The following is a 72,089-nucleotide window of genomic DNA, read 5'->3' on the forward strand; positions in this document are numbered from 1 at the left end:
GTATTAGTTGGGTTAATGACAAAGGCTGTTCCTGGTCTCTTGCGCATTTTTGGCAATTTTCGCACTTTTGAACCAGATCCGTTGCATCCGAAGCTGCCTTCGGCCAATAAAATCCTTGTCTGAAGACCTTCCCCAGCAAAGGTCTAGATCCAATGTGAGATCCACACAATCCTGCATGTATTTCCTTCATCAGCTCTATGCCTTCAGTTCTAGATAGACACTTAAGAAGTGGAGAGCAGACTCCATGTTTGTATAACTCCCCTTCTATTATTATATATGGTCTTATTCTTGCCTCCATTCTCTTATTATAAGCTTCGTCATCTGAAAGGCCACTACCTTGGAGAAAAGATATAATATTAGTCCTCCAGTCTTCACTATGAACAGGAGATATATTAAGCACAGCTCTTTCAAGAAGGTCCACCGAAGGTGCTCTTATTGTCTCGAAGAATACTTCCGAAGGTAGAGGCAGCCCCTGTGCCGCTGACTTGGGTAGCAGATCGGCGTGCTCGTTTTCTCCTCGTGGAATACTCTTGACAGAAAACCCTTCGAAAGAAGCCTCAAGCCTTCGAACTGTATCCAGGTATTTCTCAAGCTTCGGGTCTCTTGCCCTACAACTCTTGTCAACATGACCAGAAATAACTTGGGAATCAGTTTTAAGGACCGCCCTTCTTATCCCCATTGCCTTTAACTTCCGAAGCCCCAAAACTAAAGCTTTGTATTCAGCAATATTATTTGTGCAGCTGAAATCGAGCTTTACTTCATAACATGTTCTGACCTTAGAAGGTGCAACTAAAACATCAGCCGCACCTGCTTCGAAGGTTCCCTAGGAACCATCGCAGAATACTGTCCAAGCTTCGACATCTTTACTTGCTTCTTCTTCCTGAGCCCCTGGCGTCCAGTCAGCGATGAAGTCTGCTAACGCCTGGGACTGAATCAAGGATCTATGCACATAATCAATGCTGAATTCGTTGAGTTCCACAGCCCATTTTCCAATCCTTCCAGTAGCTTCTCTGTTCCTCATAATATCCTTCAAAGGCTGTGATGAAGGAAAAATTATATGGAATGCTTGAAAATAGTGCCGAAGCTTCCTGGAGGCCATTAAGACAACATATAGCACCTTCTCCAATTCTGTATAGTTTTTCTTTGATAAACTTAGGACTTCAGAGACAAAGTATACTGGGGCTTGCATTTTAGTTTGTCCTTCAAGTTTTTCCTGCACAAGCGCCACACTTACTGCAGAATGCGAAGCTGCCACATACAATAGTAACGAAGCCCCTGGCGCAGGTGGAGTTAATGTTGTTAGATCAATCAGGTATTGCTTCAGCTCTTCGAAGGCTTTCTGTTGAGCTGGGCCCCACTGAAAGACTTCGGCTGACTTTAATATTTCAAAGAATGGCAGGTTTCTTTCTGCTGATCTGGATATAAATCTATTCAATGAAGCTAGTCGTCCTACCAACCGTTGGGCCCCCTTTTTTGTACTTGGTGGTTCCATTCGAAGGATGGCTTCGATCTTGCTTGGGTTAGCTTTGATTCCCTTCGTTGATACTAGACAGCCAAGGAACTTATCCTTCTTTACCCCAAAAACACATTTTTCTGGATTTAACTTCAAACCAGCTTGCCTGAAGTTGGCAAATGTCTCTTGCAAATCAGCAATGTGATTTTCTTGCTTTGTGCTTTTGACTATTATATCATCAACATAGGTCAGTACATTCTTGCCAATTTGAGAATGAAGGACTTTGGCTGTCATTCTGCTGAAGCTTCCTCCAGCATTTTAAGCCCCTCAGGCATCCGAAGCTAGCAATATGTACCACTGGGGGTTATGAAGCTGGTCTTTGGCTCATCTTCCTTCTTCATCCAAATTTGGTGGTAGCCTGAGTAACAATCTAGTAAACTCATAAGCTCTGACGAAGCTGCTGCATCTACTAGAGAATCTATTCTTGGCAATGGGAACTCATCCTTTGGACAAGCCTTGTTAAGATATGTAAAATCAATGCACATTCTCCATTTACCATTTGCCTTCTTCACCATAACAGTGTTGGCTAGCCATTCTGGGTATTTGACCTCTCTAATAATGCCAGCACTAAGAAGCGTCTTTACTTCGTTCCGAGCACCTTCAGCTTTGTCATCGGACATTTTCTGAAGCCTCTGCTTTCTTGGCCTGAAAGACGGGTCGACATTGAGTGAATGCTCAATGACATCTCTGTTGACACCGCAAAGATCATTAGCTGACCAAGCAAACACATCTTTGTTGTTGAATAAAAACCTTATCAAGGTTTTCTCCTGCTCTTCAGATAACTGAGATCTAGCAATACCTTCTGCTCTGCTATGTCTTCACATAGAAGCATAGGCTTTGGCTGATCAGCCGAGGCAGCCTTCTCTCTTCTGTACTTTTACTGTTCACAAGCTTCATTTCCATCTATGTTGTGGATTGCTTTTGAATCTGTCCAGTTCCCTTCAGCTTTTCTAGCAGCTTCCTGACTACCATGAACAACAATGGGTACTTGTTCCGAAGGTATCTTCATGCACAAATATGCTGGATGAAATATTGCTTCGAAAGCATTGAGTGTCCCACGACCAATGATTGCATTGTAGGGGTATTCCATATCAACAATGTCAAACACAACTTGTTCAGTTCTTGTGTTGTGGACGAAGTCGAAGGTCACTGGCATCGTGATTTTGCCGAGCGCTGCAATCTACCTTCCTCCGAAGCCACAAAGAGGGTGTGTAGCATCATGAATCTTGTCCTCTGGCTCTTGCATCTGTCTAAAGGCCTTAGCAAATATGATGTCAGCTGCACTGCCTGTATCAACCAAAACATTGAGGACCAGAAATCCCTTAATGACACAAGATATGACCATAGCATCATTATGAGGATAATCCTTGAGCTGAAGCTCCTCCTGGGATAAGATGATTGGGATGTGGGACCATTTTGACTTGATGAAGGGTCCCTGCACCCCAACATGCTGCACCCTTCTCTGAGCCTCCTTTTCTGCTTCTTGTTGGCTGGCTCTGAGCATGAATCGCCTGTTATTGGGAGCACCAGCTTCGTAGCTCAAGCAGCTTCAGCATGGTTGTTGGACGAAGCCATCAACTCAAAAGTGGAAGTGAGTTCATCGGAGGTGGACGCCAATGTTGGGGACTTGTTCTCAAATGCTATGAATCAAGAACAAGGCAACACAAAGTATTTAAATGTTAAAGTCCTTCGTCCTTCGAAGCATTATTTCCCTTAGGATATAACGATCTTCGGACGAAGGTCATGAAGGACGTACCTTCATCATCACGATTATAAGACAATGAAAGATGAAACATATGAAACATGAAAGGCAACATGAATAATCATATAAAATCATATACATATCTTTATTATATTAACTTGAATAATTAAAGATGATATTTAATTATATTTGTACCTTCGGCTTGACAGAAGGCAAAAATCAAAGTGTTGCGTACGAGCGATTACAGGGTAGCGTGAACAGTACAGGGGTACTGTTCATCTATTTATAGGCACATGATACAGCCTATGGGAAATTACATTCATACCCCTTACAAAAGTTTACAATCATAATACAAGTTATCATGGGTCGGTTGGTCATTTCATCTTTAAGTCGGTGCATCTGGAAATGTACTCCGAAGCCTTCTAATTGATAGCTTCGGCTTTGTTTCAATCTTCCGAAGGTGTTTCTTCTTATGGGACCTTCGGCGACGAAGCAAACCCCCAACAGAAATGATTGGTTGAATCATAGAATGGTATGCTATATAGAAAGAGATATCTTTGCAAGTATTCAAAGCGATGATATTTTATACCATTTTCAAGAATTGAAGAGTCGAATGAAAAAGCTACCTCCACAAAGTTCAATTGGTATATTTTTGTACTCACTTATACATTTTTGCATTCATTAGTTTTATTGTCATGTTGCATCTCTCATTTTATATAAATATTTAACTTGCAATGCGTAGGTTCAAATTCACGTGCTAACGTTGATGAAGTTATTAGAGGCGCGGAAGAACCAAATCGTCTCTAATTAGGTACTTTTATATTTTTAATCAAGTTTATTGCATTTTTAGATGCTGAATTGAAGTAAATACTATTTTAGTCTATGTTTATGATATATTTTGTTTTAGCGGTATATTTAGCCACACAATATATTAGAGGTTATTTAAAGTAACCTACAAGTTTTATAGAGTGGCCCGGGGCGTTAATTTTATAGAGCTCTGCCACTGGAAATCACTATGCATAAATCTGATCAGAATAGAGGTTGAAGTGATTAAGAGGATTGGTCAAGCCAAAGTGAATAAGATATGAGGAATCGTGAATTGGATTGACCATATTACTATTAGTCCATATATGCTTCTATGAGAATCAAACTAGAGCTTGATTGATCTTAGCATTTATATCCAGATGACATTCAAACAAGGTTCACAATATCGAAGAAATGATTCTCTCAATGGATGCTCAATATGATGTGACTCAAGAATGGCTTGATAGGGTGAAGATAGCATGGAAAGGGCTTCGAGGGACTAGGCGAAGGTGAAGGCCAAGCGACGGCTGGTGGACTGAGGTACCATGGCTAAGGTGAAGAAGAGAGTACTTGCAGTAAGTCGATGAACTAATCAGCTATGAAAAGTTACATTATGTTGATGCATAAGTAAGGTGACTTGAACCCAAGATTTGAATTCATATATGGTGAAAAGGTTCAAGCCACTGGGATTGATTTGTGTTTGCTTCAAAAGGTGAGACAAAGATGTTTGTGATCCTTTTGAAGCAACGTCATAGAGATATCACACATGAGACACCAATCACTCAAGGAGTTTACTTAATTATATTTTATTTAACTTGAGTATAGGAATCGTCGTACTATCACGGGGGATCCAAAAATAATGTTGCTGTTTGCCAAAGCTCAAGGCTCTATATTGAAATGCTATTTCGAAAAACCAAAATAACTCGGACACTGTGTATGACTGTTGTTAGGTTTGAGAAACTGAGAGTGTTCCTGTTGAAAAGCGGTTGAGCTTTTTCAGCTGAAGTTGAGCTTCTTCAGCTGCCGTTGAGCTTTTTCACCTGAGTTGATCTTCTTCAGCTGCAGTTGAGCTTTTTCAGCTGAGTTGAACTTCTTCAGCTAAGTTAAACTTTTGTAGTTGCAGTTGAGCTTTTTCAACTGCAATTGAACTTCAACTTCAACTGTGAACCTCTCTGACCATACACCGGTTGAACTTGCCTCAGGGCTAGTTGAACTAGGATTTTCTCTTCTAAACTTTCTGGTCAAGATTAGTTGAACTGGTCCCCTGGGGCAGTTCAACTGGTCTCTGGGTCATCTGCTCAAACTGTCCAACATTCTGGCAGTCAGACTGGCTGACAGGTCTGTCCAGGACGGTTCAACCGGTTTTGGTCAGTTTGACCAGACTTTGCAGCAGTCTGCTAGGCTAAAAGGTCTGACTAGGGGCGGTTCAACCGATTTTGGTCAGTTTGACCAGACTTTGTAGCAGTCTGCCAGTTAGACCGGTAGACAGGCTGACAGTCAGACTAGGGGCGGTTCACCCGCCACCTAGGGCGGTTCAACGAGTCCTACACAGCAAAATGAGCCTAACGGCTAGTTTTGGAGCCCTACCTATATGTACTCACTCGTACCCCTCTCCCCATAAGGGACACGATTGGAACTCCATTTCTAACCTGAGAAACACCTCCCACTCTCTGTCACACATCTCTTGCCTCTCCCATTTCAAATCTTTGGAGAGAAATCTTTGAGTAAGATTGAAGAGCTGTAGTTTTTGTGCTTCATCTCTAAATCCTTCTTTCTCTTCTTGATTCGAGCTTTGGTACTACATTGAGTTCTTTGTTGTTTCATTACTCTTGGAGCTTCTAGCTCTTAGACGACTAGGTGTCTCTTGTGAGTCTCCAAATCTTGTGGAAGACCACAAGAACGTTTGTATTACCCGCTTGTCTGAGCAAAGATTAGTGTGTGGGCCTGACCTTTGTGGTCGGCTAAGGGAGGATTAGGGTTGAAAGAGACGTGATTCTTTGTGGACACCTCAACGAGGAAGTAGGGCACCTTTTGTGGTGTGACCGAACCTCAGGATAAATCTTGTGTCTCTTGTGTTCTTGTTCATTGTGTTTATTCGTGTTCTTTGTTCTCTCGTCATTCTGTGAAAGAATTGTTTATATCTTTTGGTGTGTGGATTCTGAGAAGTGCCCTTCTCAGATCTAATACTTTGAACCTTGTGGATCATCTAGGACATCTCATTTCCAAAGATAACTGGGTGAATTTCGAGATCAATTCAATTTTATATCTCATTATTTAATTGAGCTCGTGCAAACCAGTTGAACCGGTTTTGACACCGGTTGAACCGGTTTTACCTAGTTCGTTTCTAGTTTTTGTTGAAAAAGTTTTCGCTTGCCTATTCACCCCCTCTAGGCAACTTTCAATTGGTAACGGAGCCTAATCCTCGTTCTAACGCTTAACCGCGTGAGAAAAAGATCGTGTCGGGGGGACTAAGAAAAGGAAGTGCTTCTAAGCATGAAAAGGTTGAGGTTGCCTCGACGTCATCTTTTGGTGCAGATGTTGATCCTAGGGCAATAGACCTTGCCATGAGAATCGTCGAAAGGATGTTCCTCAAAATGAAGGAAGATGAGGCGAAGAATAAGATTGAATAAGAACAAAATGATCGATGGAGACCAAATGACGAATCCACCTCATTACAAGGTTCGTCTTTCAAATCCACGTCTCATATGTTCTTTGTTGCTAATCAGAGTGATAGTGAAAGCGAAAGTGATGATGATGATATAACACCCTGAATTTGGGGGTATAAATTTTTTCCTTAATATCCACCAAATTCAGGTGTTACCTTTATCCTTATCTTCATTTTCGCTCTTTTCTTTATGTTTTAAAGTAGTAGCAGGATTTATTTTAATGTCATGTATTAATAAAACCCTAAGGGAATAATGGTTGTTGCATCATGTTGAATGCATGTATTTTCAGCTTGATGTATTGTCTTATATGTATCCATTTAATTTGTACCTCTTTCTTGTGTATAAATCTGAATAGGAATAAAAGGAGAGAATAAAAATAAGAAAAACAGGAAAAGGGCCTCCCCTCCCCCCGCCAGCCCACCTCAGGCATGACCTCCCCTCCCTTGTCCATGGCCTAGCTCCCTGTGGCCCAGCACGCGTCCGCGCTCCCCCCAGCCCACCCCGCACGCTCGCCTCCTTGGCCCAGCACCGCACCCCCCGCGCTAGTGGCCCACCGAGCGCGCGCAGCCCAGCTTCGCTCCCTCCCCCCTGCGCTCCTGGCCTGCCCCCGTCGGCCCATCTGGCCGCATGGCCGGCCCAGCCGCGCGCAGCCCACTCCCTGCCGCTGCAGGCCGCCAATCTGGTCAGCCCTGCTAGCTCAGTGCACGTGAAGCGCTGGCAGACGCGCCCCCGTGCCTCACTCTGGCCCACGCGTCAAGCACTCTCTAACCACCTCCTTCTCCATTTTCTCTGCTCGCACGACTCACCCGCCCGCAATTCTCAAAACCAGAAACTGTCCTCACCGCTCCCCGGAGCGCTGCTGCGCCGCGTGCCCTCGCCTCATGCTCGCCTCGCCTATGCCCGCGGTCAGCCCATGGCCAGCATGGCTCGCCTGGCGCAGCCGGTGCGGCGTCCCGGCTAGCTCACCTGCACAACCCCGGCGCAACAGTCTCGCCATCGTCATGCCTCGCCGCGAGCCCGTCTCGCCGTCCACCGTCGTGGCAGGGTGAGTTTTGTCTACCCCGGTCTACCCTTCGTCCACCGTCGTGGCAGGGTAAGTCACGTGTCGTCGCAGGTCGTTCGCGTTCCGGTCCACGCATGTCGTGCACGTAGTCGTTGTCCATTTGCAGGTTTGTGCACACGCGCCACGTTCGGTCCGCACGTTATTTGCGTGCTGTAGCACGCGTGCTGTTTCGCACATGCTAACTCACATGATGTTCGCGCGCGTCATCAATCGTGTAAATCGCTATTTGCGCTCTTTAATAAAATCACTTCGCCATATCATTGATGTTTAATAATTGATTAATTGTTTAGTTTTTGGTTATTAAAATAACAGTTCAATCAAATCTAATTTATAATTTTAATTATGCGTTTGTATATACCTGATAATGTGTTTATGCCGACTTCAATGTTATATTTAACATTTGTTTAATATAAGAAAACGACACAATTTAGCAGTATTCATATGTCGCATCGATTATTAACAGTGAATTGTTAGTAATTCAATATATAATGCGTCGTAAACCTATTTCGACTTGTTTCAGTTGTGTTAGCTTCATAACAACGTCGATTTTGTATTACTAACGTATTTGGTCACGTCACAAGTTTATAATTATTTAATTGGTGGTTCATTCGATACTTATTAAGAAATGACCTTCTAATTGAAACTAGTTCATAGTTTTTAACTCGCGTTTTTATTAATACTAGTCGTTTGTCCATGCATTGCGACGGCTCACAACAATACCCATGTAAACTATGCACCAAAAATATCTCAAGATTTTTTATTGATTATCTCCGCTCTCTCCATAATATTTTTTTGATTTGACCAATTGATGTTGTTTACTCCATCCAATATGACTTGGTACAACACGACCAATGAAGGGAGCGATTAGAAAAGAGTTCACAATGACTGACTAAACGAACAGAGATTATAGAATAAAATAATTCCATCATACAGAGACCAAATAAGAGGAAGTTTGTGCTAAAACAAGTCATATGAACTCAAACTTAGAAAAAGATAGATCAAAATATAGAGTGGTTGCTAAAGTCAGGCATCAATAAAAACTAGATGCACTCCATACAAATTATGGTACTTCGTAGCAATTACTAACGTTTAAAACCAACAAACAACCTTTTCTTTTACTGTTAGCGTGACAAATCATTGCCGATCCATCCAATTCAACAACCTTAAACACCATGGAGTCCATTGTGCCAATGTGGTTTCAGAAACGACCTAATGCATGCAAGAGCCAAGAACACAAGGGACGAGCAACCCGTGGTAGTGCCCGCATGGATCTCCAAATCCTAACACATATTTTTGTAGGATCCATGGACCATCATTAGAAGAACACAAACCATATGCAGACAATAAATAAAGTATTAACACACCCAAATTATGTTCAGTCCTTAGCACAACAAAAAAGTAACACCCAAAACAATAGAGGAACAACACAATAATATTTGCAATGACAGAAGGATGGGTGACATATACATAGAAGTGGTAGAAGCATACCAAGTCAACACCGTGGTAAGGGAAATGCCATGTAGATAGGCGATGCCGAGCCATCGAACGGGTACCATAGGCAACAAATCAGGGACCCCCATCCCTCGCCTCCCCCACTTCCAAGGTTTCGTAGAGCAGGAAGGAAGGGAAGAGGTGGGCATACCTGTTCTTTGTCGCAGAAGGACACTGTTAGGGTATTCTTCTCCGCCGAAGGTCCTCACGACGAAGATATCATTTGCAAGCAAACGATGAGGGTCTTCTTCTCCGCTGAAGGTCCTCAAGACGAAGATATCGTTTGCAAGCAAATGGTGAGGATCCTCTTCTCCGCTAAAGGTTCCCGAGACGAAGGAATTGTCTGAAAGTGACAACAATGGACACCGAAGCTACAACCGAAGAGCGACAACTTCAGTTTAAGGTGGTGACTAAGGTCAAACGAGATGCCGAGTCGAAGAGGAAAAGACTAGATAATCCTCGATGATTCATGTTACGATTATGTGTACATGTTAAGGTCATAAATTTATTTTTGCCCGGGCTACGTCCCGTACCTATAAATAGGTGAACAGTACTCTCATACTGTTCACGCTAGATTGTACTTGCTCTCGCGTCATCACCTTCGATCAAGTCGAAGGTATCAATGTAATATAAATTCTATTAATGCTTGAATGTATGTATTATGAAATAGATACATGAATGAGTAAGTGGATAAATACATAACATGTTATTTCTATGGATTATCATTTTATTATTCTTATAAATGATGGAGGTGTGTCCTCCATGACCTTCGTCTGAAGATCGTTATACTCGAAAGGAGATAATGATTCGGAGGATGAAGGTCCTTAATCTTTAACAAATTGTGTTGTCTTGTTCTTGATTCACAACATTTGAGAACAAGAGAAGGTTCCTAAGGGGATGCAGAGTCTGGGTGTGTATTTGCGTGAGTTTTTCATCTTCGGCATACATCTGCATACATCATCACATCATGACATAGCGCATAAGGCACTTACAAAGAAGAGAATGTTTCTGCTTTCAGCACAAAGATGCTTCGTTATAAATGGAGACACTTAACAGGAAAATAAAGGTTTTTGCCTTCAGCGCGAAGGTGCTTCGTTATGAATAAAAGGATCATTCATTGATATTGATCCAAAGGTGCTTCGATGTGAACGAAAAGAAGAGAAGGTGTTTTTCGCCTTCGGCTCAAAAAGCTAGGAGCATCGGTTTCGTCCATGGCAAAGCAAACAACAATGGGATAAAAGGTAAAGCAACATTACGAGGTATCCACAAATATTTACAAAAGAATTTACATTCAATTACAACTCCTTGCTGAATAGTACATTTTCTTGTACAAAGAAACTTCAAAAGTGTTTTTTCAGTCACTAACGGAAGAAAAGCTTTTGAAGCTTCCTTTAGAGCTTCAGTGTGAGCTTCGGCCCATCAGTCTTCGCCAACATCACCCTAAGAAACAACAAGGCAAAGGTATTGAGAAATTTAATAAGGAAAAATCTAAAATAAAAACATTGTTGGAAGCCTTTGTCTTCTCAAGGTCCTCAAAAACACGATTAACAATGTTTCCCAAGTATAATATATGTACAGGAACCTTCGGACTCGGAATGAAGCTGTACACAGTATGAAAAGCATGGTCGGGATGAAGGTTGAATCAGTTCCGAAGCTACGCGCAGAGAAGCTTTGACTCAGCAGCAGAAAACGGAACCAACTTAAAGAGGAAAAGGCTATCTAGTCCTCGATAGATTGTCCTTAAGTCCAAAGTAAACATAAAGGGCATGAATGTAATTTTACACAGGCTGCGCCCTGTGCTTATAAATAGATGAACAGTACCCCCGTACTGTTCACGCTGACTTGTATTCGCTTGTGCGTCATACTTGGACTTTTTGCCTTTTGTCAAGCCGAAGGTACAAATGTAATTCAATATTGTTCATGTTTATTCATAATGATATAATAAAGATATATAAATGGTGTCCTATGATTATTCATGTTATTTCTCATGTTTCATATGCTTCTACTTTCATTAATATACACTGTGATGATGAAGGTACATCCTTCATAACCTTCGTCCGAAGATCATTATATCCTAAGGGAAATAATGCTTCGAAGGACGAAGGACTTTAACCACTAACGTTTTGTGTTGCCTTGTTCTTAACTCATAGCATTTGAGAACAAGTCCCCAACATTGGCGCCCACCTCCGGTGAACTCAATCGACCACCTTCGGCAAGCCGTGACCTTCTTCATGCCATCGAAGAAAACTTCTTCAGGGCTAAGGGCTGCACTGCAGCCACTGGACGTCAACCAGGACACATTACGCGAAGCTCGAACTCAAAAGAGGAAGGCTACAAGTCCAACACCCCAGGAGGAGGAGCTAGATCAGGAGATAAGGGATCTCGAAGCTATCCATCAACAGGTTGAAAGGAAGAGAGAGAAAATGCTTCGTCTTTCTTATCTACAGAAGAAGATCGATGAAGCTGCTGAAGAAATACGTCATCTTACTCAAGATGACCAGGATCGAAGACCTCCACAAAGAGAGCTTTGACAGGACAATTCCTACAATGATGATGATTGGTATGACGCTTTCTATCATGGAAATTTTGCTTTTGATGATGTTTCTCCTCTATCAGCAGAACTGCAGGCTACCCCATGACCCGATCATACAAGCCACCTCAGCTCCCCTTGTATGATGGGCACTCAGATCCGAAGCAGTTTCTGATGAGCTACAAAGCAACTATATCTTCCCTATGGGGGCAATACCGCAGTCAAGGCGAAGTCCTTTGTCATGGCAGTCCGAAGTGTGGCCCAGCATGGTACTCTTCTCTCCGGCCAGGGACAATCACGTCATGGCCAAAGCTTAAGGACATGCTGGTCACCAGTTTTCAAGGGTTTCAGACGAAGCCAGTCACTGCTTAGGCCTTGTTCCAGTGCGCTCAAGACCATGAGGAGTACCTTCAGGCATATGTCCGAAGGTTCTTGCGCCTGAGAGCACAAGCGCCTACGGTGCCCAATGAAATCATCATTGAGGCCATGATCAAAGGTCTTCGGTCAGGGCCTACGACTCAATACTTCACCAGGAAGCCCCCTAGACTCTAGAGAAGCTGCTTCAGAAAATGGATGAGTACATCCGGGCTGACAATGACTTCCGCCAAAGAAGGGAGGAAGCTTACATATTTTCTGAGATGACTAGGGGCTTCGGAGGAAGAATTCACCCTCGGCATGTCAGATCAATCCACAGCTCCAGTCAGAACGATGACAAAGGAGGCCAGTTTCAGAGGCCACAACACAGCTCACAGTCTTCGGGACAGCAGCAAAGCTCCTTCAGGCCACCAGCTCCAAGGGGCCGAGGCGACAGGGGCTTCGGAGGAAGATATGGGGATTAGCCCAGGAAAATCTATTGCTTATTCTGTGGTGAAGACAAGGGCCACACTACAAGAACGTGTCAGATCACCATTCAGAAGCAAAAAGAGATTGCCGAGGCAGAAGCCCGACAGAATCAGTCGAAGCAGGTCTTACATACTGCTTCGTGCCACTCTCCCTGCATACCAGAATATGTGGGCAATCAACCTGCAGCTTCTGTTGCTTCAGCAAGCCATTCACAAGCTTCTTGGCCTCAGCTCCCACCGCCACCACCATTGCAACCTACTTATACCCGAAGCCAGCAGCCAGAAGGGCGCCAGCACCCACAACAACAACGTGATTTCAGGGAGGAGTCAGAAGCTCATACGGTCAACAACACTGTACCAGAATCAAAGCACATATACTGAGCAATATCCTACTTCTGAAATACTTTTACTTTTTATGCCATTTTGCTTTCTATATGAGGAACAAGCAATGAAAACTTAGTTTTAATTTCTTGTAATGATTCTACCTGTACCAGAATGAAATATATCTTCTTCACAGATTTACGAACCTCAAAAGTTGTTCCTAAGGGAATGCAGAACCAAAATAAACGAAGCTACAAAAGTCGTTCCTAAGGGTGCGCAGCGTAAGTTTTTTTGCTCAAAAGTCGTTCCTAAGGGAATGCAGAGCTAGAATTGACGAAGTTACAAAAAGTCGTTCCTAAGAGAGCACAGTGTAAGTTTTCTGCTCAAAAGTCGTTCCAAAGGGAATGCAGAGCCAAATACCACCGAAATATAAGGCGAAGAAGTTCAAAAGTCGTTCCTAAGGAGATGCAGAACTTATACCGCCGAAATAAAAGGCGAAGAAGTTCAAAAGTCGTTCCTAAGGGGATGCAGAATTTATACCACCGAAATAGAAGGTGAAGAAGCTCAAAAGTTGTTCCTAAGGGGATGCAGAGCTTAGACTCAAAAGACGTTCCTAAGGGGATGCAGAGTTTTGTGTATTCCAGTGTGGGTGCGTGGGTATGTGTCTTCGGCATCCTCATCATTTTGCATCATATCATCACATCATTTTGCATAACATTACATCATACATCATACTTCATTAACGACACAAGAATCAAATACGAAGCCAATCTTCGGCAAATGATTCGTCAAACTGAAAATATGCTAAGGCACGAAGTAAGCTTCAGGAAATACAGTTTTATGAGACTTGCCATAAGAAGGGAGCTCTTTCTTTACGAAGCATGAAAAGAAGGGAAGGTGTTTTTTCGCTGAAGGCTCAAAAACGGTATGTGTAAATTTCATGCATCGCAAAGAAATAAGTTACAATAATTTACATATTCGATTCAATGTTACATACATCAAATGTTACATAGTTTTGTTACAATAGAAGCTTAATGTTCATTCCATTGTCCCATACATCAAGCATTTCAAAATATTATTACAATAAAACCTATTCTTCTCTAAGGACTTTTTTCGCAACTTCGTTCAAAAGTTTATCGACGACTTTGTCAATAATGGAGTTTGCGATGCTTATAATATCCAGTGCCTCCTTTATTTCTAGATCAGCTAGGGGATCATACGGTTCTGGTGGCGGGGATAATTCAGCTGAAGTAGGAAAATTGATTAAGTTCGAAGTTACAAAGCAAACACCGAAGCTAAAAAATTTAAAAACAATACCTATACGCCTTTCACGTTCAGCAATCTCTTCAGCTCGCTTTGCTTCTGCCCAGGCATCGTGGGTGTCTTTTTCACTCTTTTTTATAATCTCGTGGGCCAGCTCTCGGTAACCATTCACCCAGACATCGTTATAAAACTTCCCGCCCATCAAAGTTGCTTCAGCTGAAGGATCCTTTGTATCGTCTATGGAGAAGGCAGCTTCGGCCTGGGCTATAGCCTTAACGTGATCACATCCGGCCTTCTCCAGAATAGCTGAGATTCCCCGCGCACCGGAAAACACGCAAATATCCCCGCGATCACTCAAAATTTCCTTGAAGGCATAGGCTTCTCAACTTATCCATTCAACAACGCTCTCGAGGTCGCCTCGTATGAAATTTTCTTCAGCAGAGTAGGCGCCCACTTTGGCGAAGCTAGCTTTTAATTTCTTCACGCAATCCAAGGATTTCTCAAAGCACCTTTCCTTGGATTCGTGAAGCTCTTCAACATTTTCCTCTAGCTTATTTTTCCAGTATGCACTCATCTCTTGATTAGCCTGTGCGAGCGCGCAACTCTCCTTAGCTTTGGCCAGTTGTCTCCGAAGGTCTTCAATTTCGGTTTTCCGGGCTTCGGCCTGAGCATTGTAATTAGCTTCGTCTTCCTTTACTTTGTTCACCAATGAAATCAAAATTCCGTCTTTCTCTAGACCTTCGTTTCTTAGTTCAATCACCTCTGCTCGAAGGTTGCTAAGAGCCATTGTACAGCCTTCGTCTTCGGCGCTCTTCTGAGCCCTCAAGGCATTACTAAGAATTAAGCCCTGTAAAGAAGAAGAAAGAGTTGAGCATGGCAATAAAATACTTCATTTTCAAGCTTCAAAGTTGACCTCTATACCTTTATACTGTTGTACGCGAGGCTATCAGCAAGATCATCCTTCGACAAGACCGAAAGGCCTTCTTCAAGCTTAGGAAATCCCATACTCTTAGCTATCTCCTGGTAAACAGATATTTCTTTGTTATCCGGGAGACAGTACAGGAAATCATCTTCGTTAGTACCATTGAACACTAAGGCCCCCTTCGGCTATTTCAGTCCTTGGGCATAGTGTTTGGCCTCCAAGATTTATTCTCCAGATATTTTTTTTATCCGAAGCATGTCGAACAATGCAATCAATATCTTCAACTAAGGCTTCAGGGACAAGAGATTTTGCTTTTTCTACCATGTCTTGCTCTGTCGTCTTGCCGGTATCTGAAATTTGCTGACCCACCTTATCTTCAGGCACAGCGGCCTTCGTCTCAGTGGGCGCTGAAGGCCCAGCTTTGGCTTCGACTTGGTTTTTGGAAGCTTCGGCAGCTTTCTTGGTAGCAGTAGGAGTTAAGGCCTCTGTGGTCTCTATGACAACGTCTAGTACACTGGCCATCCTCCTCCTTTTGGGAGTTGCGGCAACAGTTTTTTGTACCTTTGGCAATTTCTACTCCTGCTGATGGGCTCAGAATTTCTGTCAGTTTCAATACCTTTTCCACTATCGGCTCTTCGACCGCACCATCTTTGGCTTCGGTAGGCCTGACTACAGGCACCTTCGGCACTACAATCGGCTCTTCGGCGCTCTGCGCAATCGGAGCAGCTTGTTTTACTATGGCAGTTGAAGAGGTTCCTTCGCCAAATTCAGGCACTACGGCCGGTTCAATATAACGCGGTTGGTGGGTCAGAACCATCACTTTTTTGCCCTTCAGCAAAAGAGTGGTGGCTGAAGCAGTAGCTTTTCTCTTTTTCCCTTGCCTTCGCAGCGGGTAGTGATATCAGGGTATACAAAGCCGATTGCATCGAGTACACTATTCAATCTTTTTTTCCCCGGGCCCCGAAGGCTGCGGACAAGGCATCATCTTCGGCCTTGGAATATGGTCCAACCAGCTCGTCACTGGTAGCTTCAATACATTTCAACCAGTCATCGTCTGGCTCATCAAACTTCTCCCTAAATCTAAAGGTATACCTCAATCGGACCAGACCACCCTCACTGGAATCGACAGTGGTCTCCTTTGGCATATCCTAGCTCTCCACAAGTGGCCATACCCTGAAGGCTATATGCTCTTGAATTAAATCCCTCGTGCCAATAAAGGCACACACAGTACTAAAGGCCTTCTGACATACTTCAACATTGTCATCAATTTTCACCTTCGGCCTTCGAAGGCCGAAGCGAGACCAGATGAGGCGCTGGATAATTTCCTTGATGTCTTCCCTGGCCTTTAAATCATTTTTAACGTAAAACCACTCCTCCATCCAGGCCCCGAGCCATCTTTTCCGGAATGTTGGCACCAGGTGGCTTGCATTAGAACGGGCAATGAACCCGTAACAACCGAAGTTGTTGTGGTATTGTTCTTTGCCAATATCCTTCGTCTCATATGAAAGCTCGTGCATGCTGCAGAAGCACTTTGCGCTCGGCTCCAGCCCCTGGCTCCTTACAGCCCAGACAAATATCCCTAGCCTGATTATAGCTTCAGGGGTAATATGATGAAGAAAGATTTGGAATATCTTTAATACTTCGACCACAAATTTACTCAGCGGAAACCGGAGGCCTGCCTTCAAGAAGCTTCGGAAAATAACAACTTCGTTTTCCTCCGGAGAAGGGGCAGTACTATCTCCTCCAGCTCTGACAATAGACATGTCGCGAAAATACCTCCCTCTCATGGCGTCAATATGACTCTGCTTGATAGTCGACTTTCCGAAGATAATATGACTTGGCTGCCAGGGCCGATCCTCAGAATCTTCATCCCCACTCTCCACGTCATAACTATCATTGTCCTCAGAATCTTCGGATAAACCCTCCATGATCTCCTTAGTAATTTTCTCTGTATTCGTTTTTGCCATGGACTCATAAAATCCAGCAATGAAAGGATCTGCAACTTTTTTCTCTTCATACAGCTTCGTCTCCTCGGTTATTTTCTTCTCTTCAGCCATCTTCTTCTCCCCACTCATCTTCTTCTCTTCCAATTTGGAGCAAACACACATTTAAACCGAAGCTCTAAAAACTCGAAAATCAGGCAAGAGCTAATGAGCAAGAGCTAAAAGTTTGAGAAAATAACGCGAACAACAGAAATGGTGTATCAAATGTTGCCGCTATAGGTCATATTTATATGCCCAGTGTGTTGCAACTTGCTGGGCCCCGTTTGTCATTGACTGTTGCTATTCTAGCAAAGGGAAGGTGTTTTTTCGGACCTTCGGCTTAAGGCCTTCGTTCACGTCGCAGTCTGAATTCGTTGTTATAACAAATTAATACTGCGAGGGACTACTATTGGGGGCCTTCGTCTTCCGAAGGTCCTCAAAAACACGATTAACAATGTTTCCCAAGTATAATATATGTACATGAACCTTTGGAATCGGAATGAAGTTGTACACAGTATGAAAAGCATGGTCGGGACGAAGGTTGAATCAGTTCCGAAGCTACGCGCAGGGAAGCTTCGGCTCAGCAGCAGAAAACAGAACCAACTTAAAGAGGAAAAGGCTATCTAGTCCTCGATAGATTGTCCTTAAGTCCATAGTAAACATAAAGGGCATGAATGTAATTTTACACAGGCTGCACCCTGTGCCTATAAATAGATGAACAGTACCCCCGTACTATTCACGCTAACTTGTATTCGCTCGTGCATCATACTTGGACTTTTTGTCTTTTGTCAAGCCGAAGGTACAAATGTAATTCAATATTGTTCATGTTATTCATAATGATATAATAAAGATATATAAATGGTGTCCTATGATTATTCATGTTATTTCTCATGTTTCATATGCTTCTACTTCCATTAATATACACTGTGATGATGAAGGTACATCCTTCATAACCTTCGTCCGAAGATCATTATATAATAAGGGAAATAATGCTTCGAATGGCGAAGGACATTAAACAATAACGTTTTGTGTTGCCTTGTTCTTAACTCATAACATTTGAGAACAAGTCCCCAACAAACATCAAAGTAAAGAAAATTGTCATACTTCGCCAAGCAAAGCTCGAGCTTCGTCTCCAGCAGCCTCTTGTCCGCCCTTAGCCTAGATTTGAGTAATAAATCTATTACTATACTTCTGGCTTCAACTGGAATATTGACTAAGTTGGCTGGGGAGATAGCGAAGGTGGGTTTGTTGACATCTCTTAAATGTTTGCACCCAACTTTCGCAAAAAATGTTAGTTGTTCCCGGCGGCCACTAGCGCGCAAAAGTCCCCATGCCCTTCCATCACTTCGTCAAATTCATTAATTTCTTTCTCCACGAAATCGAGTGCCTTTGGAATGTCTTCGACAGAGTAATTCTTTTCTCCTGATATTGCCCCAACTGAGCTGAAATTTTCACGTAGGTGGGTGGAGCATCGAGCTGCGAAGCCTGAGCATGTCTCCCGAAGCAACATTAGAGCTTCAGATAATTTAGAACTATTCTCTGTTTCGGCCTTGATCTTATCTTTCAAGCTTCTGACTTTGTGCTCATAACAATTTCTAGCTTCCTTTAATTTTGGATGTACTTCTTCTAGCTGTTTATCTTGATCAGAAATGAACAGCTTGATCCTTAATCTAAAGATGATCTTTGGTCAAGTCTGCTTCGACATTTTTAACCTTCGAATCTTTCTCCGCCAGAAAATTTTCAAGTTCTTTCACTCTCTTTTCTAGGTTATTGACAACGAGTTCATTCTTCCTATCTTCATCTTCTAGTTGAAGTTTCAAAGCCTTACTCAGCAGTAAGCTCTGTCAAAAAGAAGTTAGCCCAAAAATCTAGAAATTTTAAAAACTAAAAAGTCAAAGAGGCAGACATAAAAGTTTATACCTTAAAATTCGAGTAGAATAAGCTCCCAGTAATATGTTGCCTTCTATAGTTACTAAGATCTCGCTCGAGCTTCGGAAATCCGATACTCTTTGATAAGGTATTAACAATTTTCGCTCCAGCACGGTCAGGGATGCACCCTAAAATCTCTTCGTCGAAAATCTTAATACTAAAGAACAATCCTATCAACCTAGCCAAGAAATCTGGTAATAGATCTAGGGGATCCATAACAAAACTTCTTGCGGGGTAAGGGTAAGATAGAGAATGGGGCATCTTCAATAGCTTTGAAAGGGTTCCTTCTGGCAAACCACGCTTCAAGTTCCACAATCTTGCTTGATCATTTTGCAATGCTTCTGAATAGGGCCTTCTGATAGACTAAAAATCAGACTAGAATAGTTGAAGATAAAATAGACGAGTTTTGATATAAAGTAAGTTTTAATGGAGGAAAAATATATCATATTTTGAAAGATGACTGGGCTTTCCATTTCTATCTAATCTAGCGACCTACGGTCACATTGCTTTGATACCACTTCTGTCACACCCGGTTTTAAGGGCAAAACCGAATGCATAGCATATGTGTGCCAGGATCTATTTCCACACATATGTTGACGTCACAAGTGTAATATATCAAAAGAACAATGCATAAAAGCATAAATAAAGATTATATTAACATATTACACTTCGAGTAGACATAATGTCTTAACCTTTATTCATCAAAGTACAGCGAAACATGGACATCCATCCATAGGAAGATGACCGGGGGTATCACTAGACTAGCATCCATGGAGTTCAGCATCATATCTTCATCTGCAGACTTCTAATCAAAATTTAAGCAAGGGTGAACTCACTTATGGTCGGGGCTCAGCAAGTGGGGTGAAAATGCAAGGTAACAAGGTAAAGCTAAAGTTTAATGCGGTTAGCATTTTAGTTGGTCAACATTTTATTATCAACACCTGATTACTAAGTGTAAGTATATACCAAACCCATTTAAGCATAAGTGATAGTCTTCAACATAAATAATCACCAGCATAACCTCAGAACCATTTGAACAAAAAAAGATCATGATTTATTTTCATCTTCAAGTTCAATTATCATGTGAGGGTCCAGACTGCTCATAACCGTGAGCACGGTTGATATATCAGTTTTACACTCAGCAAAGGTGGTACAACTTTACCCAAAAGTCGTGTATCCCCTCTAGCCTGGGTCGTTTTCGCTTCAATAACACAAGCAAAGGTTATAACAAAAGACGCTCTTTTGCAAAAAGGTTTGATTTATAGTTTATAAAACAAGCCCTAAGCTTGAGAATATATTAATTATAAATATCCAAATATTTGGTTTACTATTTTAATCTTTTATAAAAGTCATATGTGGTATGTCTAAGATTAAGGGTTCATAAGGTTATAAACACTTTATAACATTATTAAACCTTTTAACCGTTTAGAAAAGATATATGTTATATGTTTGTGGTTAATGAGTTATGAAACATATTAAACATTGATTTATGAAACATTACAAAATATATTGTAAAACATTTATTGATGAAAAAATATTATATAAGCCTAATCAAGTTTTATGCGGAAGGGTGATTAAACAAATAATTATATTTATTTTCATTAAGAAAATACATGGCCTAGGTAAGTTTTTATGCAACAGATAATTAAACAATTAATTATCTTCACTTTTATTAAGAGAACACATAGTTTATAATATTATTTAAAAAGTTGTATCCAAAGTCAATATATAAACTAACATTTTAATTATAAAAAAACGTGAACAATAATGGGGTGTTTGGTTTAAGGAATCACTCCATCCAAAATGTGGTGGTGCATCATGGGTCCATTCCTCAAATTTGGTGGGATGACCTCATTCCTCATATTAGTACTAACTAAATAACTATAAGGAATGAGGTGATGATGGATCAACTCAATCCATTCCACAAACCAAACAAAAAATGTGAGGAGTGAGAAGATGATGGACTAGCTCATTCCTCAAACCAAACAACTTATAATTTCTTTATTTTATCCTTAGGAAAAACTAAGTGATCTATATATAATGTGGACTAAATTCTATGAAATGATTAATCATGACATGCATCTAGTTATGAACAAATTGACTATATGTTTGATTAATAATTTATGAGAAAGGATAATTAATCTATTAATTCTCTTTAGTTCTAAATTAGGAACAAATGGTCTAATTCATTAATAAGGAAATCATGTTCAACAATATTTAATCTATCATTTTAGTTATGTGGGTAAATTAAGCTATATTAATATTATTAGAAATCCCTATCTAGCATATACATATTTAAACATGAAATACTTGAATATAAATCTAAATCATAAAAAGATAATTATATATTTGTTTATTTAGAACGTTTGATTATGAAAAGGTGATCTACAATTCTTTTTAACTTCATAATTAGAAAACTACGCATAAATTTATTATAACAGTCACAAATCAGATTTCAATTACGCAAATATGTGAACAGTTGAAAACACTAATTAAAAAAGTTTATCATATAATTGTGAAACTAACGAAATCATTTCTATTTTACTTGGGTTCCTAATATACATTTTATAATAAAAATTGTAACAAGGATCTACACATAAATAAAGGTACAATAGGAAGTGTATCCGGTAAATTTGTATTTTTGTACTGGGATATCATTATAAGCAACTATCTTTTTTATAAAACTCTAGGCAATGTACTTATATATTTCGAACTTGAACATGAAACTAAATTATATTTTATGAACAAAGATATCTAACTAAATAAATGACTATATTATATTTTTGCTGATAAAAACATACGTGCTATCTTTTAAATTTCTAGTTAACAAAAACATAACTCCAATTTAAATAAGAAAATACGAAAACCAGTGTGAATATCAATTGAAACTGTTAATCACATAATTATGAAATTAATTGAAATGTTTCTAAATTGTTTATATTCCAAATAATCCAAATTACGTAATTAAATCCAATGTAGGACATTCTTCTATTTATCTATAACCAGCTAGGGATAGCTGATACATTTACATTTTTGTATACATGTCATTATAAATAATTATCTCTTATTTTCTTTGTTATAAAGCATAGGGCTATAACTATTTTTAAATTTCTTAATTTGAAAACTACACATTACAACAAATATAATACGAATTATTCTACAAACATGTAAATTGTTGCAACTATAAATTTAAACTGATTAGCACACAAACAAAATATTATTTAATATGATTAGATATCGAATATATATATATATATATCTAAATATAAATCATCATATATATATTTAAATAGAAAATATCATCGCATGACAAAATTCTCTATTATGTGTGGACGAAAAGAGGTAGATTATAGACCAACTTGTCTTCTACCTTACGTCAACAATAGAGGGGAGAGTGTTGCGTCGGCGTCATGGCGCTTGGAGACCTGGCAGCAGCAACAATAGAGCGGAGAGTGTTGCGTTGGCGTCGTGGCGCTTGGAGACCTGGCAGCAGCAAAGGAGGTCTTCGGTGCAGGCGTGGACAGCAACATGGCCGATGGCTGCGAGCAGCAACCGAGAGCGTCACGAGAAGGCGTCACGGCAACGACACAACAACAACACAGGATGCGGATAATGGCGGTCAGCAGAACGGCAGGCGCGAGTAGCAATAAGCAGGCAGTTAGTCTCGGCACTGGCGAAGCAGCGAGGAAGGACTGCGACGAAGGGAGCACCATATCTGATGACGAGCAGATATGGCGAGTAGCGACCAAGGTGATTAGCAAGGTGACGACGCGAACAGGGGCTCAGCGCGGAGGTTTCAAGCGAGCGAGGTGGTGGCGTGACACGCTGCTCGCTGCAAGCGCAGCAGCAGGCGAGCATGTGCTAAAGAAGAGCGGAGGAGATCGACAACGCTTGGCGCTGCGTGCAGGGGTGAGGGAAGCTGGGCGTCGGCATGAAGGCATGACTGTGTGGACAGGGAGGCACGATGGAGAAGAGGGGAGGCTGGAAATCAAACACGATGGCTGCGACGGTGGCTTTTTATGGATCAAGGAATAAAGAGAGCAAGCGACGCCACAGAGGTGAGGACAACTGACGACGGTTGACATTAATGGAGAGCAAAGGAAGGGACACCGGTAGTGGGAGGGAAGGAGAACTGGCGTTGAAGAGGAGGGGATTTGGGTGCGGCATGCCTCATGGTTCTCTTGTCCTCCACTAGCAGGAAATTGAGCAGACGTGAGAGCGCTTTACGGGTAGGAGAAAGAGCAGGCGCGCGCACAGGCAACGAAGCAGAGAAGAAATGTGTTCGAACCAAAAAATGAGCAAGCGGACGGTCCGGCCCTGAGGCCGGATGGTCCGCGGTCCGGATGGTCCGCGCCTGTGGGCCGGACGGTCCGCGCGTGCGCAGAACAGATTAGGGTTCCGAGTTTTGTGTTACGGTTGTTAGCTATATTCGCGGGATTAGCTCGGAATCAGTTGTGTAAAGGGTCCAGCCCCCTCCTCTATAAATAGAGAGGTCTACGGCCGATTTGTAATCATCAATAATCGAATCAATACAACTTTTATTCGCATTTTACCCTAGGAGTAGTTCTAGTCTAGTTTAGATTTAGCCTCCCAATCCCCAAATTCTTCGTCTCTCTTCGGCTCTACGTCGATTAGAGGAGTCTAGGTCGGCCGACCCGAGCCTAGACACCACCTAGGATCTCTCCTCCCCGACGGGGTCCCTCCCGGGAGCGAGATCCAGGCGCCGCCGACGACTTCCGCCGCCTCTGCGTACGCGCGGACCGTCCGGCCTCAGGGCGCGGACCGTCCGGCCGTCAGGCAGAGAAGCCCTAGCCGCGCACCAGGCCGCGGATCGTCCGGCCCCAGGCCGCGGACAGTCCGCCCCTGCGCAGAGAGTACCACCGCGCCTCGCACCAGGCCGCGGACCGTCCGGCCCCGCGCGCGGACCGTCCGCCCCTGTGCAGAGAGCACCGCCGCCGGTTCTTCTTGAGTATTTGGCGCTCCGAAAAGGCGTCAACATACTTTTTGGCGACTCCGCTGGGGAAAACATATCTAAGCTTATCAAATCGGCCCTCAATGGCCGGTTCAAGGGATAGCTCTGATATTTCTCCAAGCAACATCATAGAGCCAACTTGGGAAACCTTGCCGGCTGACGAGCAGCTCCAGTTTGAGGAGCACAAGGAGCGGATGATCCAGGAGGCGAAAGCAAAGTTCTTGGCCAACTTCAAAGTGGACAGGAACAACAAGGTCGTCCGACATCGGGCGACGGATCCGGCTTCGCTCCAACCCACGCCAGATATCCCCAATGTAAGTAATGCCAACGATCTGCAATCTCTTAGAAATTATGTAGAAGATCAGCATGAACAAATGCAGAACATCATAAGGGGTATGCAAAGCGATCTTAAGAGACTAGTACGTGCATTTGATAAATCTAGTACCGCAAATTTTCCTTCGCACGAGGTTGAGTTAGGAGATAACGCGTGTAACACATCGGCTACAGGTTGTCACGACCAGTCACAACCCCTTTATGGGATGCCGATGGACACATACCCTAAGCAACCGCAAATCGGCAGCAAACCAGCCGATCTGCACATGCCCGGACCGTCCGCAAGTGAGCGCGGACCGTCCGGGCCAGCAACAGTCGGGCCTATTTTTAATGAGTTACCTAGATATGCGCCCGAGCCACCACACACGGCACAGAACCCAAACTACCCAGTCGGACGGTCCGCATACAACGACGGACGGTCCGCATATAACCACGGACGGTCCGGGTACGTATCCGGACAGTCCGCGCATGAGTCTTTTGAGGAGGATTATTACATGAATCCTCGCCCGTCCCAGCAACACTTCCCATCACACTATGTACACCAGCCCATTAATTCAGGATCCAAAGCCCAGGAAAGCTTTCCGGCCCCACCTAGAAGGCCGGAAAGGAACGATCAAACCTATGACCCATATAGGGCAAATGAAAATGCACCACGTAACTCAAACCAATGGGGGGAAAGACAACATGCTAATGTCCAGCCAACCCCACCTATGTTTGACCAGAGAGCCGGTGGTCTCGCACCGGCTGCCATTGATATAGTAAGGGAAGAAATAGCCGGGGCGTTCCGAGATAAGCTCGGAGTAAGCATGGTCCCTGGGGGGCAATCATATCGGAAACCTTATGACAGCCGATTTGATCACCACCCATACCCACAGGGAACCAGGATACCCGAATTCGCAAAATTTTCGGGTGATCAAGGGAAAAACACACGTGAACATATAGGCCAGTTCTTAGCACAATTGGGAGAATTGGCCGACACAGAGGCATTTCGCGTACGTTTATTTTCATTATCGCTAACAGGAACCGCGTTTGCATGGTATGCCACTTTACCTCCTAATTCCATTTCATCATGGGGGGATCTAGAACAAAAATTTCATGATCATTTTTTCTCCGGTGATTATGAATTGGATTTGGTAGATTTAGTGTCATTGCGACAGACAAAAGACGAATCGGTTAATGATTACATCCGGAGATTCCGCGATACAAGAAACCGATGCTTTCAAATTCATTTAGCAGAAAAACAGCTAGTAGGATTAGCCTTTAATGGTCTATGATATTATTTAAAAGAGAGATTAGAAGGCATCCAATTTTTTACACTAGCACAATTACACCAGAGGGCTTTGGCTTGCGAAAGCCGGAGCAAAGAAACTGCTAAAACAATGTGTCACAACGTACATATAGTAGAATGCGACCAAAGTAGCTCAGATGACGAATCAGCCGAAGTATATGCTGCTGAAATGTTTGGCCAAAACAGGCCAAATCTTCGGCTTGTTCCTCCTTGCAGCCGGTTCAAAAGAAACGGCAAGAGGAGGTTAAGTTTACGTTTAATATTGGTAAGTGTGATAAAATATTTGACGAATTACTCAAAAATGGCAATATTAAAATAAATCACACTGTTCCATCCGCCGACGAGCTAAAACGTCGTGCATACTGCAAGTGGCATAACTCATTTTCTCATGCCACTAATGATTGTAATGTATTCCGACGACATATTCAATCGGCCATTAATGAGGGACGATTGAAATTTCAGGAAATGCAGGTGGATACAGAGCCCTTTCCAATGAACGTGATCGACTTTGAGGGCAAGAAAGTCCTAGTTCGGCCAAACACGGCCGATAAAAGCAAAGGCAAAGAGGCAATCATCGGCAATTCTAAAAAGGCCGATGAGGATCATAAAGTTTCTTGCAGAAAAGTGGTAGCCGAGAAGACTCCCGATGGAGGGGAGACCCTAAAGGTGACCATCACAGCCTCCAGTACTGGGGGGCAAGCGCAGACAGGGAGACAGATGCAGGAACCCGTGCTGCGTATCCCGGACGGTCCGACACGTAGGCGCGGACGGTCCGGGACCCCACCGGACGGTCGGAGAGCTCCGGCGGACGGTCCGGCCGTACTCAGGACTTACGACGGCCACGTACTTTCAAACCACGACGACCAGAGATAGGTACGTGGAAAACAAATACATTCAAGGCAGCTGGTCGGTTGGTTAAAGCCGGCCCAACTTTTGATCAATTACTGTCTAAATACGTTAAAAAGAAGGCCGACCCCAGTGACCGGCCAGCAAAGCGACCCCGCTCACCCATGCATGAGCAGCGCCAGGTCAGGCCGATTGGACCACCCCACCAATCGGAAGAAATGAAAGGTCATACTATACAAGTGAGACCTAACATACCTGCATGGACACCTCCACCTCCATATCCACCTATGCCATATCCGTACACATATTTACCTCCGCCATATGTCCCAAATCAAATGTGGGGCATGCCACCATATCCATTTGGGATGCCACAGTACCCCGCCTGGGGGGCACCCCAAACATCTGTTTTCAACAGGTTGACGCCACCAGTGCAAGACCGATTGAGCACTGCTCAATCCGGTCACCAGGCACAAACCCAACAGGATTGCCGGACTACTCGGCCTTCAAGGCCGACCAATCCGGCAGGGGGGCATATGCCTGCAGCAACTCAAAAAACAACAAAAGGGGACATCATCAAAATAGGCACCGCAGATGTTGTCATACAGGGAGACAATAAAGGGCCGATGATTTTCGGCGAATCGGCCAACGCAACCGAAAAGGATACGACTACCATCAAAACAGCCGATCCAAAATACTCCATGCCTCGATGGTGCCCAGCGGGATTGACACGATCCCAAAAGAGAAAATTACAGCGCCTAAGAGCAAAGGAGAGCCAGGAGAAGGAGGCGGAAAAGACATTTAATGACACACATCCATTATACCCGCCACCGCAAAAGAAATGGAGACCGAAGGCCGTTGAGAAAAAACAAACGGCCACAGAAATAGAAAGTCAATCTGCACCAAGCGCGGACCGTCCGGCCCCTACGCGCGGACCGTCCGCCGTTCACCAGGAAGTCTCTGGACAACCTGCACCAGGCGCGGACCGTCCGGCCACCGCACGCGGACCGTCCGCCGTTCACCAGGAAGCCTCCAACGACACGACAACATCAATGGAAGAGGACGACCTGCTGGGAGAAGACCTGGTCGACTATGAGGCTTCTCCAGAACACCCAGGTATGGATGTAAATATTATTACATTTTCTGCCGATTGTACTATTATCGGCGACGATGAACCTGTTGTTGCCCAGTTTGATTTTGGTCCTAAAGAAGCCGCCTTTACTAAACCAAAAGAATCGGTAAATCATTTAAAGCCGCTCTTCGTGCGCGGCCACATTGATGGGATACCGATTGCTAAGATGTTGGTAGATGGAGGGGCGGCTGTAAATCTAATGCCTTATTCATTATACAGAAAATTAGGTAAACAAGATGACGAACTTGTCAAGACCAACATGACCCTCAGCGGTGTTGGAACTGATAGTTCGATCAAAGCCAGGGGAGTCACGTCCGTTGAATTAACCATCGGGACTAAGACCCTTGCTGCTGCATTCTTCGTTGCTGATGTAGAAGGAAATTACAGTTTAATCCTAGGCAGAGATTGGATTCACGCCAATCAATGTATACCTTCTACATTACATCAAATGCTGATACAATGGGTAGGCGATGACATAGAACAAGTACATGCTGATGTATCGGCCTGCATCGCTGTGGCCGATGCCCCTGTACTCTGGACTTATGAGACTGCTACATGTCTCACAGGAGTAGACTTTTCTGATTATCAATTCATAAGTATAGATAAGAAAGGTTTCATTCCTGTAATGCTAGAGCCGATGGAGAATCGGCTAAATCCTAAATAAAGTTAAATGATGAATACACACAAATTTCATGAGTCTTTGGTCACGGACAGTTCGGCCGCCAAGGCCGGATGGTCTGGTCTTTCACAAAAGAGTTCGGACTTTAAGACCGAACATCTACCACAGCGAAAAGACAGTATTACGGATGATCCGGTCCACGAGACCGGAAAGTCCGCCATCACACAAAGATCATCTGATTCCTCTGTGGGGGACATGATAGAGGAATTCAGAGATCTTGATAAACTAGGACAGGGGTTTACATCGGCCGATCCTTTGGAGGAGATTGATATAGGAGATGGTAAAACTCCAAGGCCGACTTTTGTAAACAAGACCCTGGAGACCGATTCTAGAAATGAGATGATCGGTCTATTGAAGGAATATTCAGATTGTTTTGCTTGGAATTACACTGAAATGCCTGGACTAAGCCGAGAAATTGTCGAACATCGGCTGCCTATTAAGCCTGGTTTCAGACCTTTCAAGCAGAAAGCTAGAACATTTCGTCCAGATCTTCTCCCACGAATCAAGGACGAAATCCACGAGTAATTTTATTAGACCTTGCAGATACGCAGAGTGGGTCTCCAATATTGTGCCGGTGGAGAAGAAGGAGTCAGGTAAGCTTAGAGTATGCATTGATTTTCGTAATTTAAATAAAGCAACTCCTAAAGATGAATATCCCATGCCCATAGCCGACACATTAATCAATAATGCATCAGGAAATAGAATTATTAGCTTCCTTGATGGTAATGCCGGATATAATCAGATTTTCATGGCCGAAGAAGATGCGTCTAAAACGGCCTTTATATGTCCAGGCTTCATTGGTTTATTTGAATGGGTTGTCATGACATTCGGTCTTAAGAATGCTGGTGCTACTTATCAGAGGGCTATGAATCTGATCTTCCATGAGTTGTTAGGAAACACTGTGGAAGTCTACATTGATGATATTGTAGTCAAATCGGCTGAGTTTAGTTCTCATATAGCTGATTTGCGCAAAGCCTTTGATAAAATGCGTCGGTGTGGTTTAAAAATGAACCCACGTAAATGTGCTTTTGGAGTGTCGGCTGGTAAGTTTTTAGGATTTGTCATCCATGAACATGGTATAGAAATAGACCCTGACCGAATCAAGTCTATTCGGAATGTGGGGCCTCCGACGTGTAAGGTCGAAGTGCAGAGGTTTCTCGGCAAGGTGAATTATTTACGAAGGTTTATTTCTAACTTAGCCGGGAAGATTGATGCCTTCACCCCTATCCTTCGGCTTAAGAATGATGCTGAATTCACTTGGGGGGCAGAGCAGCAAGAAGCATTTGATCTCATTAAAAAATACTTGTCTTCGGCTCCCGTGTTAAAAGCACCACAAGTAGGAGCACCATTCAGATTATACATTGCAGCTGAAGACAAGGTTATTGGGGCTGTTCTGACACAAGAAACTGAGGGGAAGGAGCATGTGGTGACATATCTAAGCCGAAGGTTGGTGGATGCTGAAACAAGGTACACTTTTATTGAAAAGTTATGCTTATGCTTGTTTTATGCATGCACCAAATGTAGATGTTATTTACTGTCTAGTCATTGCACTGTTTCTGGTCAAGCCGATGTAATCAAGTACATGTTGCATAACCCAATTATGAGTGGTAGAATTGGTAAGTGGGCTTATGCACTCATAGAATATGACTTGGCTTATGAACCATTGAAATCTATGAAAGGCCAAGTCATAGCGGATTTTATTGTAGAACATCGGGTTAATGATATTCATGAACTAGACATATCATACCTCACTATTACTCCTTGGACTTTATATTTTGATGGATCGGTTTGAAATGAAGGGCAAGGAATTGGCATTGTGCTTGTTTCACCAAGTAATGTCTCCTTTGACTTCTCTAGCCGATTGAAAACGTATTGCACTAATAATCAAGCTGAATATGAGGCCCTCCTATTCGGTTTAGAACTTTTAAATGGTATGGGAGTAAAACATGTGAAGGTATTTGGTGATTCTCAGCTGGTTGTCCAACAAGTGTTAGAAGAATATCAATGTCTTGATGGTACTCTAAATAGTTATCTTGAGAAATGTTGGAGCATAATCCATTCTTTTGACGAGTTTAGTATTCGGCATATCTCTAGAGTTGAGAATCATAGAGCTAACGACTTGGCACAAGATGCATCGGGTTATCGGATAAAGAGAGGGAAATTTCACAAAACTGAAAATCTGATAACCAGTGCAGAGCCAAATTCCCAGGTCGCGGACCGTCCGCGTGTTGACGCCGGACCGTCCGAGGTTACCAGAAAGGTTCTCTTAATCGATTCGGCTGACAATGAAGCCGATGCAAGTGATTGGAGGACACCTATACTTAATTATTTGAAAAATCCCAATATCAAGACAGATAAGAACATTCGGCGAACAGCTTTCAAGTATGTTTTGATGAGTGATGAACTTTACCGCCGAACGGTTAATGATGTCCTGCTTAAGTGCTTGGGCCCAGATGATGCTATATTAGCCATGGCCGAAGTACATGAAGGAATTTGTGGTACCCATCAATCAGCTCCAAAGATGAAATGGTTGTTGCGAAGGTCTGGTTTTTATTGGCCTAGTATGACAGCTGATTGTTTCAAGTACTACAAGGGGTGCCAAGTGTGTCAAAAATTCGGCGACCTACAGTTGGTCCCTGCAGCCGAATTACATCCTATCATCAAGCCTTGGCCATTCAGAGGATGGGGATTAGACTTTATTGGAGAAATTCATCCTTCATCATCAAAGGGGCATCGGTTTGTGTTAGTTGCCACTGACTATTTCACCAAATGGACTGAAGCCGTTGCTCTAAAGAACATGACGCACAAGGAGGTGATTGAGTTCATAACTGAGCATATTATTCATAGATTCGGCATTCCCCAGACCTTGACTACAGATCAAGGTACTTTATTTATGTCAAAGGAGGTACGTGAATTTGATGAATTATACAGAATTAAGCTGCTTAATTCGTCTCCATATTATGCTCAGGCCAATGGACAGGCCGAGTCTAGTAATAGGACATTGATTAATTTGATAAAGAAGAAGGTATCTGATAATCCTAAACATTGGCATAAGATTTTGTCTGAAGCTTTATGGGCTCATAGAATATCTAAACATAGTGCTACTAAAGTATCTCCTTTTGAGCTTGTCTATGGGCAGGAAGCAGTGTTACCTGTGGAAATAAGTTTGAATGCTGTCAGGTTTGCCAGACAAAATGATCTAACTGCTACTGATTATTATAATTCAATGATGGATAATATTGATGAGGTGACCGACAAGAGGATGATAGCTTTGGGAGCAATAGAAAAGGACAAGATCATGGTAGCCAGGGCCTACAATAAGAAGGTCAAAGCAAAGTCATTTCATGTAGGGGATCTGGTGTGGAAGACCATCTTGCCTCTAAGGAATAAAGACCGGAAGTTTGGAAAATGGTCGCCAAGCTGGGAGGGTCCTTATAAAGTAAAACAGGTAATGTCTGGTAACGCCTATTTGCTACAAACATTACAAGGCAAGGATTTACCAAAGGCTTTGAATGGGCGTTTCCTCAAACAGTACCATCCTAGTATGTGGCAAGATGCCTAAGAGAACCGATGTGATCACATCGAGTTAGTTGCTTTTGGTTCGCCCGGCTACACAAAAAGGCAGGGGGCATATGTTCGAACCAAAAAATGAGCAAGCGGACGGTCCGGCCCTGAGGCCGGACGGTCCGCGGTCCGGACGGTCCGCGCGTGCGCAGAACAGATTAGGGTTCCGAGTTTTGTGTTACGGTTGTTAGCTATATTCGCGGGATTAGCTCGGAATCAGTTGTGTAAAGGGTCCAGCCCCCCTCCTCTATAAATAGAGAGGTCTACGGCCGATTTGTAATCATCAACAATCGAATCAATACAACCTTTATTCGCATTTTACCCTAGGAGTAGTTCTAGTCTAGTTTAGGTTTAGCCTCCCAATCCCCAAATTCTTCGTCTCTCTTCGGCTCTACGTCGATTAGAGGAGTCTAGGTCGGCCGGCCCGAGCCTAGACACCACCTAGGATCTCTCCTCCCTGACGGGGTCCCTCCCGGGAGCGAGATCCAGGCGCCGCCGGCGACTTCCGCTGCCTCTGCGTACGCGCGGACCGTCCGGCCTCAGGGCACGGACCGTCCGGCCGTCAGGCAGAGAAGCCCTAGCCGCGCACCAGGCCGCGGACCATCCGGCCCCAGGCCGCGGACAGTCCGCCCCTGCGCAGAGAGTACCACCGCGCCTCGCACCAGGCCGCGGACCGTCCGGCCCCGCGCGCGGACCGTCCGCCCCTGTGCAGAGAGCACCGCCGCCAGTTCTTCTTGAGTATTTGGCGCTCCGAAAAGGCGTCAACAAAATGGATCGGCTGGAGGAAGCTGAAGGGAGCAGGAGGTAGGAAACAAGCATGATTCGAGCTTTATAGGCGATGGAGGAGAGTGGTTTGTGGCCAGATTTAATACTCCATTGATGCAGATTGAAGAACAACGTTACCTACTCGAAGAAACAGCCGCGACCATTAATGGCTTAGCCCACGACGACGAAGAGGGAGAGTAGACGATGCTATCATTGTTTAATGGAGAAGAGGCAGACATGCGCGCTTGAGTGTGGGGAAGAGGAGGCGGGCAGCCATGACAACAGTAGGCATCCGTATCGGCAGAAGGCAAAGAGGCACTGCAGAGGAGAAACCAGCGGCGGCGCTGTCCGTTCTCCCTTTTTTTTGAAATGGTGGCGTCGAGTAATTGTGTGCGTGACTTTCCCTTGGTGAAGGAGGCTTGGCAGTGTGGGCTCCATCTGGCATAGAAATGAGAGGGAGAGGGAAGGGCCCACAAGGAAGTGAGTAAGGGAGGAAAAACACATATGTGGGTTTCTAGCCAAACGGCCAAGGCGAGAGATGTCCTTTTGTTTCTTTAATTCATTACTAGTAGGGTGCCCGTGCGTTGCTACAGTAGCTTAAAAATTGATACAAAACATTGATGCAATATAATTACAATCTTTGATTGATGATTTTGTAGCTAACAAACACCACCACCATTAGAAAGGACATGTCGATGAACAGACCAAAAATCCACCTTTAGCTAAGAAATTTACTTGTGAGAAACCCCTAGTTGCAAATTCCAATTCAACATAACTAAAGCATTGAGGAGGCTTTCAGAAATTCAGCTTAGAAAACTTTTCCAATAAAACATATGCTTGCATTACGAGTTTTTCGTGAAAGTTTTCCAAGTGATCTTGAGGACGTTGATCCCTATAGAACAACAATGTTGCACTGAAGCTTCTCTCCCACAACGCTTCTCATGCTTCAAATCCTTGAGCAGCAGCAACATACAATTTAATAAGAAAAAATAAAAATTAGATAATGCATGATGTATTAAAGAAACTACTGATTTAGTAGTTGACCATTACTTGTCTAACACAATCCAGCTTGCATGTGATTTCTTGCACTCAACACCTACAACATCAAAAGAGTCAAAAACAAGATTATACCTCACATTAATCTATAGAAACAACAAATTAAGCACACAAGCATACAACAACAATAATAAGATGTAAACGAGCATTAGTCCCAGCTCCAAAGTCTATATCATACACATCAATTTTCTTAACTCTAATAAATCACATTTCTGATCCAACATAGACTTATGTCCACATGAACGGTCTCCAACGAACAGCATAAAGCCCTAGAACTTTCTGCCTGAAATAGAGAAGTGTGCATATACTTTTAGTTTTCAGGCAACTACTGTAGAACCAGAGAAACATTAACAACTATAGGCAATAAAAACCATGGATTTAGGTGATCATTGTAACTAAAGTGAAAACGATTAGTAATACCAGCAAACGTGCACATGAGCCAAAAACCAAAAATAATACCAAAGCTATGTGACAGGATGATGACAAGTATGAAGTTATCGCCTCACCTAGATGATGGGCGTCTTGTGGCTGCCCTAACCGCGACCACCACCTTCTCTGCCACCACAGTTGCGGCAGCGGGCCCTTGTCAGCCACAGACTTCCCCTCCTCTGTAGCTGCTGGTGGTGGGAAGAGCCCATCACCATCTTCTTCAAGACAACCATCAATGCCTACAAATCCAAAAGCTCTAAGTCAGAAGCCCAAATGCTAAAGCAAATAACTCAACAACCGAAGACCCAAGATCCATGAAGTAGCAAGAAAACGCTACTAAAACAAATTGGAAGTGATGCTCGCCTAGTACAAACAATAGTACAACACAACAACCACGCTAGGGGTTTTAATGTCAACAGGGAGGGAAGTGCTTTAATGTTACTTGTAGGACCAGCATAAGATCCTAAATTCAGAAACAAAAAAGAGGCTGGTAAGCAGCACTTGGACAAGGCACAAGGGTGGTGACAAAGCAGCACCCCTGTAGGTGAGGCACAACACGTTGGTGACCTCCCATACACATGGTGTTTACAAACTCATATGTGGACTCCTTACCTACGCTCCTAGTAGTATGAGAATGATGCTAAAGTATCCAACGATACAAAACAACAAGAAGATAGATATTTCCCCTTCAGAAAAAATGAGTGAGGAGTGGCAGTGATCATCATTGTTCTAAGAGTTCAGAGTTGGGGGACAGGGAGAATGGTCACACTGAGCGGAGGAGGAAGAACTGACGTCTCCTCTCTGGTCCTCCTCAAACTCCTTAGCAGCGGTGAATGAGGATTCCATCAGCTTCTCAGGCCCAATCGAGTATCACAACAGCAGAATCAGAAATGGCAAGAGAACAAAGCGATTAGGTAATGAGAAGTATTCTCTAGAGACGAAGTAAAAAAATCCAGTCGAATAATGAGGCTTACCAATTGTGGGTCGTTCATCGGTGACTCCCCCTCGACTGATAAATGGAGACAAAAAGGAGCAAGCTTTATGATCTCTGATGCTCGAGTACCAAGTATTGCCTGAAAAACACATGCATAGTCATAGAAGATGAAAGACATTTCAATTAATCCAGAAAAGCATAAGCGTTCATACTTGAGACACAATTTTCGCTCATAGCTTCTTAACAATAGAAATCACTTGCAACAGTGAATGGTAGTCGGTCGTTCTAGACTTGCAACTACAACGAGGTAGCATTAAATTAACCAAATGAACTATATCTAATAAAGTGATAATTAAATAATATATGGGGTAATATATGCAGTACATGCACATTGTAATCAGAACCAACATAAAACAATAGTAGTCAGAAATAAAGATTTAACAATCCAAAATAAAATTTAAAATTCATTTAGGTTACCTTGCATTTTGGTTTTGATTGCATCCACCTGCTAATATAAAGATCAGTTGTCTCTCGATTTTCCTTGTTAGTTGGAACTGGGTAGTAAAAGCCAAAAGGAAAAATGGAGAAGTATATCCCATCACTTGATTTGAAAACAGAGAGAGGGATAGTTAATAATAGGAAGGAAGGAATCAATACTGACAATTTCTACTGTGTCTAGGATACTGACACCTTGATCCAAAGAATAAGCGAGAATGCCATGTGCTTGCTTCTTTGTGTTTTGCTCGCCAAAGGTCAACTGCAAAGATTGAGACAACAGCTAACCCAAACCATTTCAGCATTCAAGCAAAACATACAACAACCCATTTAAAAAATAGAATAGAGAATTTACTCAAATCATAGCTATTTCAAACCATGACATTAAGTACATATTGATACAGCAACTGGCCCAAACTAATTTCAGCGATTGAAGCATGAAATCTACTACATATGGATACAACAACCCATTTACAAACAATAAAATATGACAGATTTTAGAATGAACAAGTTAAAAACACACCTTTCATTCCAATACGGAGATGCATGAATTTGGTGTCCCTAGATCGATACCGATAACATCTGCCACGATCGGCTTTGTGTTGCATGCCTAGATATTTGTGTCAAAAAATATTGGAAGTCTTATCAGTAAAGATAATTAGCATAGGCAACAGACCATACAATTCCAGACATCTTTTCAAGTTTTTAATAAATAAACTGTTGGAGACTTGTTCTCAAATGCTATGAATTAAGAACAAGGCAACATAAAATGTTAAATATCAATGCTCTTCGTCCGCTGAAGCATTATCTCCCCAAGAATTTAATGAACTTCGGACGAAGACCACGAACAGAATATTACGAAGGTTTCACCTTCATAATTGAACTCACAAAGATAATATAAAATAACGTAAGACATAAAACATTAAAGACAAGTAAATCGGAAATAAATAGCATTATTTATATATTATATAAATTTAAGATGTCCAAACATAATATTTAGACATATTTATACCTCTGCCTTGACAAAGGATGATTTTTGAGTGATGCGATTGCAATTACAGGAATGCGTGAACAGTAAAGGAATACTGTTCACTATTTATAGGCACATGACACAGCCCGTGAGGAATTACAATCGTACCCCTCATAAAAGTTTACAACAATGACTCGGACTCTTATGGACTAAAAGGTCATTCTATCTTTAAGTCGGTTTGTAATTCCGAAGCTTCACGAAATGGCACCTTCGGCATCACGTACGAGCAGCTTCAGCCGAAGCCGCTTCTTTCTGCAAGACCTTCGGCGACGAAGCATGGTCCCAACAGTAGCCCCTTCACGGTGCTAGATCGTTTTTCGTAACGAGCTTGATCCGTGAAAAAAGTCTCTTAGGCTTCAGGAAGCCGAAGGTCCGAAAAACACCTTCCCTGAGCTCGTTGTCGAGAAACGATACAGTTTCTGAGCGCAGAGCGGTCCCACAGTGCAGGTTCACTATTTGGTTTTTGCGGCCCACTGCGCAGCGGGTGCGAGCAACTGTTTTCCTGGTGTAAAAATCCTGACGATTCACCTTCTTACCTGCAGCACTATATAAACAGACAGGTAGGTGTGAAGTTACCACAGCATTCATTGCTATTGCACTGTTTTGCTACCAAAAATTTTAACCATAGCCGAAGCTTGACTTTCGCATTCAAACGAAGCTCCTGTTTGGCGTTTGTTTCGTCAGAAGGAGAGCTTCGGAAGGAAAGGTTACTAATTTCCAAGAAATCTTTCAAGAAATTCAAAATTAAATGGCCAGAGTGCGCTCTACTGCTAGAGTTGACCGTGAGGGAGACGAAGCCGAAGGTGTGGATACTGTTCCTATCTCGGAAGCAATGCAGCGATCTGGATTGGTGACATCGGAAGAAGTTCCCACCGCCGAAGCAGAACAAGCCGCTGCCGAAGCAGAACAAGGAGATATTGAGGAGGCTGATTCTGACGGTGATTACAATATCATAGTACCGAGCAAACCTAGCCATCTGGACTTTGGAAAGTCGACTATCTCCAAGGCTAATTTTCCCAAGATGGTGAAGTCGGGCTACTTCATCGAAGATGAGAAAAAGCTGATTCGCTTCGGTGGAGAGGAAACTACCCCAAAGCCATAGAAGGATGAAATAGTGATTTTCAAGAGTTTTCTTAAAGCTGGCTTGAGATTTCCTTTGAATATGATAATTGCTGATGTGCTACAAAAGTTTGGGATCTATTTTCACCAACTGACTCCTAACGCCATTGTTAGGCTTAGTGTTTATATCTGGGCTCTCCGAAGCCAGGCGGTGGAGGCATTTGCTGAAGGTTTCTGCCGGGTACACGAACTACATTACCAAACCAAGGCCAGAGAGGACGGATTACACGGAAATTTTGGTTGTTATAATTTTGCCTATTGGAAAACCACAAAATTTCATGTAATCAGCTACCGAAGCAAGTGGCCGGCAGGCTGGAAATCAGAATGGTTCTACGTCAAAGATGACGATGACAAGGAGAAGCTGGTACAGAGTCCACTTGAACTGATCTTCGGAGAAACCAGACCCCGATGCAATATGACAGCAGAAGGTCCAACCCGGATCGCGCTGGCTGAATTCAGGACTATTGCAGAGCACATTGACACTAGAGATTTAGTGCATGAATTTCTGGCCTTCAGAGTATTTCCAACTATGAAGGAGTGGACTATGCCGAAGCTTACAGGGGAGAAGAAAAAGGGGGAGCTTGTCCGACTACCCTACCATTATAAGTTCAAGAAATATTTTAAGGCACCCTGCCAAGAATGGCTCGATACAATCGAAATAATGAGTACTGAAATTCTTGGAAATTACTCTAAAAAAGAGGACCAATTGATGACAGCAGCCTTTGGCACCCGGCCGAAACGAAGGCTAAACAGAGTACTTGATGCTATAGGCTTCGAATATCCTGACTATGGGCGATTGGGCGGAGATGCCGGCGGCCCGAAGAGAAAAAGAATTGTCAACGCTGTTGACGAAGAGAGCACCAAAATGACCAAAAAGAAAAAGGAGATTTCTAAAAAACTGAGTCCTGAAAAGTTGAGCCCTGAGCCGAAGGTGGCTGCTGCAAGAAAGAGAAAAACTGCATCTCCAGAACCAAAAACGTTGGTTCGGGAAGAAGATACTCCTGCAACGCCTTCTGCTGCCGATGTAGAAGAGATTATGAAGGTAATGACTGAACCCTTGCCTGTCAAGCTAAGTCCGCTGGCGCCGGAACTGACGAAGTTTTTTCAGAAGGACAAAGCATCTTCGGCAGAAGAAGGTCCTGTACTGCCGAAAAAACGAAGAATTATTCAGATAGCAGATGTGATTCATCAGACGCCGCCACCGGCGATAGTGTCAAAAGTTGCTTTTGTCGAGACCGCCGAAGCCAAAGGCGCCGCAGTCGAAGCCACCAGAGTGGAAGCCCCCGAAGCTGAAACCGGCGCAGCCGAAGCTACCGGGGCCGAAACCGAGGCCACAGAAGATCCGAACCTGGAAGACACACTTGAAGTTATTGATAATATACTCCTGAAAATGGCTGAGGAAGAAGCTGCTGTGGCTGCATCGAGCACAGCTACTAAAAAGGGGAAAAAGCAAGTTGAAGACATTTTGGAAGAAAGAGATTTTAACTTTCAAGATTTACTTGGGCAAGAATTGACAGATGCTGAAAAAGAAGAGCTTAAAAAATATGCCATATCTTGCGGATATAAGCCAGGGGCTACACTATTTGGTGGGGTTAACGAAGGAAAGCTGAGATGCCTTCGAAACCGCAGCGAAGCTAAAATTGTTAGAACCCTCTCCAAAAACATTGGCCTGCCGAAGCTAGAAGTGGACCTGTGCCGCCACCAATGACACCATATCGCCGGAAGCTTACTTTATGCTAATTTTAAGGTAACAAATATTATTGCTATATTATTATTATTATTATTATTTAGGTCGTTTTTTAACGAAGATTTTTTTTGACAGAGCATATTGTTAAGTAAGGTTCTAAAAATGCAACAAGATCTTGAAGACGAGAAGAACAAAGCCATCATCCAAGATTTGGCTGAAAAAGTTGAAAATTACGAAGCTAATCTGAAAAAGAAGGACTTCACCATCCAAGACCTTGAAATCATGGTTAAAGAGCACGAAGGTGCATTAGAAAAGAAAGACTTTGTTATCCAGTCTATAGAAGGCTCCTTGGCTGAAGTCCAAGCAGAGAACGACAACTTAAAGAATGAATTGCTGAAACAATCAGAAAAATTTGAGCAAGAAAAGAAACACCTTGAAGCAAGCCTTAAAACTGAGATGGATAAAAATTCAAATTTGCAAAAATCCTTGAAGGAACTTCAAGGGAAATGCCTAAGCTTCGGCAGCCAATGCGTGCAGCGGCTGAAGGATGTGTTTCATTCTATCGGAGCCAGCTCTGGAAAATTTACACCTTCAGCTAAAAATCTGCCCAGCACATTAGAATATATTGAAGGCGAGGTTGATGCTCTTGACGAAGTTATTGGTGGGCATGCCGACTTCTGCGCCCTGGTAGCTTCTCGGGGCACAGCTACCGCTTTTCTGAAGGCTGGCTGTACGCATGGAAATATTGTGAATAGACCAAACTTCAGCTTATCAGCATCAGATCTGATAGATATCCCAAGCCTGGCCCGAAGCATTGGAAATAGATTCATGACCCAGATCTGGGTAAGTGGCGGGCGAAAAATGGCGGGTGACGAAGCTCGAAGTCATCTTAAGCCGGTAAGAAACTTATATTTGTTACTTTTACCTTCTCCTTAAAATTTGCACCTTTCTTATTCTGCTGTTTGATATACGCAGGATGACGAAGCTGAAGAATGACGAAGCTGAAGTTTGACGAAGCCTAGCCTGAAGCTTGATAGTTGTTTACAATATACTTTCCTGCAAAAATTCTGGAGAAACTTTTGTAATATAGTTATGGAACAACTCATGTAAATTTGTACATACCTTGTAATATATTTTGTTTCTGCTATCTGTGTACAATCTGCTTTGCTGTGGACGAAACTTCTCTTTTGAGCCGAAGGCGAAAAACACCTTCCCTTCTTTTCGTACACAACAAAGCATAAAAATTTTTCCTTCGAAGTTTTTCCTCATTGCTGAAGCACCTGTCTTTTTTGTGTGGTATGATGATGATTCTATATATGTCTAAATGAATGTTTATGAATGCAAATGACATGACGAAGTGCATTGTGCAAATGAATATTGGGACACATGTTCAAAAACCATAATCACAGCCCTTCATCCCCTTAGGAATGATTCAAATCTTTTTGCCGTTTACTTCTCGGAATCACCGTTTACTTTTCGGTGTATCAGCGTTGACTTTTCACTGTAAACCTCCCTTGGGAGCTTTTTCGCCTTTTACTTTCAGCGGAATCAGCGTTTATTTTTCGCTGTAAGCCTCCCTTAGGAGCTTCTTCGCCTTTTACTTTCGGTGGAATCAGTGTTTATTTTTCGCTGTAAGCCTCCCTTAGGAGCTTCTTCGCCTTTTACTTTCGGCGGAATCAGCGTTTATTTTTCGCTGTAAGCTCTGCATTCCCTTAGGAACGACTTTTGAGCTTCTCCTTGTTTCCTTTTCTTTTTTTCTTTGCATTTACATTTACATTTTTGGGGGATATCGCTCTCATAGAATTGAAATAAGGAAAATTACATGTTGTGGCCCCATTAAAAACCTTTCTCCCCCTTTGGAAAGGAAAAGGGTGCCACAAAAAAGAATATAAAAAATTACATCAAGCTAAACATAATATCGCCGAAGCTCATCCGCATTCCATGATCTAGGAATGTCGTTGTCATCCATATCCTTCAATCTGTAGGAACAGGGTCTTGACGAAGATACTACCAAAAAGGGGCCTTCCCACTTGAGCTGTAATTTGCCTACTGTCTCAGGGTTGGCTACTCTTCGAAGTACCAAGTGTCCTGGTTCAATGTTCTTCAGCTTGACCTTTCTGTGACGCCATTTTATTGTTTCAGCTTGATATTTATTGATGTTTTTCACAGCTTGAAGTCTGATCTCTTCTATAGCATCTTTTTCTACAGAGCAATCAGCTTCGTCTTCGCCTTCTGCCGAAGCTACTGTTCTTATTGATCCTGCTTTGGCCTCCTCTGGGGTTATTGCTTCGTCACCAAACAAAAGTTTGAAGGGCGTAAAACCTGTTAATCTTGACATGGTTGTGTTATGGCTCCACACCACTTTGATTAACTCGTCTGGCCACTTTCCCCTGGGCTGATTGAAGATTGACTTCATTATTCCTGTCATTATGATCCCATTAGCTCTTTCGACAAGTCCATTTGACTCTGGATGTCGGACTGATGCAAAATGGATTTTCGTGCCAATTTGATCACAAAATTCTCTGAAGGCTTCAGAATCAAACTGTGTCCCATTGTCCACAGTAATGGCCTTCGGCACTCCGAAGCGACAAACAATGTTTTGCCAGAAAAACTTTTGAATAGTAAATGAAGTTATTGTGGCTAAGGGCTTTGCCTCAATCCACTTGGAAAAATATTCCACTGCCACTACCACATATCTTAAGTTCCCATGTGCTGGTGGTAATGGGCCTAGCAAATCAAGGCCCCACCTTTGCAACGACCAAGTGGGTTGTATTAATTGACTTAAAGACGAAGGTTGTTTTTGATCTCTTGCACATTTCTGACAACCTTCGCACTTTTGGACTAAATCCGCTGCATCCGAAGCTGCCTTTGGCCAATAAAATCCTTGATGAAAAACTTTCCCAAGCAAAGGCTTAGATCCAATGTGAGATCCACACAGGCCTGCGTGTATTTCTTTCATCAATTCTATGCCTTCGGATCTGGATAAACACTTGAGCAACGGGGAACAGACCCCTCGCTTGTATAGTTCCCCTTCTATTATGACATATGGTCGAGCTCTTGCTTCTATCCTCCTGTTATAAGCTTCGTCATCTAAAAGAAAATTACCCTGAAGGAAAGAGATGATTTCAGTTCTCCAATCTTCACTATAGACAGGGGATATGTTAAGAACCGCTCTTTCAAGAAGCTCGACCGAAGGTGCTTTTATTGTTTCGAAAAATACTTCCGAAGGTAAAGGTAGCCCCTGTGCTGCTGACTTGGCCAATAGATCAGCGTATTCATTTTCTCCACGAGGAATATTTTTGACAGAGAATCCTTCGAAGGAAGCCTCAATCCTTCGGACTGTATCTAAATATTTTTCAAGCTTCGGGTCTCTTGCTTTATAGTTCTTGTCAATATGACCAGAAATAACTTGGGAGTCAGTTTTAAGAATGGCCCTTCTGATTCCCATTGCCTTTAACTTCCGAAGACCCAAGAGCAGAGCTTCGTACTCAGCGATATTATTTGTGCAACTAAAATCAAGTCTTGCCGCATAACAAGTTTTAACTTTGGAAGGTGAAACCAACACAGCAGCCGCACCTGCTCTGAAGGTTCCCCAAGACCCATCGCAAAACACTGTCCATGCTTCGGCATCTTTATTCGTTTCTTCCTCCTGAGCCCCTGGCGTCCAGTCAGCAATGAAGTCTGCCAACGCTTGGGACTGAATCGAAGATCTATGGACATAATCAATACAAAATTTATTGAGCTCTGCAGCCCATTTTCCAATCCTTTCAGTAGCTTCTCGGTTTCTCATAATATCCTTCAGAGGTTGTGAAGAAGGAACAATTATGTTGTAAGCTTGAAAATAATGCCGAAGCTTCCTGGAGGCCATCAAAACATCATACAGTACTTTCTCCAATTCTGTATAATTTTTCTTTGATAAACTAAGAACTTCAGATACGAAATATATTGGGGCCTGCCTCTTAACTTGGCCTTCAAACTTCTCCTGGACAAGTGCTGCACATACCGCTGAGTGCGAAGCTGCCACATATAATAACAAAGGAGCCCCTGGCGTTGGTGGAGTTAATGTTGTTAGATCTATCAAATATTGCTTCAGTTCTTCGAAGGCTCTCTGCTGAACTGGTCCCCATTGAAAAACTTCGGCTAACTTCAGCACTTCGAAAAATGGTAAATTTCTCTTTGCTGATCTAGATATGAATCTGTTGAGAGATGCCAGCCTTCCTGTCAATCTTTGAGCCCCCTTCTTTGTACTTGGTGGTTCCATTCGAAGTATAGCTTCGATTTTGCTTGGATTAGCCTCAATTCCCTTTGTTGAAACTAAGCAACCAAGAAATTTCCCCTTCTTTACTCCAAAGACACATTTTTCTGGATTCAGCTTTAAGCCATCCTGTCTAAAATTAGCGAAGGTCTCCTGCAGATCAACAATGTGGTTATCTTGCTTCGTGCTTTTTACAATGATATCATCAACATAAGTTAGCACATTCCTGCCTATCTGAGAATGGAGGACCTTCGCTGTCATTCTGCTGAAACTTCCTCCGGCATTCTTGAGCCCCTCAGGCATCCGAAGGTAACAATATGTTCCACTGGGGGTTATGAAGCTGGTTTTCGGTTCATCGTCCTTCTTCATCCAGATTTGGTGATAGCCTGAATAGCAATCCAGCAGACTCATAAGCTCTGATGAAGCTGCTGCATCGACTAAGGAATCTATCCTTGGCAATGGAAACTCGTCCTTCGGACAAGCCTTATTGAGATCAGTAAAATCGATGCACATTCTCCATTTACCATTGGCCTTCTTTACCATAACAGTGTTAGCCAACCATTCTGGATATTTTACCTCTCTGATAACTCCAGCACTGAGGAGTCTTTTCACTTCGTTGCGAGCACCTTTGGCTTTGTCATCAGACATCTTCCGAAGCCTTTGCTTTCTTGGTCTGAAGGATGGATCAACATTGAGCGAGTGCTCAATAACATCCCTGTTTACTCCGCAAAGATCATTAGCTGACCAAGCAAAAACATCTTTGTTGTTGAACAAAAACCTTATCAAGGTTTTCTCCTGCTCTTCGGACAGTTGAGATCCCAATAGCACCTTCTGCTCTGCTATGTCCTCACATAAAAGCATGGGCTTCGGCTGATCAGCCGAAACAGCTTTTTCCCTTCTAAACTTGTATTGCTCACAAGCTTCAGCTCCATCTATGTTATGGATTGCTTTTGAGTCTGTCCAATTTCCTTCGGCCCTTCTGGCAGCTTCCTGACTTCCATGAATAGCAATGGGCCCTTGGTCCGAAGGTATCTTCATGCAAAGATAGGCTGGATGAAGGATTGCTTCGAAGGCATTGAGAGTACCACGACCAATGATTGCATTGTAAGGGTATTCCATATCAACAATATCAAATACAACTTGTTCAGTCCGTGTGTTGTTAATGAATCCGAAGGTTATTGGCATTGTGATTTTTCCAAGTGCTACGATCTGCCTTCCTCTGAAGCCACAAAGGGGATGTGTGGCATCATGAATTTTATCCTCGGGCTCTTGCATCTATCTGAAGGCCTTAGCAAATATGATATCAGCTGCGCTGCCTATATCAACCAAAACATTATGGACCAGGAATCCTTTGATCACACAAGAGATAACCATAGCATCATTGTGTGGGTAATCCTTGAGTTGAAGATCCTCTTGAGAGAAGGTAGTTGGAATGTGAGACCATCTTGACTTGATGAAGGGTCCTTGCACCCCGACATGCTGTACCCTTCTCTGTGCCTCCTTCTTCTGCTTCTTGTTGGCTGGCTCTAAGCATGAACTGCCTGTTATCGGGAGTACCAGCTTCGGAGCCGAAGCAGCTCCAGCTTGATTGTTGAACGAAGCCATCAACTCAAAAAAGTGGAAGTGAGTTCACCCACGGTGGGTGCCAATGTTGGAGACTTGTTCTCAAATGCTATGAATTAAGAACAAGAAAACATAAAATGTTAAATATCAATGCTCTTCGTCCGCTGAAGAATTATCTCCCCAAGGATTTAATGAACTTCGGACAAAGACCACGAACAGAATATTACGAAGGTTTCACCTTCATAATTGAACTCACAAAGATAATATAAAATAACGTAAGACATAAAACATTAAAGACAAGTAAATCGGAAATAAATAGCATTATTTATATATTATATAAATTTAAGATGTCCAAACATAATATTTAGACATATTTATACCTCTGCCTTGACAAATGATGATTTTCGAGTGATGCGATTGCAATTACAGGAATGCGTGAACAGTAAAGGAATACTGTTCACTATTTATAGGCACAGGACACAGCCCGTGAGGAATTACAATCGTACCCCTCATAAAAGTTTACAACAATGACTTGGACTCTTATGGACTAAAAGGTCATTCTATCTTTAAGTCGGTTTGTAATTCCGAAGCTTCACGAAATGGCACCTTCGGCATCACGTACGAGCAGCTTCAGCCGAAGCCGCTTCTTTCTGCAGGACCTTCGGCGACGAAGCATGGTCCCAACATAAACATTTACGAAATAAGATACTGCTTATTGCCATGATTATATTAAAAATTAAGGACACGAGCAGGGCAAGGGCATCGCGAGCGAAGGCGTGGTCCGCGCTGGCGGGGGCATGGTGAAGCCTGTGGACGCCCTCGTTAGAGACATATAGAGTAGTAGAGATTAACTCAGTTACTTACAATCATGCCTGTCCTCACATATTTAGCTGCACAAGTGCTTTGACCCTCTGGCAGTTTTGGATGCTTGCGGTTGTCTTCATCAACAACAGCAGAACACCCAACAAAGTATGGCTCTATTTCAGTCCGCACTTATCTAGAATTCTTGCAAGCTTCCTAGTGAGTTTGTTCATCATAACCCATTTACTGCACAAAGACACAGATTAGAAAATAAAATGCAACAAGATATCTGTAAGTTACACGGACTTCGAGCAGAGAAACTATAAATGCAGGGTCAATCATAACATGGCAGTTGGTAGAAATAAATGACTAATAAAATTGATTAATGATATAGATATATGAGTGTGGCAGAGATTCGAACCTTGTCGCCTTCAATATTGTGTGGCCTGTCATAGAATCACGTATATGCCAATCCCTACGCATTCCATTTTTACCATTAGCACTAACCCATGTATTTACTTCAACAATATCACCCCTACAACAGAATAGAGGAGCGACTTAGAACGCATAACAGTAGAACCCAGATGATGAGGGATCAACATTCAGTTCAAAAAAGGTAAACGTTCTAGTATATGTTAGTTACCATAGGAAATGTATCAAGACTTCAAGAGGTTCAATGAGTGTATCTGTGTCAATAATAGATGTCTACAAACTGCCCAGTGACATACAACTATATAGGCTCCTTATGCTAAAAAAACTATATATGCCCCTCCAACAAGTTATTGTCAAACAGTTCAAAAAACACTGGGGAATTTTCCTTTCACATTTATTGTCGAACAACTGAAACCCTCATTCAACTAATCACACAATACCCAGCTCTGAGGAAATAAGTCATAATCATTAGTCATTCTATGTCTCCACAAATAGCCACATGGGTGCAACTTATTTCAAGCTGAAATCACAATAAGAAAACTGAAACAAGATCATGTGATGTTGCAAACCATACCAGCATGGATAACGCTCGACGATAGCCTGCATCTGGCTAACCACCCAGAACAAGTTCCGTTTACTCATCTTTGGTGTGGACCCGAATCCATCACCTAGCAGCCCAGCGGTCTTCACATGATTAAGTGTCGTTTCCTGGATCAAATCCAAACTTTTTCATAGTCCAATCCTCAACCACAACAATCTCACACCTCAAATGTAACAAATCCTTACCTGCAAATGGTATTCTAAACCAACAAAAGAGCCCCCCAAACATTAGGATTTCTATGGATACACGGGCATATACCTGCAAATGGTATTCTAAACCAACAAATGTGAACGAGCACTAAACATAAGTGGTTTGCTCAATTGTGTGTTCAAATAAATACACACAGATTGAGCACTGAGTTTTGGAAAGAAAATTAGAGGAAGCAGGGATATATTGTCATAAAGAATACTTACAACATTTGGAGCATCCCCCTTGCAGGTCAGTATTCAAACATCTAATGACTAAATCAAGCAACAGTTAAGCTAGCCTCGCTAACTTGCGAGATTAAGGACCAAATTGTGCTTACTGACAGAAACAACAAAAATCCGATTATGAAAAGAACAACAGAACAAACTAAAGCAAATAATCGAATCTGACAGTGAACAAACTGAAAGGGAACAAGAATATAAAGAAACAATTATGGTGATGGCAAATATTCACTACCTTGTAAATGTAGCCCTTTATTCTTTGTAGCACTGATTCGTCCATTATCTTGTGCCCACTTTGGTTCGTCATAGTGAAGACTGCCAGCAGAAATCAAATAGCTTAGAAATTGTCACGCCATTTTGACGAAAAGGAAAGCAAAGAAACCAATAGCTCTCATACTGTCCATGAACCATCCTCTGTCTGAGGATGTGTATGCCTTCTTGACTATGAGCTTGAGGTCAATGAGGACCTGCACTATCTCCAATAGTATCACATACTTGTTGGCGCTGTCCACTTATATCGTTCATGGGACGTTATCAAATTGTAAGCACACCTTGGAATATATAGGCGCCAATCTTCTTCAACCAGTTCAAGTTAGCACCTATATGTATGTATGCTTATATGTCAATATGATAAAATACTAAGTCTACATATATAATATATGATGTCTATATAGGCGCCAATCTTCTTCAGCCACACCCCAACCACCCGCACCCTTCACCCTTCTAGAATCCGCTACCCATAGGGATCCGCCAAAGTCGTCGACAGCACGGCGACGCCTATTGGCACGTTGGAGGCGCACGACGCTGCAAGAAGCACACGATCTCGAGCATTGGAGTTTCTACAACATCATTCTCCATGGTATTATTTTGTTAAATTAAGAACTTCCAGGGATGTCAGTGCTTGACAAAGAGAGAATATATCTTGAGAGGGAACCAAAATGATTGACACACAACAAATGAATAAACAATTAAACACAGAAGCACAGGGGATATGCTGCATGCATTTGGTAGTACCACCAACACTATTTCTCTTGTTGCTTTGATGTTATATAAAGCCACAACAATTGTAAGTATAGCAACTGAATATCCTTGAATCCTGCTAAAACCAAGAACTATCATTGTGAAATTCAGAACTTACCATTTTGTATGCTATATGGATAAAAAATTCATTTTTTATTTTGCTTAAAACCATGCCATAAAGAAAACATAAATACTGGAATCAATTGAGCTTATGTTTGGGAATGATACAAGTTTGAGTAGTTAGCTGAAACCTGAAAAATGAAGAACAGAATGAGACCAAGTACTTTTTTTTATAATTTATAATTTATTATTTATAAACATTAGATGTGATAGAGAGTAAACTTCAGTTAGATGCAACCAAAAACCCCCAAGCTGGAGAGAGGTAGTTGTTGTTCCTCTTGTAGAAGAAGCTTCACCCCGTCTGACAAAGGTTGGACCAAGAAATAGCTTGAAAGAAGATAGTATGCAGATGAATGAATTTGGACTTACAAGATCAGGGCCCTCTATAGATGGACCGCCAACAAATGCCATTATCCTAGCACCAGATCCACGAACACAAACCCCAAGGAGACTGACTGCAACATAAGGCAACTCCAGTGCACCTAGATGCACGCTAATCAACTGGAACATGCCAAAGGTTCTTTTGTATTTCTTCCCTAACACGCATACAATAAAATTTTATGATAAATTATTAAAATTCAACACAAGGCTATGCTATATGAAATACAGTGATATCTCCTATTTTAATTGTAATTAATGTAATTGGTCCTTAACTAAGTTCAATACAAACTCTCATTCAAAAGCAGGCAAAAGAAACCTAGAAATGCTCTCAGATGAAAGGCCATCTCTGGTACCAGCGATCACGCCTGTGGTAGTCATTTTCTTCCCTACAAAAAAGCACATTTGCTCCAGTATCCGTTCCTTAGTGACCTCCTTTGTTCCTTCGAATACATATGATTTTGGCAACAAGCCAAAACCCAATTCATGAACATGAAAATGAACAAGCCAAAACCCAATTCATGAACATGAAAATGCAGATGGTATACATGTTACTAAACTAACCAATTACATATCAAAAAGAACAACTATATGGAGCATTAGAAAGAAAACTATGGGCTTTTACCTACACATATGTCGCGAACGTAATGAATCCAACATGAGAATTATCTGGTAACAGCTCAATAGTTTGTGCTAGTGCAGACTTCAAATAACTGACTTCTTCAATCATGCAAGTATCTACAACAAAAATGAAAACCGGTGGAACTGTAGGACCAGTTTCAGTTGAAGATATGTACTCAATGGTGGCTGTTGTAACACCTCAGGTGTTACCATGGCTAGGGCACATCTATGCACTAATGACTATGATCACATGTGGGAGAAACTTAAGGAGCAGGGTGTAAGAGCCTTGGAGGTTAGGTTTTAACCAAGAGATGTGAATGACCAAAAGCATTACCCAAATTGTGTGCACTTATCACCTTGTTCAAGAAGGGAGCAAACCCTAGACCTCTCTTGAACCCTATCTCCTAAACACCTTGGTTAAAGGGGAGAGATTAAGCAAAGGTGCAAATCATGACCAAACCTTTGGCACAAAGTTAAGTAACTTATTAATCTCCAAATATAGAGAGGAAACATTGCTAAAAGACCCCTTAAGAAACCCCAAATCCATTCCCTAAGTAGAGAAAGAGCTAGAGCTCTCTAATTCTCTCTAAGTCAAAATCTACACCTAATCTAAAGATCCACCGTGTTCACCTTGAAGATGGCACCAAAACCACTTAAGTTCTATATACCAAAAATGTGGCATACCACCTAGGGCACCCCCTGGAAAAAGTTGAGACCGAGACCTTGACATTTGACATGTCTTGGCATCACTTTTGTCGCGCAGCGGGCAGGGGGACAAGCCAGATTTGGCGTCCGCATATCTTCTGACCTAGGGCTTATCTTCCCTTGGAACTCACATATAAGAGATAGCCATAGGTGCCAGGAAGAGGTCTGCGCCGGATTTTTGCCAAGATTCACACGTTTGCGATCTCAGCAGTCGTTTGAACACGGGCAGATGAACACCTCCACGTGTTCGACGCGTTCTGCGCGCACCAGAGCACGCCCGCGCCCGACCTCGCGTGCCCCACGTCGCGCCAAAGGCCAGCCGACGCCATGGCCCGCGTCCGCGCCTATAAAACCCCTAGGGACTTCGGCCGTACCCCTCCGCGCACGCTCGACCTCACCGGAGCCCAAACTCACCGGCATTTGCCCGTGCACGGCGTGTCCGCGGCTGCCTGATCTCCCTGCCACCGTAGACCGGCCAACCAAGCCCTTCCCAACCCCGTTCGACCCTCGGAGAGGACTGAGCACACCTCGGTGAAGGTCCCCGAGCGAGGAATCGAAGTTTGCTTCGCCGGAGAGGCCAGTCCATGGTCGCCGGACTCCACCCGACCGCGGGTACTGTTTGCATTAGGGGAAGGACCTCGGGGAAGAAGAAGAAAAGGTCGGGGGGATTTTTGAACTGTCAGTGACTTAGGGGAATAGTGGCGCAGGGGTAGATTTGAGTGGGTTGATTTGGATTAAACCCAGGGTCCTAGGTGCAAAGTAGTTTTCCAGGAAACCTTTTATTAAATCTGATTTAAAATTTGAACAGAACTTGAATAATTCATATCTTCTATTTTATTCATCCAAATTCAGTCAAACCAATTTTGTCAGATCTTAAATAATATAAACTACTTAAGAAAAATATAGAACCCCTATGTACTACAGAAAACTTTAGGGTTCTGATTTAGATACTGATTTGACCAAAAGCTAAATAATGGGAAGAAAAATAGTTGCACTTTTTAACTAGAGTTAAGAAAATTTGGAGAAGTTTATGACTACCTACTGACCTATTTAAAAATTCTAAACTCTTCTGTACAACCCATTAAGGTAGAGTTTGCCATTTATTTTACATTATGCTTAAAGTTAAAGAAAATAGGAAAAGTGATTTAAATAAAGAACCAGGGAACCCCCATATTTTTGTTAGTATACTTATTCAGTGTAGGTTACTAGAAAAATTGATTATACCCTGGCTTAGTATAAAATAAACAGGATACCTTTTATTTTAAGAAAACAAGGAAAACTTAGAAAAACCCTACAAAAATAACTCCAAGGTGAAAACACCCCAACACTTGGAATAGCTAATGTTTTGCTATTAAGAACTTAGGAAAAATATGAAATCTGCTGTTTGACATTTTTCAAATGACAAGGCAGTAGAAAGTGCCTTTTTGGCATTAAACTTTGGAAAATCACAACTAAATAATCATCCCTTAGCTTTCTGTGATTTTTGGCTCAGAAGCTTATTATTACTGTTAGATGCCAACAAAAATAACCTTTAGGACAGAACCCACCCCTAATTAAGAGTTGTAGTGCAAAGTGGCCCATTTACACAACTTTTGTTATTTTTGTCTAAAGCATAGCCTTTTTATTTTTGAACCTCAAATTCCTAGAACAGGCTATATTGACCAATGGCAACCCACTGTAATTTTTACAGAATTTTTGGAAAAAGTTAAACCACTGTGGTAGTTCAAACCTCCACTAGAATTCATAAATAGAAAATAGAGGAAGGAAAATGAATAATGGAGATTAGTGTCATCCTAAAACCCTTTGTAAATTGTCCACTAAAATATGCAAAGGAAATACCAATCCACTATGCTTATCCTTAACAAAACTTAAACCTAGAGTGATAATCATAAACCACTAAAAGCCACGTATGACCAAGAAACCCTAAGTTACTCATTAACTTAGTTTTTCTTCCTTTAGCATAATGTTATTAAATCCTGCATAATCATGACATACATGTTCATTGCATTTTGATAGACTATAACCTCGCTGACGGAGAGTACGTCCTCGTGCCGGAGCAAGGAGCTGCTCAGGAGGTAGCCCCGGATCCAGCACCAGAGCCTGCACCAGAGGATCTGCCAGCCACTGCTTTGGAAGGCAAGCCCCGGTTTATGCATAACCAGTTCTATATATTATTTTACTGCATTTAATGATTGTAGGCTTGTATTGTGCACTTAAGTGTAGGAGTTGTTTGAAACCCTAGTTGCATGATCTCAGGAATCCCATTGAGATGAATACTAGTATGCTAAGTCGAGTAGCTGCTTTATTAATTAGGGATTTCGGTAGAAGTCAAGTGATTTTTCTAGCACTCGCGCGAGGTCAGGAAATTGGTTGTATCCACTTTCTTCTCATAATGATGCTAGTTGTGGACAACAATCCATGGGGATTGGTTGTCCACGGGATAAAAATTGGAATAAGGATTAAGGTGTGGTACCGTGTGTCAAGCGTTTGAACGTACTAAACACATGCCGAGAAATATGGTAAATCGGTAAGCCTAGTACCTGAGTGAACCTGCCCGCAGACATATCCCCTCACGCGACCTGAGACGTGGTCTCCCATTCCGGTTATGGTGGGTACAAGTGCAGTCACTGCACGACAGCAGTCGGGGTCAGTGAGGCATTGTACGCCAAGGCGGTGAGCCCTGATCTGTTGCCAGGGAATCGATGGGGACGGTTGATGTGTATGGGGACGGAGTGCCCCTGCATGTCGTGTGTTTAGGTTTACCTTGCAAGGATAAAAACTCGATTCGAATCGTCTGCTTCTCGCAGCTAATGAGACTGCTTGATCCATGCTGCTACATTGAGTAACAAGTGGAAATATGATGAGTTGACACAAGATGTTGATTGCTAATTATGTTTGATACCATGTATGAGTAGACAGTACACTTTTAGCCTTAAGAGAGTCACACTTAAATTTGACAAAGTTAAAACTTGATTTAGAAACTCAGCTAGTGCTTTTGGCAACCTAACCCCACAGCCAAACAGCTGCATGTCTAGAGGTAGAGGAGTAGACTCCTCACACCGGGTAAGTCTAGCTGAGTATTAGTATACTCAGCCTTGCTTGTGGCATAATTTTACAGGTTCTTTGGAGGACATGGTTGCTGGAGTGACTTGACCGTCCATCTTGCCACCGGGTTGGACTGTCGAGTGGGACCCCGCCTCGGCTGAGGAGGAGCATGAGGAGTGATGGGACAGGCTTCCCCATCTCTCTGTTTATTTACCGTTAGTTTTATTCCGCTGCACTTCGAACACTGATGGTTACTTTTGCAAAAACTCCGATGATGATGTAATAATTTAATACTCTTATATGCATGGTTTTACGTTTTATTGTATTTGCTCTGTGACTCACCATCGAGTGAGATTGTGGTACTTGATCCTGTTAGTGGCCTTGTCGGACTAGATCCGAGGGATTGACGGGTTATTCCCATTTAAGTGTGGTCTAGCCTCTAAGGCGGGACTTAGGCACTTAAGTCGGAATAATTTGGGCAGTTCCACCACAGCTGGTATCGGAGCTTGTACCACCACAGAGGAATCAATAAAATATAAATACCATCCTTTTCCGAAGTAAAACTTGATAGAAACAATGTGGATAGATCGTAAGACGATCAGGATAGACCTAGGACGTGAAGCCTTAGGATGATAGAAGGGTAGTTAGGTGGCTAAGCGATTAAGCCTTACCGGCTACTATAAGGGATGGGAGTTCTTCCCTATTCCCTTTATATTGATGTGAGGTCGTTCAGGACGAGCATGCATGCATTCTTAAATAAACAAATAGATAATTGAGTAAAGACTTAATTACAAAATGATGACCAACTAAGTACCCCAGTACCATTTTTATAATTAGAGAGAGGCTGAGTTGTATTCCTTTTTCTTTTTATAATTCTTTTTCTTTTACTTACGCTTAACCGTACACAGATGACTTCCCACGGATCCTCAGACGATGGGAATGCACTGTCCCACACTGACGGGCTTGCACGAGAGGGCTTTCCCCACATTTTGTGGGAGGTACTTCAAGGGGCCGGATACACGACACCTCCTCAGTACGCGGTGCAGCAGTTCGAGAAGCACCGAGTGCCCCTCTGTAGGGTGAGGATGACCTTGGAGCCTCATCCCCTGCAGCCAGGTTGGCGTTCACTGGACTCTGAGTCCTTTGGATACCGGGCTGAGGACACGATCGAGGCGATTTCTCTGCACGGGTTGACCACTTTCTGCGGATTCCATCCCTTGGAGCTATCTACCCACCCCATTGGCTTGTTCCCCGCAGAAAGGGAGGATGACCCAATGTGGAAGGATCGGGTGGAGCACGCCAAGGACATCTGGGCTATCTACCCAGGTCAGACTGCTCACTTGATCGTGCGGTGCATGAATGCCCTGTACCGTCTGCAAGTGATATCACTTGATCGTGTGGTGAAGCAATGTCCCATCTAATGGCATTGTTGGAGGCAACAAAGATCACCCTGGACAACAGAGAGGAGCTTGTGGTTGATTTGTCCACTGAGATGGTGGAAAAGGACTTGCAGGTGGAGCAGCTGTCCAATGAGATCCAAGAGCTGGAGGAATTAGTGGGGACCAGGGAGAACACCATCGAGGTTCTTGAGGATCAGCTTATTAACACCCAGCAGCAGCTTGCCGAGGCTAATGAGCACCTGGATATGCATCACCAGGAGATCCAGGATATGGAGGCCAACGAGGACGTCGACATTGAGGGAGGAGAGGAGCCTGCCTCCAGCTTGGACACTGCTGGCGCAGGGAGACCACCTTCCCCCGAGTCGAGTGTTGCCTCGTTCGCTCACTAGGTATCAGGGATAGAGTTAGAAGTCGGTAATGGTAGGACTCCTCATAGCTAGCTTAGCTTTTGCACCTTGGGGTACTAGGCTAGATAGAGTTGAGTCTTTTGGACCGTTGATGTAATCATGATAAACTCTTTTGGAAGCATGGTTGATGGATGATGTTAGTTTTAAATTGGGAAGAAAAGTTTATGCCTTTTTAAATCCTTTATGTTTATGTCGGAATCTATCAATTCGCCTTCTGACTCTTTCGCAGCAATAAACCTTAAACTTGAAGATGTGTTATTGAGGATATATGTGATTTTTCAGATGGCCGGGAGAGCGCGTCGTGGCCAGAATGAGCGCGTTCCTCCACTGCCACCACCGCCTCCCACTCTGTAGGAGCTAATGGCTCAGCAGAATGAGATTTTGCGGCAGCTAGCTCAGCGCCTGCCACCACCTCAGCACTATGGTGGTGGAGATCATCAGCGTCACCCCGCGGCAGCTACCTACCAGGAGTTCCTCAGTACCCAGCCTCCATTATTCACCAGGGCAGAGGACCCACTTGATGCAGATGTGTGGTTGAGAGTGGTGGAATCCAAATTCCCGCTACTCCATGGAGTTTGCTCAGAGGTCACTAAGGTCAGGTTCGCCACCCAATAGCTTCGTGGACCCGCAAGGACTTGGTGGGACCATTTTCTTGCTATGCAGCCAGATGACCGAGAGGTGGAATGGAGAGAGTTCAAGGCAGCTTTCAGGGGACACCACATACCAGCCGGGATTATGGACCGAAAGCTTAACGAGTTTCTGGTACTCACTCAGGGCAACAGGACAGTGTTGCAGTATGCTCAGGCTTTTAATGACCTGTGCCCGTATGCTGGATATCATGCAGATACGGACGAGAAGAAGAGAGACAGGTTCAGGAGGGGGCTCAGCACTAAGCTCCGTGACCGTCTCAACACCGTCAGGGCCAACAGCTATAATGAGTTGGTTAACATGGCTATCTCCCAGGAGGACTGTATCATAGCTCGTCAGGCAGAAAAGAAGAGGAAGACCCCCATGGCAGGACCTTCAGCTCAGCCACAACGCTTTAGGATTGTGTATGACACTCAGAACAGGGGACCTCAGCAGCAGCAAGGGCGATGGGTGATCCGACCACAGCAGCAGCAGCAGCAGGCACCCAACCGCACCCAGTTTCTAGCTCAGAGGAACAATCAACAGCAGCAGCAGTATCGCCAGGCAAATGACAACAGGTGTTTCACATGTGGCAACACCGGACATTATGCCAAAAATTGCCCCAGGAACCAGCAGAGGCAGGGGCAGAATGTTAATCAGAATCAAGGCAAGAGACAGAAGGTGCAAGTGAGGCAGGGCAGGCTGAATTTCACCACCATGGCTGATATTCTAGAGGGAGCACCCATCATGACTGGTACCTTTACAGGTTTGAATTATCCTGCTATTATCCTTTTTTATTCTGGTGCATCACATAGTTTTATCAGTGCAAAATTTAGTGCCAAGTGTCAATTGCCTTTTCACCACACCAATGGGGGTATCACAATTTCAACACCAGGAGGCAGGGTTGCCACCTACCAAATCAACAAGAATGTGCCTGTAAAGTTTGGTAGTATGATAATCAAAACTAACCTCCTCATTTTGGGTCTGGATAGCGTGGATATCATATTGGGAACTGACTGGTTGACCAAACATCAGGCTGTGATGGATATTGCAGCTAGGGCCATTGAAGTGCACTCACCGACCTATGGTGAAACCACATTATATTTGCCCGACCAGGGATGCACCCGTTCTTGTGCCTTCGTTATGATAGAATCCCCAGTGGAAAAGATCTCAGTGGTTTGTGACTACCCAGATGTTTTTCCAGATGAATTGCCAGGGATGCCACCTGACTGAGACATCGAGTTCGCAATCGAATTGCAACCCGGGACTGCTCCTATCTCCAAGAGACCCTATAGGATGCCTCCCGCGGAATTGGCAGAACTGAAAAAGCAATTGCAAGAGTTGTTGGACAAAGGGTTTATTTGCCCAAGTACTTCACCATGGGGATGTCCTGCCTTATTCGTGAAGAAAAAGGATGAGTTTGAGAATGTGTGTTGATTACCGCCCTCTCAATGCGGTGACCATCAAGAACAAATACCCACTGCCCCGCATTGATGTATTGTTCGATCAGTTGGTAGGAGCCAAGGTATTCTCCAAGATAGATCTTCGCTCAGGTTACCATCAGATCAAGATTCGTGCCAGTGATATTCCCAAGACGGCCTTCTCAACCAGATATGGGCTTTATGAGTTTTTGGTGATGTCCTTTGGGTTGACCAATGCCCCGGCTTATTTTATGTACTTGATGAACTCGGTATTCATGCCAGAGCTGGATAAATTCGTGGTCGTTTTCATTGACGATATTCTGGTGTATTCCAAGAATGAAGCCGAGCACACTAAGCATTTGCATACTGTACTTTAGAGGCTGCGTGACCATCAATTGTATGCCAAATTGTCTAAATGTGAGTTCTGGCTGAAGGAGATTAAATTCTTGGGTCACACAATTTCTCAGGATGGGATATCAGTTGATCCTGAGAAGGTACAAGAGGTAATGGATTGGAAACCCCCGATTATAGTGAGGCAGATTCGGAGTTTTCTGGGATTGGCAGGGTATTATCGACGATTTATTCCGGATTTCTCCAGAAATGCCAAACCAATGACTGAACTGTTAAAGAAGGGAGTCAAGTATGATTGGAGCCAAAAGTGCGAGGATGCTTTTTATGCACTAAGGCAGCATTTGACAACAGCCCCAGTGCTAGCTCAACCTGATAACACCAAGCCCTTTGAAGTTTATTGTGATGCTTCTGGTATTGGATTGGGGTGTGTCTTAATGCAAGATAATAGAGTAATTGCTTATGCTTCCCGAGCACTCAGACCCCATGAGCAGAACTACCCTACACATGATCTGGAGTTAGCAGCTGTGGTTCATGCTCTCAAGATATGGAGACACTACTTGATGGGAGCTCATTGTAACATTTACACTGATCACAAGAGTCTCAAATATATTTTCACTCAGGCAGATCTTAACATGAGACAGAGGAGATGGTTAGAATTAATCAAGGACTATGATTTGGAGGTGCACTACCATCCGGGCAAGGCCAATGTTGTGGCAGATGCCTTGAGCAGAAAGGCCCAGTGCAATTGTATGAGCATGGATGCAAGAGTTACCACCCTATGTGATGAGGTGTGCAAATTGAACCTGGAGGTTGTATCCTCTGGTGACTTAAACTATATCTCGGTGGAGCCCACATTACAAGAGCAGATATTCAGGGCCCAGATTGATGACAAGGGTGTTCAGGTTATCAAGGAAATGATCGAGCAGAAGGCAGAGAAATACAAGTGCTTCCGTCAGGACAGCAAGGGAATTTTATGGTTTGGAGATCGATTGGTTGTTCCCAATGACCCTGAGCTTAGAAAGAAGATATTGGATGAAGCTCACCTTTCCAAATTCTCCATGCACCCTGGTAGCAACAAAATGTATCATGATCTTAGATCCTTATATTGGTGGACCAGAATGAAAAGGGAGATTGCCAAGTACATATCCGAGTGTGACACCTGCCAGAGGATCAAAGCTAGTCATTTGAAGGCAGCAGGCCCTTTGCAACCCCTTCCCATACCATCTTGGAAATGGGAGGACATTTGCATGGACTTTATCGTGGAATTGCCCAATACCTCCAGGCACCATGATTTAATTTGGGTTATTGTGGACAGGTTAACCAAGACCGCTCATTTCTTGCCAGTACACACCACCCACAGGACAGAGAAGTATGCAAAGATCTACATTGACCAGATAGTTCGTTTGCATGGGATACCCAGGACTATAGTATCAGACAGAGGAGCACCATTTGTGGCACGATTTTGGTAGCAATTGCAGGAATCACTTGGGACCCATGTAGTACGAAGCTCAACATACCATCCTCAAACAGATGGCCAGACAGAAAGGGTAAACCAGATTTTGGAAGACATGTTAAGGGCATGTGTGCTACACTACGAAAAAGATTGGGACAAGTGTCTTTCTTTGGCAGAGTTTTCTTATAATAACAACTACCAGTCCAGTTTGAAGATGGCACCTTTTGAAGCCTTGTATGGGAGAAGATGCAGAACCCCGCTGAATTGGTCTCAAGCAGGAGAGAGGGAAATATTTGGGCCAGATTTGGTACTTGAAGCAGAGGCAAAGGTCAGAGTCATCAAGAAGAATTTGGAAGCTGCTCAGGCCAGACAAAAGAGCTATCATGATAAGAGGCGAAAGCCTCTACAGTTTGAAGTGGGAGACCATGTTTATCTTAAGGTGTCACCCACCAAGGGTATCCAGAGATTCAGGATCAAGGGCAAGTTAGCTCCTCGCTACATTGGACTCTACGAGATCAAGGAGGCTTGTGGACCCGTAGCCTATCAATTGAAGTTGCCACCCAGCATGTCAGCTGTTCATAATGTGTTCCATGTATCTCAGCTGTGGAAATGTGTTCGCCTACCCACTGAAGTACTACCTAAACCAGACATTGAGATAGAACCAGACCTGTCCTACCAAGAGTACCCCGTCAAGGTATTGGATCAGAAGGAGAGATAAACTCGGGCAAGGTCGGTCAGAATGTATAAAGTTCAGTGGAGCCACCATTCAGCAGAAGAAGCCACATGGGAGACTGAGGATTTTCTACGCTCTCGCTTCCCCGACTTTCTGCCCAAAAGAGTCGGTACGTAACCGAAAACCCCACCCCCACCTGCCCTTTGGATACAATTATAAGAAAAACTTAGATAGCAAGGATAGTCTAAGTTGTGGTTTTAACTTAAAAAGGGCTTCCTTCTGAAGTTGCAAAGAGAATGACATTCGAAGAGCAGTTAACTAGAGAAAACTGAACAAAGGAAGGAACAACGCACCAACGCGCCTTCATGGCACCCCTCCAGAGGACTCTACCTAAAATCTCGGGACGAGATTCCTTTAAGGGGGAGGGCTGTAACACCTCAGGTGTTACCATGGCTAGGGCACATCTATGCACTAATGACTATGATCACATGTGGGAGAAACTTAAGGAGCAGGGTGTAAGAGCCTTGGAGGTTAGGTTTTAACCAAGAGATGTGAATGACCAAAAGCATTACCCAAATTGTGTGCACTTATCACCTTGTTCAAGAAGGGAGCAAACCCTAGACCTCTCTTGAACCCTATCTCCTAAACACCTTGGTTAAAGGGGAGAGATTAAGCAAAGGTGCAAATCATGACCAAACCTTTGGCACAAAGTTAAGTAACTTATTAATCTCTAAATATAGAGAGGAAACATTGCTAAAAGACCCCTTAAGAAACCCCAAATCCATTCCCTAAGTAGAGAAAGAGCTAGAGCTCTCTAATTCTCTCTAAGTCAAAATCTACACCTAATCTAAAGATCCACCGTGTTCACCTTGAAGATGGCACCAAAACCACTTAGGTTCTATACCAAAAATGTGGCATACCACCTAGGGCACCCCCTGGAAAAAGTTGAGACCGAGACCTTGACATTTGACATGTCTTGGCATCACTTTTGTCGCGCAGCGGGCAGGGGGACAAGCCAGATTTGGCGTCTGCATATCTTCTGACCTAGGGCTTATCTTCCCTTGGAACTCACATATAAGAGATAGCCATAGATGCCAGTAAGAGGTCTGTGCCGGATTTTTGCCAAGATTCGCACGTTTGCGATCTCAGCAGTCGTTTGAACACGGGCAGATGAACACCTCCACGTGTTCGACGCGTTCTGCGCGCGCCAGAGCACGCCCGCGCCCGACCTCGTGTGCCCCGCGTCGCGCCAAAGGCCAGCCGACGCCATGGCCCACGCCCGTGCCTATAAAACCCCCAGGGACTTCGGTCGTACCCCTCCGCGCACGCTCGACCTCATCGGAGCCCAAACTCACTGGCATTTGCCCGTGCACGGCGTGTCCGCGGCTGCCCGATCTCCCTGCCACCGTAGACCGGCCAACCAAGCCCTTCCCAACCCCGTCCGACCCTCGAAGAGGACTGAGGACACCTCGGTGAAGCTCCCCGAGCGAGGAATCGAAGTTTGCTTCGCCGGAGAGGCCAGTCCACGGTCGCCGGACTCCACCCGACCGCCGGCGAGCGTAGACCGGGTAAGCCACTGCGCCATTTTTCGATTCAATGCATAGATAGCCTCTAAATCACCCCGTGAAGCTCACCGTGCCATTGGATTGGACTAGGTTGTCGTTGTTGGGGACTTGTTCTCAAATGCTATGAATCAAGAACAAGGCAACATAAAATGTTAAATATCAAAAGCCCTTCGTCCTTCAAATCATTATTTCCCTTCGGATATAGCGAATTTAGGACGAAGGTCACGAAGGACGTACCTTCATGATCATGATAAAAGATGGAGAACACTCAAACAAAATACAGAAAGTAACATAATTTCTGTAAACATTATTATTAATAAATTTCTATTTGTATTACTTGTGTAGATAAAGATAAATTACAAATGTACCTTCGGCTTGAAGGAAAGAAGATATAGGCGTGGCGCAAAAGTGAATGCCAAGTCAGCGTGAACAGTACGGGAATACTGTTCACCTATTTATAGGCACGGGTCGCAGCCCATGCAAAATTACATTAATGCCCTTTATATTTAACAATAACTCTATAATAATTCTTCGAGGTCTAATCTGGTTTTTCATCTTTAAGTCGGTTTCTCTTTTCGCTGTTATTCCGAAGCTCTTCTGCGCACAGCTTCGTGATCGTCTTATCCTTCATCGTGATTGCCGGCTCAGTTGAGCTTCGTCTTAACCATGCTTTTGTATACTCGCAACTTGACTTCGAAGGTACCTGTTCACATATTTCTTTTGGAGAACATAGTCAATTATATTTTTGAGGACCTTCGGAAGCCGAAGGCCCCCAACAGTAGCCCCTTGCAATATTAATTTGCAGTAAAGATAAATTTATATTGCGAAATGGACGAAGGCTATGAGCCGAAGGTCCGAAAAAACACCTTCCTTTTGCTAGAATAGCAACAGTCATTGACAAGTGGGACCCTCCAGTTTCCGACATAATGGGTGTATAAATAGGGGCTCACCACAATTTATTTGGCACGCTCTCTTGCCATCTGTTTTGCCTGCTCAAATAGCTTTTTGCCCACAAATATTTGGTTGCCTCCCTAGTTTTAAGCTTCGGAAGCGAGAGGCAGGAATTCCGAAGGGATGTCTGAGGAGAAGAAGGTTGCTGCCGAGATGAAGCTGAGCCTTTCTGAGGAGAAAAATCTGGGCTTCATTGAATCAATAGCAAAAACAAATACAGAGAAAATCACTAGGGAGATTTTGGAAGGCTTATCTGAAGATACTGGTGAAAGTGATAGTTACGATGCGGACAGTGGGGATTCCGAAGATCGACCATGGCGACCAAGCCATTCAGTCTTCGGAAAATCAACTATTGGGCAAAGTCACCTTGAAAACATGAGGGGGAGATATTTTCGAGATATGTCCATCGTGAGGGTAGATGACGGAGAGAGAACTGTGCCGACTCCCGAAGCTAATGAAGTCGTTATCTTCCGAAGCTTTTTTAAAGCTGGGCTACGATTCCCTATAAGCAAGTTTGTGGTAGAAGTTCTGAAGATATATCAGGTTTACCTTCATCAACTTACCCCTGAAGCACTAATAAGAATGGGAATCTTCGTCTGGGCTGTGAAGAGCCAGGGCCTAGAGCCAAGTGCGAAAAGCTTTTGCAATATACATGACTTATTATACGAGACGAAGCCCTGGGGTAAAGAGCAATATCATAACAACTTCGTATGCTATAGCTTCGGTGCTCGCTCTGGATCAAGCTATCCCGTGCCAACCTTTCGGAAAAGATGGCCCGGAGAATGGATGAGAGAATGGTTCTATGTAAAAAACGATTTGGAGGTTCGAGAAGATATTAAGGATATCGTCATGTGCCCCATCTGGCAGCGCTTCGGACTCCGGAAACCGAAGGTAGAGATGGATGAAGTAGCCGAAGAATGCCAACGGGCCTTCGGCGTAGTCTGCTCTTTTATTGGGACAAGGGATCTAATACAAGAACACATTGCCTTCAGAGTGTGGCCTCTTGCAGATAATTGGGAAATGCCAAAAGAAACTGTTAAAGAAACTGACGAAGGTGGGCTAGTCAGGCTGAAGTATACATTCAAATACGGAGACAAATTCGTTGAACTAGATGATGATTGGTTAAAGAGCATTGAGACTATAAGTGATGAATTGCTTGGGGTATATTCGAAGGCCGAAGACACTGCATTGTCAGCGGCCTTCGGAGGCCGAAAAAAGAAAAGACTTAACCGAGTGTTTGATGCAGTCGGGTTTGTCTACCCCGACTACCGCTATCCAGTGCGGGGGCAAAAAAGAAAAGGTACAACTTCTGCGAAAGAAACAGCTGCAGCTGCTCCTAGCGAGCCAGCGCCGAAGAGAAAAAGGGTAAAAGTTCTCACACACCGGCCACGCTATATTGAACCAGCCATGGTGCCTGAGTTCACTGGTGAGACCTCTTCGGCCACCGAGGCTAAAGAGCCAACCCTGCTACCAGAAGTCAAAGAAATGGCCGAAGTACCAGCGACAGAAAAGATGGACAAACCAAAGACGGAAGAAGCGAAAGCATCAGCTGAGGGAGTGACGATATCAGAAATTTTAAGTCATTCAGAAGAAATTGAAGCAGCAAAAATTAAAAAGGGGCCAACAGTGACCCCAAAAAGAAAAAGAATGGTTAATGTGTTAGATGTTTTGGAAACAATTAAACTTCCAAGCACAACCCCAAAGAAGACTGCTGAAACTTCTGAGGCGCCTGCTAAAGTATCCGCTGCTGAAGCTCCGAAGCAACAGACTGGAGCTGAAACAGGGCCTTCAGAACTAACCAAGGTAATGCCTTTGGAAGCAGAAGAAACAAAAATTGCAAAGGCAACCGAAAAAATGAAAATGTCAGAGCCAACTTTGGTTGAAGAGATTGATACCACTGCCCCCGAAGCATCTTCCAAAATGTACGATTATATCGTGCGACATGCTTCGGGGAAAAAGTTATCGGAGGAAGAAGTTTTTGAAGCTAATCACTATGCCAAAGAATTGAAATATCCGAAGGGAGCACTAGTGTTCAATGGGACGAACGAAGAAGATTTCCTATACTGCCTCCCAGACAACAAAGAATCATTCGTCTGTCGGGAGATGGCTAGAAGTATGGGATTTCCGAAGCTTGAAGCTGGATTATGCGCTATGACGAAGGAGGATCTTGCGGATAGCCTTGCATATAATAGCCTTAAGGTATGAGAACTGCGCGTTTGGAAATTTTATAATTTGCAACTCATTCTTTTATTCTTATACCAACTATTTTACATACAGGGTTTAATACTAAGCAACGCGTTAAGGGCGCAAAAGAATGCCGAAGACGAGAGCTATGAAATTGCTTTCAATAACCTACGATCAGAGGTTATTAAACTGAGAAACGAAGCTCTGGAAAAGGATAAAATTCTGCTTTCATTGGTGGACAAGGTAAAAAAGGACGAAGCTGCCTCAAAGGCCCAGGCCGAAGCCCAAAAACGCGAAATTAAAGGTCTTTAGAAACAGCTAGCTAGAGCCAAAGAAGAACGTATACTTGAAGAGACAAAACGAGAGCTTAGTGATCAATTGGCCAATCATTTAGAGATAAGTGTTAAGGAGCTTCGTGCATCCCAGAGATAATGCTATGTTAAATCCATAGAGTGCGTTAAGAAGATAAAATCCAGCTTCGCCAACGTTGGCGCATTCTCTAGTGAAGAGAATTTCTCAAGAGGCAATCCTGAAGGTCCAATGGAATGGATCAGTCACGAAGCGGAGGCCTTCGAGGAAATCCTGAATAGTCGCGGTGACATCTGCGCTTTTTCGGGTGTTAGAGGGATTGCTGCTGTTTTGGAGAGGAAAGGTTGCGAGCATGTAAAATCCTTAGCGCAGTCCAAAGCTACCTTGTCCTCTGAAGACATTAAAGACCCCTCTCCCGAAGCAAGCATGGTCGGCGGGAAATTCTTCACCGATATCTGGGACAACGGCGGCCGAGAAATGGCGCAAGAAATTATTCAAAAGAGTGAAAAAGGTATCCACGATGCTAGAAAAGTAGCAGAAGCTGCCGAGAAAAGTACAGAGCCCGAAGGGCAAATAGGTATTAATTAGTGGTTTTTATTATGCTGTAATTTTTAATTCCAGACTTTGTTCGCGGTTTGTAATAGTAATATAGCCGTATCTTTTCTTCCCTCAGAACCTGCTGAGGCATCTCCGGGCCCCCACCTGAAGGGGGACGATGAAATTAGAAAAATGGCCGAAGCCATTATGGACAAGGTTGTCGACCAACTATTGAATGAAGCTGCAGAAATAGTGCTTAAAGAGGATTGAATGCTATTGTAGAAACATTTGAAACGTAAAATGTGTAATATATTGTAACTTTGAATGTAATATATAATCTATTTACAGTTTAATTCTTTATGATGCATGAAATTTTGCATACATACCATTTTTTGAGCCTTCGGCGAAAAAACACCTTCCCTTCTTTTCATGCTTCGTGAAGAAAATCTTTTCTATACCACAAGAATTTGTTTACTTCTCTGATGAAGAACATCCAAGCTTCGTGAAATATTCTCCGAAGCTATAAAAAAGTTTTGTGTTGCCTCTCCAATGAGGCTACTCTTCGTCTCGATTCTTCTTGTGCCTTAGCACGATTTTCTCTTTTCCAAAATATTCTCCGAAGATCAACACTGTATCCCCTTCTTGTTCCACATGCAATATGCTGTATGATGCTTATGTTATGCAAAAATGATGTGATGATGTTATGTTATGCAAAATGATATTTGTGCCGTAGATACATATCCCTGTAATAAAGCACACACACTTTTTATATCAGCGCTGACTTTTCGCTGTAAGCCTCCCTTAGGAGCTTCTTCGCCTTTTACTTTCATCGGAATCAGCGTTTATTTTTCGCTGTAAGCCTCCCTTAGGAGCTTCTTCGCCTTTTACTTTCAGCGGAATCAGCGTTTATTTTTCGCTGTAAGCCAGCCTTAGGAGCTTCTTCTCCTTTTACTTTCAGCGGAATCAGCGTTTATTTTTCGTTGTAGGTTTAGAAAACTTACACTGCGCTCCCTTAGGAACGACTTTTTACTGTTTCGAACAATTTGTACTATGTTCGTTAGATCAAATTTTTGATAATACAAAGGTCCTTCAAATCACCATAAATTCGTATGCTTCGGCAACTCAAGCCTATGGAAAAAAACATATTTCTATTATGGTAAAAGACGAAAGTATTACAAGAAATTGAAATTCAATAAAAGACACTTAAACTCTTCATAATTGTTCCTTATTAACAAAAAGGTAATACTGAATGTAAAAAATGCGAAAGAACTGCTGTTGAGGTAGGATATTTGTCAATAAATGTGCTTCGACTCTGGCACAGTGCTATTGACTGTGCGAGCTTCAGACTCCTCTCTGAAATCCCTCTGAAGGTGATTGTGCTGACTCCCTTCTGGCTGCTGCCCTCGCTGGGTCGGCGGTGGCGGTGGAGGCTGCTGCCAAGATGCTTGGGGTTGGCTCGCCGAAGCAACAGAAGTTGTAGAGTGGTTGCCTACGTATTCTGGAATATAAGGCGAGTGATACGAAGAAGTATGCATGACTTGCTTCGGCTGACTTTGTTGCGCTGCTGCTTCTGCTATCTCCTTCTGTTTCTGGATGGTAACGTGGCACATCCTGGTGGTATGGCCCTTGTCTTCACCATAGAATAGGCAATAAATTTTTCTTGGCTGGTCTCCAAACCTTCCCCCGAAGCCCCTGGCGCCTCTGCCCCTTGGCGCTGGCGGCCGAAAAGAACTTTGCTGCTGGCCCGAAGCTTGTGAAGAGTATTGTGGCCTTTGCTGCTGACTCCCTCGATCATCAGTTTGAGCAGAGTTATGAATTGACCTAACGTGCCTCAGGTGAAATCTTCCTCCGAAGCCCCTGGTCATTTCAGAGAACCTGAATGCTTCCTCCCTTCTTTGGCGGAAGTCATTGTCAGCTCGAATGTATTCGTCCATCTTCTGGAGCAGTTTCTCCAATGTTTGTGGTGGCTTCCTGGCAAAGTATTGCGCTGAAGGTCCCGGCCGAAGCCCTTTAATCATGGCCTCAATGATAATTTCATTGGGCACTGTTGGCGCTTGTGCCCTCAGACGCAAAAACCTTCGAACGTACGCCTGGAGGTATTCTTCGTGGTCCTGGGTACACTGAAATAAAGCTTGAGCAGTGACTGGCTTCGTCTGAAACCCTTGGAAGCTAGTTATCAGCATATCCTTCAACTTCTGCCAAGAAGTGATTGTCCCTGGCCGAAGGGAAGAGTACCAGGTCTGAGCAACGCTCTTGACGGCCATGAGAAAAGATTTTGCCATGACTGCAGTATTGCCACCATACGAAGATATGGTTGCCTCGTAGCTCATCAAGAATTGCTTTGGGTCTGTATGACCGTCATACATGGGTAGCTGGGGTGGCTTGTAAGACTGGGGCCATGGTGTAGCCTGCAATTCTGTTGAGAGGGGAGAAGCATCATCGAAAGCAAAGTTTCCATGATGGAAATCTTCATACCAGTCGTCCTCATTGTGGAAGCCTTCCTGATGGAGCTCTCTGCGTGGAGGCCTTCGGCTCTGATCATCTTTAACAAGATGACGAACCTCTTCAGAAGCTTCGTCTATCTGTCTCTGAAGGTCGGCTAGACGAGCCATCTTCTCCTTCTTGCGCTGCACCTGTTGCTGAAGGATCTCCAGGTTTTGGATCTCTTGATCCAAGTCATCCTCCGGAGGTGTTGGACTAACAACCTTCCTCTTCTGGCTTCGGGCCTCTCTAAGAGAAAGGACGTCCTGATTGGGATCCAGCGGCTGTAAAGTACCAGCCCCTGTCGCTGAAGCTTTTTTCGGCGGCATGACGAAGGTGATGCTTGCCGAAAGTGTTCAAGACTCAGAACATGGAAGTGAGTTCACCGGAGGTGGGCGCCAATGTTGGGGACTTGTTCTCAAATGCTATAAATCAAGAACAAGGCAACATAAAATGTTAAATATCAAAAGCCCTTCGTCCTTCAAATCATTATTTCCCTTCGGATATAGCGAATTTAGGACGAAGGTCACGAAGGACGTACCTTCATGATCATGATAAAAGATGGAGAACACTCAAACAAAATACAGAAAGTAACATAATTTCTATAAACATTATTATTAATATATTTCTATTTGTATTACTTGTGTAGATAAAGATAAATTACAAATGTACCTTCGGCTTGAAGGAAAGAAGATACAGGCGTGGCGCAAAAGTGAATGCCAAGTCAGCGTGAACAGTACAGGAATACTGTTCACCTATTTATAGGCACGGGTCGCAGCCCATGCAAAATTACATTAATGCCCTTTATATTTAACAATAACTCTATAATAATTCTTCGAGGTCTAATCTGGTTTTTCATCTTTAAGTCGGTTTCCCTTTTCGCCGTTATTCCGAAGCTCTTCTGCGCACAGCTTCGTGATCGTCTTATCCTTCGTCGTGATTGCCGGCTCAGTTGAGCTTCGTCTTAACCATGCTTTTGTATACTCGCAACTTGACTTCGAAGGTACCTGTTCACATATTTCTTTTGGAGAACATAGTCAATTATATTTTTTAGGACCTTCAGAAGCCGAAGTCCCCAAACAGTCGTGGTTTGGCCGGCACACCCGCCGCCGACGAGAGCACCCGCCTGCGCACGTGGATCGAGCGATTCTGGCCACCCCCGCCGTCAAGCCGTACACCGTTGTGACCGTCAGAACCTCTCCGAGTCAACCCCGCCCCTCGCCGGACCTCTCTCGCCGCCGGTAAGCCGCGCCGCCCTTTTCTTTCCCGCGGGTACTGTTTGCATTAGGGGAAGGACCTCGGGGAAGAAGAAGGAAAGGTCGAGGGGATTTTTGAACTGTTAGTGACTCAGGGGAATAGTGGCGCAGGGGTAGATTTGAGTGGGTTGATTTGGATTAAACCCAGGGTCCTCGGTACAAAGTAGTTTTCCAGGAAACCTTTTATTAAATCTGATTTAAAATTTGAACAGAACTTGAATAATTCATATCTTCTGTTTTATTCATCCAAATTCAGTCAAACCAATTTTGTCAGATCTTAAATAATATAAACTACTTAAGAAAAATATAAAACCCCTATGTACTACAGAAAACTTTAGGGTTCTGATTTAAATACTGATTTGACCAAAAGCTAAATAATGGGAAGAAAAATAGTTGCACTTTTTAACTAGAGTTAAGAAAAATTGGAGAAGTTTATGACTGCCTACTAACCTATTTAAAAATGCTAAACCCCTCTGTACAACCCATTAAGGTAGAGTTTGCCATTTATTTTACATTATGCTTAAAGTTAAAAAAAATAGGAAAAGTGATTTAAATAAAGAACCAGGGAACCCCCATATTTTTGTTAGTATACTTATTCAGTGTAGGTTACTAGAAAAATTGATTATACCCTGGCTTAGTATAAAATAAACAGGATACCTTTTATTTTAAGAAAACAAGGAAAACTTAGAAAAACCCTACAAAAATAACTCCAAGGTGAAAACACCCCAACCCTTGGAATAACTAATGTTTAGCTATTAAGAACTTAGGAAAAATATGAAATTTGCTATTTGACATTTTTCAAATGACAAGGCAGTAGAAAGTGCCTTTTTGGCATTAAACTTTGGAAAATCACAACTAAATAATCATCCCTTAGCTTTCTGTGATTTTTGGCACAAAAGCTTATTATTACTGTTAGATGCCAACAAAAAATAACCTTTAGGACAGAACCCACCCCTAATTAAGAGTTGTAGTGCAAAGTAGCCCATTTACACAACTTTTGTTATTTTTGTCTAAAGCATAGCCTTTTTATTTTTGAACCTCAAATTCCTAGAACAGGCTATATTGACCAATGGCAACCCACTGTAATTTTTACAGAATTTTTGGAAAAAGTTAAACCACTGTGGTAGTTCAAACCTCCACTAGAATTCATAAATAGAAAATAGAGGAAGGAAAATGAATAATGGAGATTAGTGTCATCCTAAAACCCTTTGTAAATTGTCCACTAAAATATGTAAAGGAAATACCAATCCACTATGCTTATCCTTAACAAAACTTAAACCTAGAGTGATAATCATAAACCACTAAAAGCCACGTATGACCAAGAAACCCTAAGTTACTCATTAACTTAGTTTTTCTTCCTTTAGCATAATGTTATTAAATCCTGCATAATCGTGACATACATGTTCATTGCATTTCGATAGACTGTAACCTCGCTGACGGAGAGTACGTCCTCGTGCCGGAGCAAGGAGCTGCTCAGGAGGTAGCCCCGGATCCAGCACCAGAGCCTGCACTAGAGGATCTGCCTGCCACTGCTTTGGAAGGCAAGCCCCGGTTTATGCATAACCAGTTCTATATATTATTTTACTGCACTTAATGATTGTAGGCTTGTATTGTGCACTTAAGTGTAGGAGTTGTTTGAAACCCTAGTTGCATGATCTCAGGAATCCCATTGAGATGAATACTAGTATGCTAAGTCGAGTAGTTGCTTTATTAATTAGGGATTTCGGTAGAAGTCGAGTGATTTTTCTAGCACTCGCGCGAGGTCAGGAAATTGGTTGTATCCACTTTCTTCTCATAATGATGCTGGTTGTGGACAACAATCCATGGGGATTGGTTGTCCACGGGATAAAAATTGGAATAAGGATTAAGGTGTGGTACCGTGTGTCAAGCGTTTGAACGTACTAAACACATGCCGAGAAATATGGTAAATCGGTAAGCCTAGTACCTGAGTGAACCTGCCCGCAGACATATCCCCTCACGCGACCTGAGACGTGGTCTCCCATTCCGGTTATGGTGGGTACAAGTGCGGTCACTGCACGACGACAGTCGTGGTCAGTGAGGCATTGTACACCAAGGCGGTGAGCCCTGATCTGTTGCCAGGGAATCGATGGGGACGGTTGATGTGTGTGGGGACGGAGTGCCCCTGCATGTCGTGTGTTTAGGTTTGCCTTGCAAGGATAAAAACTCGATTCGAATCGTCTGCTTCTCGCAGCTAATGAGACTGCTTGATCCATGCTGCTACATTGAGTAACAAGTGGAAATATGATGAGTTGACACAAGATGTTGATTGCTAAGTATGTTTGATACCATGTATGAGTAGATAGTACACTTTTAGCCTTAAGAGAGTCACACTTAAATTTAACAAAGTTAAAACTTGATTTAGAAACTCAGCTAGTGCTTTTGGCAACCCAACCCCACAGCCAAACAGCTGCATGTCTAGAGGTAGAGGAGTAGACTCCTCACACCGGGTAAGTCTAGCTAAGTATTAGTATACTCAGCCTTGCTTGTGGCATAAGTTTACAGGTTCTTTGGAGGACATGGTTGCTGGAGTGACTTGGCCGTCCATCTTGCCACCGGGTTGGACTGTTGAGTGGGACCCCGCCTCGGCTGAGGAGGAGCATGAGGAGTGATGGGACAGGCTTCCCCATCTCTCTGTTTATTTACCGTTAGTTTTATTCCGCTGCACTTCGAACACTGATGGTTACTTTTGCAAAAACTCCAATGATGATGTAATAATTTAATACTCTTATATGCATGGTTTTACGTTTTATTGTATTTGCTCTGTGACTCACCATCGAGTGAGATTGTGGTACTTGATCCTGTCAGTGGCCTTGTCGGACTAGATCCGAGGGATTGACGGGTTATTCCCATTTAAGTGTGGTCTAGCCTCTAAGGCGGGACTTAGGCACTTAAGTCGGAATAATTCGGGCAGTTCCGCCATAGCTGTGTCCATTTGATGTTCACACCAGATCCTCACGTGGGTTAAGGGAAGTGTAGGTTTATCACTGCTTTACATTGGGACCACATTTTTTTGGTTTCATGTAACATGTTAGTAACGTTTCTAGCTTAAGACTACCATGTTTCATTAGTGCATAACATTGGCTGCTTCAACTAATTGTCTTCAAAAGGAAACATAGAACTATATCAACAA

General features: G+C 43.2%; 1 protein-coding gene and 3 long non-coding RNA genes across 4 annotated transcripts in view; all 4 read right to left on the reverse strand.

Moving 5' to 3' along the window:
• Window positions 1-33,224: 33,224 nt before the first annotated feature.
• On the reverse strand, window positions 33,225-34,452 carry LOC103632996 (uncharacterized). The gene is made up of 3 exons (XR_556261.2): window positions 34,167-34,452; window positions 33,655-33,700; window positions 33,225-33,557 (listed from the first exon to the last, which is right to left on the reverse strand). It is a non-coding gene; the product is annotated as an uncharacterized lncRNA (long non-coding RNA).
• A 366-nt stretch (window positions 34,453-34,818) lies between these two features.
• Window positions 34,819-36,072, reverse strand: LOC103634229 (uncharacterized). The gene is made up of 5 exons (XM_020541684.1): window positions 36,042-36,072; window positions 35,685-35,780; window positions 35,501-35,577; window positions 35,064-35,162; window positions 34,819-34,938 (listed from the first exon to the last, which is right to left on the reverse strand). Exons 1-5 carry the CDS (start codon window positions 36,064-36,066, stop codon window positions 34,819-34,821), a joined length of 417 nt encoding a protein of 138 aa, XP_020397273.1. The 5' UTR covers window positions 36,067-36,072.
• A 10,034-nt stretch (window positions 36,073-46,106) lies between these two features.
• Window positions 46,107-47,506, reverse strand: LOC109939338 (uncharacterized). Its single transcript, XR_002263858.1, has 5 exons — window positions 47,420-47,506; window positions 47,192-47,278; window positions 46,980-47,113; window positions 46,395-46,508; window positions 46,107-46,219 (listed from the first exon to the last, which is right to left on the reverse strand). It is a non-coding gene; the product is annotated as an uncharacterized lncRNA (long non-coding RNA).
• Window positions 47,507-49,548: 2,042 nt separating this feature from the next.
• The window catches only part of LOC103632994 (uncharacterized), a 22,904-nt gene continuing 363 nt past the window's right edge, over window positions 49,549-72,089 (reverse strand). Inside the window, exon 3 of the long non-coding RNA XR_002263351.1 lies at window positions 49,549-49,690. This is a non-coding gene — a long non-coding RNA (uncharacterized lncRNA). The remainder of the gene's footprint in view (window positions 49,691-72,089) is intronic.

This window comes from Zea mays, chromosome 7 (assembly GCF_902167145.1).
Source record: "Zea mays cultivar B73 chromosome 7, Zm-B73-REFERENCE-NAM-5.0, whole genome shotgun sequence".
Classification (NCBI taxonomy): Eukaryota; Viridiplantae; Streptophyta; class Magnoliopsida; order Poales; family Poaceae; genus Zea; species Zea mays.

Bases quoted from the DNA above. Each gene is read 5' to 3' on its own strand.
- LOC103634229 (XM_020541684.1), bottom strand. From the start codon at position 36,066: ATGCATCTCCGTATTGGAATGAAAG. The intron at 35,163-35,500 runs GTAACCTAAATG...TGTGTTTTTCAG, and splicing joins AATCAAAACCAAAATGCAAG to GCAATACTTGGTACTCGAGC. The intron at 34,939-35,063 runs GTAAGCCTCATT...GGGCCTGAGAAG, and splicing joins CGATGAACGACCCACAATTG to CTGATGGAATCCTCATTCAC.